The sequence below is a fragment of the Urocitellus parryii genome, chromosome 5 (assembly GCF_045843805.1).
Source record: "Urocitellus parryii isolate mUroPar1 chromosome 5, mUroPar1.hap1, whole genome shotgun sequence".
Classification (NCBI taxonomy): domain Eukaryota; kingdom Metazoa; phylum Chordata; class Mammalia; order Rodentia; family Sciuridae; genus Urocitellus; species Urocitellus parryii.
Window position 1 is genome coordinate 10,537,013 of NC_135535.1, and position 67,578 is coordinate 10,604,590.

A 67,578-nucleotide genomic window follows, 5' to 3' on the forward strand; every position below is an offset into this window, starting at 1 on the left:
GGCTAGATGACCTAGGAACCACCACGGGACCCAGGGATCCCCGGGAACTGAGGGCTGGGAGTGTGACTCGGCTTTGCCGTCACTGAGCCAGCAAACCTCGGCCACCCACCACCGCCATCCTGCCCGCCTGCCTCAGTGTCCCCATGGTGAATCGGGCATCCCATAATAAGCCCTGCCGGCCTGGCTCCCAGCTGTCGGGAGGATCAAAGGCAGAACCAGTCGGGCCACGCGAACCTCTGTGGATAAAAGCTGACGGGTGGCCGGCTCTCTAGGGCAGGAATCTATCCGACACCCGGCCACCGCTGGGCTTTGCCGAGTGACAGTAATAACAACAGCAGTGACAACCACAGCTCCTTCCACGCTCAGCCCTGGAGAAGCTCACGGTCCCCCAGATGATGAGGGGGAAGAAGGCCCCTCCTGCTCAGCTCCCGTCAGAGGTCCCACCAGCTGGGACCAAGGGTCTAGGTGAACTCCCCTCTCCTCCCTGCCCCCCTCACGATGCCTTTTATGTGACAGCCCGTCCTCCTGCCCTGTGGGGAGTGGGGACCCTCTCACCCCAGCTCCACGAGGGGGGGACCACAGGCTCCCGCAGTAGCTATGATTGTCTCGAGTTCTGTGGGAGCAGCCTGAAGCTCAGAGAGGCCTGGTGACTTGGCCCAAGGCCACCCAGCCTGGAAGCCATGGAGCCAGGGCTGGACTGGCCACTTGAATTCCGGCCTGGGGCCTGGGGCTCTTTCCAGAACCCCCTGCCCCGCTCTGCCAGCTCCCGGCGGCCCCTTGGCCCTGGAACAGGGGATGCGCCTGGTTCTTCGTCACCATGGGTCCTTCCCTTAGTGGGTGCTGGGCCCGTGTCACTGTCTGGACGTGGGAGACCCAGATTCATTTCACAGACTTCGCTTCTGCATCCACATGCGACCCAGCTGCCACCCCAGGGGCCTCTGTCCTTTCTCCGAGGACGGGGTGAATGCCTGCAGGCGCGCGGGGGGGGGGGCATTCCAGGGGTCCCTGGCCCTGCCGGGCAGCCAGCTGGCCCAGCAGCCTCCCAGGATCGCAGCAGCAGCTGTGGGGAGGCCGGATGCCCCGCCCCCGGCGCCTCTGGGCCCCGAGCCCAGGCCACAGGCTGAGCTGGGCTGGCTCTGCTCCTCGCCGGGCCTCGGCAGGAACACCGCAGGGATTTTAAAAATAAAGGGCCTTGAGACAGTGGCCTGGCTCAGGCAGCCGCGGGCGGGGCAGGGGGCCAGACAGGGACAATGGGAGGGATGCCGGGCCATGGGGCCAGGCCACAGGGCGCGGCCAGGCCAGGTGGCCCGGTCTCCCCTCCCCAACATATTGCCCTCCCTAAAGGCCCCTCTCCACCCGCCGCAGGCCACAGATGCTTCACTGAGCACCTACTAGGGCCGGAGGAGCTGGCCTTCACCTCCCCAGGCGCACTGGGCTCCTGTCCTCCCTCAGGCCGCCGCTCCGCCACCCCCCTCCCAGCCTCCCTTTCTCCTTTGGCCCAGCTAACAGGAAACGCAGCCGGGAGGTCAAGAGTCCCAGCGTGCCCGGCCTCCAGAGCCCAGGGCCTGGACGACACAGGGCCCATCGCAGGGGAGGGGGACTTCCTGTTTATGAGAATCACAGGACCCCCCCCCCTGGGGCGGGCCTTGGACAGGCCTGGGGCAGTTCCTCTGGTCCAGCTCCTCAGGAGGGGCCCCAGGGCCCCACAGGCCTCCATCCTGCTCAGACCCAGGCCGGCCCTCCCCTTCACGGGCGGAGGAGAGAGGACTTGGGAACGGCCTGTGGGAGTCAAAGCACCCCAGCCCCCAGCCCCCAGCCGGTGCCCCGCCCCAGGGCCCCCTCCCCGGGGAGGCCTGGGGGAGCCAGGAAGGAGGAGCTGGGTTCTTTCTGGCTGCGGGAGGCTGCTCCCGGCCTCCCTTCTCAGTCCTGGGGTGGGTGGGAGGTGGGGGGCCCTGTCTTCCCCCCACTGGGATTTCCACCCGCCCCCAGAGGAAGGGTGCTGTCCAGAGGCCTGGGCCCGCAGGAGGGAGCTCTGGCCGAGGTGTGCCTTCACGTCTGGCAGAATCCGTCCCCACCAGAAGCCAGGCACTCGGGGGGAGACTGCTGGCCAGAGGCGTCCCCGCAGAGCGGTCAGCCTGGCCCACCCTGCCAGGCAGCCCAGCCACCCTGTCCTGGGATTGCCCAACAGGTATTGACCGAGGACCTGAGGGTCACAATCAGCGGAAATGGGCCAGAGGGAGAGAGATGTATCCTGTCCCCACTCCCCTCGCCTGACCCAGAAGGAAGTAGGTGACTCCTGTCCTGTCCGCTCCTGGACAGGGTCCCCAGCTCAGAAGACCTGGAGACAGACCCTGAGGGTGCGCGAGGCCATCCTGCTGCAGAGGGCTGCGGGGCAGGCTCGCTGGGAAGAGTCAGTTCAGAGGCAGTCCTGGAGGGCTTCCTGGAGGTGGCTTCCCTCAGTATAGAATCCTGAACTAGGGACAGGGTGTGCCTGGCTCAGGAAACAGCCTGTCCAAAGGTGTGGCATTTCCAGAGAAACGCTAGTGACAGAGTGGGGTGGGAGAAAGGCACAGACAGTGAGAAGGGAAGGTGGGTGGGGCCGGAGTGGTGGGTCGTGGGTTGAAGTCACCTTGGGATCTGGGCTTCCCCTGGCTCGGGAGCCTGGGTGAGATGCCAGCTGATAGATGGGGATTCGCCCTGCAGGTGGGAGGAGGGCAGGGCCCCACTTCTGCCCCCGGAAGCAGCCTCCAGCCCCCAGAAGCCAGTAGCTTCCCAGCCCCCACCTGCTGACCGTGGGCTCTTTGCTTGTCCCGGGCACTGGGGCTGCTGGTCCTGGTGTGCCGTGGTGCAGAAGGGCATCCTGGCCTGGCCAGGTTCCAGCTGTGTGGCCGAGGGCTCCTTATTAACCGGTGGCCTCGGCTGTCCCCCGTGAGACGGACGGAAGGTTGGCGCGTGAGGTTATTAACTGACAGTTTAGCGAAGCACCTGGTGCCCCCCCCCTTCCAACCTGAAAGCCTGATCATTAACCAAGGAAAAGAGAGAGTTGGTTCTCCGCCCAGGACGCAGGGCAGGTGGGCGGGAGGTGTCTCACCAGCTGTCCCCCAAGAAGCCTGAGCCTCAGCCCCAGGGATCCCCAGACTCGTCTGGTCCGAGGAACCCCTGGGACTCTGGTTAAAAAAATAAAGCAAAACAGAACCGGGCCAGCTGCCCTCCTGCACCCTGGCCGGGCAGGTCTGGGGTGACCAGCGGGGCGGACAGGGAGGATGGGCCAGCCTTCTCCCTGCAGGTGTGGGGAACATTCCTCTCTGGTGACAACAGGCCTCCCTCTGAAGGCTTCCTCCTTGGGAAGCCACCACCCCCTTTTCCTTTCGGTGCTGGGGATGGAACCCAGGGGTTCTTACCAAGGAGCTACAGGCCCAGCCTTTCATTTTAAGTCAGGGTCTCACTAAGCCGCCAAAGCTGGCCTCCAACCTGTGATCCTCCTGCCTCAGCCTCCGCATGGCCAGGATGACCGGGGTGTGGCAGGCTTCCACGTCACTTGTGAGGAAGCGGCTGTGGGTGGAGGCACCCCTCAGCCCTCAGGGTGGGCCCCATCAGTCTGTAGGGGATGTAGTAGGTACCTAGAGCGGCTGGTGGGGAAACTGAGGCCCACAGAGGCCGAGACCCTTGTCCAGGGTCCTAAAACCCTGCAGCCTGTGAGGCATCCTTTTGGGATTTGAACCTGGACACGGGGCTCTGGGTTGGTTTTCCCTCCCTGCCTCGGGGACCCTGGACACTTGATAAAAATCCTCCAGGAGTCTTGGGACGGGGCTGGGGGTCCTCACGTTTTACTCCTCGGCCTCCCAAGGTTGTGGCCTTGGGGCCAAGAAGTGGCTGTCCCGCTGACCCCTCAGAGGGGGCGGAGCTGACTCTGTGGTGGGCTTGGGGAGTCCCTGGCCCTGAGCTTCTGTTCCCTTCCTCTGAAGTGGGGACATCTCTGTGGCCATCACTGTGTCCCTGAGACCAGGCACGGGGCGGGTTTGAGAACTGTCCTGGTTCTTGGTGAAAAAGGGCACTGGGGACAACCAGGAGTTGCTTATAGGTGTCTGTCCCCAGGGCCGGGCCCTTTCCTAGATAGCGTCACTGACCTCTGCAGCGACGGCCCACGGAGGGAGGCCAGTCGGGGAGGAGGACCGAGCTGGCTTCTCCACCGGGTCCCTGCCTCCCCAGCGTGCCCCGGCTGGCGGCTGCCAGTGATTCACCGGCTTTAAACCCCAGTTTCATCTGTAATCAGGAAACGCGCCACTGGAGCGCCCCGGGCGCTTTCTGGCGAGCCCAGCACCCTCCCAGAAACCCGGGGGGAGGGGCGGAGGAGGCAGCCAGAGTGGGGAGGCCAGAGCCTCACCCCAGGGACTCGGCATGATTTGTTCTTTTCTGTGAGGAGGGTGAGAAATTCCCAGGCCCAGTTCCCTGGAGCCCCTCCACTCTGGTTTAACCCTCTGTGTGCTGCTGGCACCCGCCGAGGGCTGCTTCCCAGGAGCTTCCTGTAGGGAGACCACCGGGTCATGGGGGTGACTGCTGCGGAGTCCAGGGAGGAAGGGCCGATCGGTTTGCGGTTGGCGGTGTGGTTCACGGTTCTGCGGCTCCTACCTGGGGGACATCAGCACAGGCTCTGCTCTGGGGCCTCTTCTGGATGGTTCCGCAGCCCTGGGCCTTGCTTTTCCCAATAGAGAGCTGGACACCGGGAGGCACCTGCTCCCTGGCCTCCTTAGCAGAACTCAGAGGTGACCCATGGGAGGCTTGGAGCCGCACCTGGTGCCCACGGAGCCTGTGATGTCTGGGCTGTTCACTGCTGAAAGCTGGCACTGTCTTGGGGACACACATGACATCAGAGCAGGCCTGGCTGGCGGGAGGGGGCAGACCCGCGTCGGGCACTGCCCGCACCAGGGCCCAGAAGGTGTGTCGCCCGGGATGGGTGAGCACGGGAGAGCCATGGGTGGGAGGTGGAGGGGGCTTTTGAAGGCACCGTCGTTCCTTTGGACATTCTCCTCAGGGACACAGGGAGCCATGGAAGGCTTTGGAGCCGAGGGCGATAAGGCGTAGCTGAGCATCGGGGCGCGGAGTGGGATGGGCTGAAGGGGCCCCGCTGGGGCAGGGAGACCGGCGAGGGGGTGGCACAGGGGTCCTGGCGGGAGACGGGGAGGCCTGACCTAGGGCATAGCTCTGGGATGAGAGGCCGGGGATGAGGACTCGGGAGGACGTGTAGCTGGGCTCACGGCGGAGGCAGATGGAGGAGCACAGGCCACGCCCCGCGGGGGACTGGAGGAGGGTTTTGAAGGGTGTGTAGGAGTCGTCCAGGGTGGGGGCCACGAGGGCCGCTCAGAGCAGCGAGAGAGCCTAGGTGTCCGGGGACAGCGGTCACGGTACAGTGGGGTTTGCAGGATGAACTGTGGGGTCAGGAGGTGGAGACGGGTCAGCAGGCTGCGCAGCAGGAGAGAATGGGCGTCCCGCCCTGCGCCAGCAAACCGCACCCGCCGCGCTGCTGGTGGGTGGAAATGTCCCCTCTCTCACTTTGGAGTCTGAAGTCCAGGTGGAGGCCGCCGTGCTGCCTTGAAGGCTCAGGTGGACCCCTCGGGCCTCTTCCAGGTGGGCCGCGCGGTGGCAGCCAAGTGACGCGGCCCCTGCCTGTCTCCACACGACTTTCTCTGGGTCCGTCCCTCCTCTCAGAAGGACGCTGCCAATGGATTTGGGGCCCGCTGGGCAACCAGGATGACCTCATCTGGAGACCGCATCGTAATTACCTCTGCAAAGACCTGTTTACCAAGTAAGATCACATTCACAGGCTCCAGGGGGACATATCTTTCCGAGGCTGTCACTATTCAGCCTAGTACACAATCCCAAGCCAGCGCCTGCCCGCGTGGAGAGTTCCCCGGTGGTCCTCGGGTCCCTCCTGTGCACCTCCAGGGCAGAGAGGCCTGGAGCTTGTGTGCAGAAGCCAGCCTCCCCGTCCGAGGCTGGGACCTGGCTGCACCCATGGGCTGAGGGCGCCACCGTGTGTCTGTCTGGAGCAGTGCAGAGCTCTGGCCAAGGCCCTGCCACAGCTCCTGGCCCGGACACATCAGTTCTCCTACTCATGGTCACAGGATGAAGGAGTTCTTGCCCCCTTTTTCAGAAAAGGAGACTGAGGGTCAGAGAGGCGATTTGCCAAGTTCACACAGCCTGCAGCTGCCATGCGACCCCAGAGCCACATCCCCCTACCCACAAGCAAGAATCAGATGTGCGCTCAGGGATGGTGGGAACCTGTAGATTCCAGCTGCTATGTGACTTCTGGGGGTCTCTTTCTCATCAGGAGGCCATGAAGGGTGCAGATGAGCGCCCCGAGGTGGCCCATGAGACAGCCTGGAGGACTCAGAGGTCGGTGGCTGAGGCGCCCTGTGGGTCTTGCTGCTCCTAAGAACTTTCCAAACACTGGGCTTCGTTTTAGAATTTTTTGGTGTTTATTGTCTTTCTCTAAACACTTTCATATGTGAGTAAACGATTTAAAAATTAGAAAAATGTTCTTCAAATATGGGTCGAAACTTTATGTGGGCCTCCACTTCTCGAAAAGCGATGAAAGGAACCAGGCCAGGTGGTGCACTCCTGTCATCCCAGCGGCTCGGGAGGCTGAGGCAGGAGGAACTCGAGTTCAAAGCTAGCCTCAGCAAAATTGAGGTGCTAAGCAGCTCAGTGAGACCCTGACTCTGAGTAAAATACAAAATAGGGCTGGGGGTGTGGCTCAGTGGTCGGGTGCCCCTGGGTTCAACCCCTGCTAGCCCCCCCCCCCAAAAAAAAAAAGCAATGAAAGGCATGTTTATGGCAGATTTCCACATTCTTCCATTCTTCCAGGGATGACCTGCATGCATGTTGTGTGTGTGTGTGCGTGTGTGTGTGTGTGCGCGCGCGCGTGGACTGTATATGTGTATCCCACACACCTCTGTTCTACGTCCCCCTCACCAGCCTTTTGATTAATTGGTTGGCACCAGGAAATGAACCCAGGGGTGCTCTACCACTGAGTCACACCCCCAGCCCTTTTTATTTTTGTTTTGAGATTGGGCCTCGCTCAGTTGCTGAGGCCAGCACTTGTGATCCTCCTGCCTCAGCCTCCGGAGTTGGGGGATCATAGGTGTGTGGTCACCGCGTCCCACTTCCGTATACATTTTAGAATCAACTTATTGATTTCAGGAGAAAAAATACTGTGGAGTTTTGAGGGAGTTGCATTAAATCTATAATCTGAGAAGAATCGGCACGTTTACCTCTTGAATCTTTTGGTTTGTGAACACCACATAGCCCTGGATTTTAGATCTTTTTTTTTCTTTGTGGTGCTGGGGACTGAACCCAGGGCCTTGTGCATGCGAGGCCAGCGCTCTACCCACTAACTGAGCCATAACCCCAGCCCCTTGATTTTAGATCTTATTCCATTTCGCACAATTTATGTTTAAAATTGGCAGACAGTTCACACACCGTGAATCCACCTGTTCCTGGTGTACAGTTCAGCAGGTTCTTAGTGTAGTCCCAAAGCTGTGCCATCGTCACCATGATCTAGTCTAATTTTTTTTTTTGCCCCAAAGGAAACCTTACACGTCTCAGTTGTCCCCCGCGCCCCTTCCCTGGCCCTTGGAACCGGTGATCACTCTGTCTCTGTGCGGGACCTCCCCGCGGTGGACCCACACTCGGGTGGCCTCTGGGTCAGCGTCTTTCCTTGGCCTGCTGTGTCCGGGGTTCCTGGGGGGCAGGCGTCAGGACGTCTTTCCTTGGCTGGACAGCGTGGCCCGCACCCTCCGTGGTCGCGGGGTACCGCAGGTCTCCAAGGGAGACTGCGCGTGGGGTTCCCACCCCAGGGTCAGCGCTGTCCCTCACCCCCTGCCCAGCCTTGTCGTACCTCTTGGTCTGGGGATCTGTCCTGGTGGGTGAGGTTTGGATCCGAGTTTTCCTGATGGCTAAGGCAGGATAAGGGTTTCTTTGGGCTGAGGTCTGGCGTACCTTTGGTTTGATTTCTGCTTAGGAAGTTGTTGTTGTTGTTATTATTATTATTCCTTTCCTTTTCAGTACTGGGGATTGAACCCGGGGCCACTTTATCACTGAGCCACATCCCCAGACTCCTTTCTTTCTTTCTTTCTTCCTTTCTTTGAAGCAGGGTCTCCTAAGTGGCTTGGGCCTCCCTGAATTTCTGACGCTGGCTGGCCTTGAACTTGCGATCTTCCTGCCTTGGCCTCCCGAGGTGCTGAGGATGAGCGGCAGGAGGCTCTGCACCTGCTGGAAGGTGATGGTTTTTCCGATGCTCTTATAAATGGTTTTGTCGTGAACTTAGGCTTCAGTTTTTGGAGTCGTTTTGGGGTTCACAGTATCAGGGAGCAGGAAGCCCAGAGATGGCTCAGACGGCCCTTCCTGAGCCGGGATGCACCGCTTCCTGGGCCTCCCGCCTGATGGAGCGCTTCGGACCCGGGAACCCAGGGACCCGTGGTTGCCCTGCGAGGCTGGTCTTTTACATTAGGCTTCACCCCTGGGGTGTAGGCTGTGGGTTTTGGTAAACATGTCATGGCCTGTACCCAACATGGGGTGTCACCTCCTAAACACCCTCTGTGCTCACCTCCTCTCCTCCTCCCCAAAGCCCCCCGCGGCCTCGGATCTTTCTACTGTCTCTAGCTCTGCCTTTTCCGGAACCCCACAGCCTGGGGCCACGCGGCCTGCAGCGTTTCCTCGGCTTCTTTCACTTAGCAGAGTGCATTCAAGTTTCCTCCCGTTCCTTCCACGCGAGTTCACCCCCACCCCGTCCACGGCAGGACGTCTCAGCCGCTTCCAAGTTCTGGCAACTGTGAAGGAGGCTGCGGTCTACACGGGCGCACAGGTGTGTGGGTGGATGCCCAGGACCATGATGCAAGATCATATGGGAAAAGTATGTTTATTTTTTAATTTTAATTTTTGGTACCAAGGATTGAACTCAGGGGCACTGGACCACTGAGCCACACCCCCAACCCTATTTCGTATTTTATTTAGAGACAGGAGGGTCTCACTATGTTGCCGAGGGCTTCGCCCTTGCTGAGGCTGGCTTGGCACTCGCGATCCTCCTGCCTCAGCCTCCCAAGCTCCTGGGAACACAGGCGTCCACTCCCACATCCGGCCACCATAACTTCTTCAGCTGTTCAGGTCTAATTCTAATTGCTGTGGTGGGGACAGTGTGCGCCGAGTCCTTCCCACGGCTTCTCTAATCTTGAGGTCAGTCACCTCTTAGGTGGCTGCTTACGATCCTTCTTCCATGAAAAGCTCATGTAAGGGCTGGGATGTGGCTCAGCGGTAGGATGCTCGCCTGGCATCGCAGGGCGCTGGGTTCCATCCTCAGCACCACATACAAATAAAAGAAAGATGTTGTGTCCACCGAGAACTAAAATATAGATATTAAAAAAGAAAAGCTCATATCAGCTTTATGGCATGGCTTTTAATTGAATGCTACAAAATCGCCCCGTAGGATATCAAGTAGAGATGTCAAGTAAACAAAATCCAATAAAACCCCAGGCTCCCTGCTGTCCCCGTATTTGGTTTTGTTCCACTGCTCCTTTGTTCCACTGCTCCTTTGATCTGAGAAGCACAGTGGTGCTTCTCAGCAAGATTTCATTAGAAAACCTGGGTTCACTCACTTCCCATAGATTGGCTAAACTTAAAAATACCCGAGTCCTCAAGTATCACCCAAGATGGGACTGGAACTCATGCTGCTGGTGCCTGCTTGCTGGTTGCCACCAATCCCATGAAATCACGGGGTGCAAAGATGTCTCCAGGCTGGTGGGCAGATCTCCTGGAGCAGAGCCTGTACCTACACTATGACTAAGCCATCTGGATGCTCCTGGAGGTTTAGCCAACAGCAAGGCTTATCTGTGTTTGCCAGAGGAAACGAACATGAATGTTAATAGTAGCACTATTTTTTAGAGCCCCCAAACAGGCACCACCAAAATGCCCACTAAACAGTATATTCACTCAGAGGAACACTATACAGCAACGAAAATGACCCATCACCCAAAAGATGCACCTACGTGAAAGAGTTTCATTGACTGAAGATGGCAAATGAAAGATATCAGACACAAAATAGCATACCCTGGCCGGGTGCAGTGGAGCACACCTGTAATCCCAGAGGCTGAGGAGTTTGAGACAGGAGGATTGTGAGTTCGAAGCCAGCCTCAGCAACTCAGCAGAGTCCTAAGCAACTCAGTGAGACCCTGTCTCTAAATAAAATACAAAATAGGGCTGGGGAGGTGGCTCAGTGGTCCAGTGCCCCTGAGTTCAATCCCCAGTACCAAAAAAAAAAAAAAAAAAAAAAAGCATACCCTGTAGGATTCTGTTTACAGGAAGACTGAAACTAGGTGGAATTAATCCCTGACAGTTCAGGACGGTGGCCCCAGGGGGAGTCTTGACTGGGAGAGGCTGTGAGGGAGGCTGGTGGAGTGCGGGGATAGTCCTGGGAGGTGGCCACCAGGACGTGCACAGAAAAAAAATCCACCGAGTGACTCACAGTCTGTACCTTCCTGTGTTTTACACCTAAATAAAAAGGAAAAAAGTATATTGTGAGGTGCAAGGCCATCTCCTCACTCACCTACCCAGAGCCCTGCAGATCTAATCCCCTGTGCCCCGGCAGACGGGCTCCATGGATGGCACCTTTTAAAAAAGCTTCCTTACAGTCCTGGGGCTGACCCCTGGGGTGCTCTGCCACTGAGATACACTCCAGCCCTTTCTATTTTTTATTTTGAGATGGGTCTTGCTTAGTGGCTGAGGCTGGCCTTGGATTTGCGATCCTCCTGCCTCAGCCTCCAGAGCAGCTGGCACTAGGGACACGCTTCTTCCTATCTACTCAGCTGACACGGAGATCCAGCCCAGCCACCTGCCATGACTGGATGCGTTTCCTAAAACTTCGCACCCCGCAGGCGCTCTGGCAGGACTTTGCCACTCCTACATCCAGAGGACGGCCTTCTTTCCGGTCTGCCCCTTTCCCTGAGCCTGGGTGGGCTTGTGACTGTTTCGACCAATATTACAGAAGTGACACTGGCTGGCTTCCAAGGCCAGATCATAAAAGGCAAGGCTTCCTCTGACTCTTTGAAACCACCAGGTGGAAGCTGGCTGTCCCCATGCCCCCAGGCAAGTTCAGAGCCTCACAGTGGAAACCAGAGACTGAGGAGCCCCAGCTGTGCCTACGACACTCCCTGAGCAGGGCTGGGCTGTCCCCCAGCCTCCCACCCAGCGCAGATCCCTGAGCCACACAGAAGCGGAACCCCTGGCCCCTCCTTCCCCAGCGCCCTCTGGACTCCACCCAGGCTGCAACCCCTGGGTATTCCCAGTTCCCTGTAGCAGACATGTGCTCCCCTGTCAGGGTCAGGGATCTGTTCACTGCTCCAGACCCGGCTTCCCCACGCCTCTCCCAGGAAGCCCTCTACTCCACCACCAGACCAGGTTCAAATCCCAGGCCCCCACTTCCCAGTGGCTGCCTTTGGGCAAGTGACCTGACTCTGAGCCTCAGTTTCCTCATGTATAAAGTCTGGGAAGTGATAGTGGGCTCCTGCACGGGTCTGTGTTGAGATTTCACAGTATTAATCTACGGAAAGTACTCAGAACTGCAGGTGCACATGCCTGTAATGCCAGGGGCTCAGGAGGCTGAGGCAGGAGGATCGCAAATTCGAGGCCAGCCTCAGCAACTTAGCGAGGCCTTGTATCAAAATAAAAAATAAAAAGGGCTAAGGGTGTAATTCAGTGGTAGGCATCTGCTCAGCATGAGAGGAGCCCTGGGTTCTACCCTCAGTGCTCCAAAAACAAACAGAAAAGAACCAAGACATCTTGATGAAAGGACCCAGGAGAAAGCAGGGTGGAGACAGAGTAGCCCTCCCACAGGGGAGGGGGACCCAGGTGCAGAGATCCTGAGAGTGTGAGGCAGCCTCTGATGAGAAAGAGGAGGAAAAGCATTCCAGACAGGGGAGCGGGGACTGGTCAGAGTCCAGGCGGGCTGGCCAGGGGCCAGGAGGTGCAGGACGTTGGGGGCAGAGCTGCCACACATTGCTGCTGGTGGTCCCAGCAGGCAGGGTCCCCGGGATCACAGCAGCCTGTGCAGTCAGCCCCTCCCATCCCCGGGTTCCACATCCACGGACCTCAGGTTGAACACAGTCAGGAAAAAAAAAGTTCACATTAAAAACTACAAATGCTGCGTCTGTGGCTCCGGGTAGAGCACTGCCTAGCCTTCCAGAGGCCCTGGGTTCAATTCCCACCAGGGCGGGGGAAAAACTGCAATACAGCAATGAACACTCCCTGAGCAGAGCTGAACTGTCCTCCGCCTCCCGCTCAGGAGGCCGAGTAAAGTAATACAAATTTAAAAATGATGGAGAACAGCGATGGTTGATTTTATTAGGTTGATTTTATTAGGTATTAAGGTCATCCAGAGATGATTCGGGGCATCTAGAAGGCTGTGTGCCTGCCGATATCCTGCAGTGTTCTATAGGAGACTGGAACCTCAGAGGACTTGGGGACCGGAGCAGGAGGCTGTTCTGAGCGCGGAGCGATCGGGCACCCAACTGGGCTCCCGGGTGAGATAGCTCCTGAGGTCCCCAGGACCACCCCATCCTCCCCACGTCAGATGAGGAGACTCAGGCCCAGGTGTGAGAGCAGCACCCGCACCCCTGTCCCCGCGTCACACTGTGGCTCATGCCACTCAGGTCACTCCTGTATCACAAGTGGGGAAAGCGGGACCAAAGAAGCTGCATGTGCTCCCCCCGCCCCCCAGTCCAGTGACAATGAGGTCCTGGCGGTGGCCCATGAGGACTTGGCAGCTCTGCCCCCGCCCTGCCTGAGCCTCGGCCTGTCCCTTGTCCCTGGAGTAGTACAGGTGCCCGAGGGTGGCGTGAGGCGGCCCGGGTTCCCTCGCCGACCGGGGCCACCAGTCAGCAGCCGCGGGCGGCGCCGCCCACTCACCTGCGCCCCTCCCGGGGGCGGGGCTCTGAGTCACGGCCACGGCCACGGCGGACCTGCAAGTTACAGCAAGCGAGGACACGGCTGCCTTCGGGGGCAGAGGGTGACATTTCCGGGACTTCTTCGCCGGCCGCTCCTTCTGCCCGACCCCCGCCCGCTGTGCCGGTTCCTCAGCTGATGTCCTGTGCCCAGCCCCGGGCTGCTTTCTCTTCTGCTGCCAGAAACATAACGGGACACCGTGGTGGGCGGCCCTTTTCTCAGGGCAGCCTCTGGGTCCCTTCATTCGGGTCCCCAGGACACCAAACGGGGCTGGGCACGGACCCTGGGCAGAGAACTTGCTGGCAGGTGGGGGAGGAGCGCAACACACAGGGACATCCGCAGGGTCCCCAGGCACCAGCCCTGTGACCCCGCCCCACCCCAGGTCATCTGACGGATGGGATGAAAGGAGGACCGACCTGGGGGGTGGATCAGAAGGTGTGTCTACAGGGCAGGCCCACCGTGATAAGGTCTGGCCTTGTCACTCAGAATGGCCTCATTCTGAGCACTTTCCATGTCGTCATTCCTGTCACCAGACACCACCTTACAGGCTCCCTTCGTCTCCCCCAGGGTCACGACCTCACTGAAGTGGCAGGGCTGAGATTTGAACCCAGATTGAGTGACCTCTTGGCTGGGCGGGCAGCAGAGGAAGACAGGGCAGGGGGGGGGGGCAGTGACTCAGCGGCAGGTCCCCCTGGCCGGCCCTCTCCTGCTGACTCAGCCTGGATGATTCCCTGGGCTTTTCTCTGGAATTTGGGGCCCCAGGCAGGGTTCCCAGGCAGCCACCTCCTCCAGCACCCCCTCTGTGGAGATGGTGGCTAGTGGCACAGCCTCCGGGAGGGATGGCCAGGCCGAGAAGCCCAGCTTTAGCTTCCCCTGGGTCCTCCGAGCCCAGGGCAGGGAATGGGGAGGGGGAGAGGCTGGGTGAATTCAACTGAGGATGCACATTTAGCGTCCACCTTGCTCAGGCTGGGCCCCGTCCCTTCCCCACAGTGGAGAGAGCTTGAGGAACTGACCCGAGACCACAGCTTGGGCTGTCCTGAGGGTTGAACCCCGGCCTCCGGTCAGGGGTGTTTTGCAATCTGCCAGTCTCCTGCTAGACAGTGCTGTGTGTCAAGTTCTCTGCTGGGATCCACACCACCAGGTCCTGCTCGTGGTGACAAGGTGGCCACCCAAGGTGTCATCGGTCTGGGAGCTGGGGAGGGGAGACAGGTTCACCCAGGACCCACACTCGTGGACCAGGCGAATGAAGACCCAGATTCCTGGAATGTAATCTGAGGTTGCCCAAGAAGTGGAAGTTTCTGGGGTCAGGTGCACCCTTGAAGGAAAGGGTGGAAAAGGGGGTCCCTGTGTCTGTGGATGTCGTGAGAGGTTTGTGGACGACGGTAACATACCATATTACACCAGGCATATATGGTAATCCCAGCTATTCAGAAAGTCAAGGCCTTGGGCAACTGAGCAAGACCATGTCTCAGAATTAAAAAAAAAAGGGATGTAGGTCAGTGGTAGAGCCCCTCTGGTTTCAGTCCTGAGTGCCACAAACAAAGTAGAACAAAATGGTATTACTGCTAAGGAATGTGAAGGTCAATGTCCTGATGAGGACCTGCAGGTTTCTGCTCTGTCCCCTGCTGGATCCTGCTCCAACCACCACTCCTCCTCCTCCTCCTCCTCCTCCTCCTCCTCTGGGTTCTTGGAACATCCCAGCCCCGTCCTGCTAACCAGAAAGGCTCTGTTCCTGGGGTAGAAGTGGAGGTTCCATTGGTCCAAGACCTGAATAATCAAAGAAGCCCCCTCCCCATGCCAAGAGCAAGGGACAGTGACATAGCACAGATGGGGAAATTCAGAGGGGAGAGGGTAGGGCAGTCGGCAGGTCTGAGGTAGTTCGCATTTATTCTAGCTTGGTGGGAAATCTTTGGGAAGCTTTTGGTTTTTAAAGCCACCTCTCAGCTAGGAACATGGGTGCACCCCTGCAGTGCCAGCTACTCAGAGGCTGAGGCAGGAGGGTTACCTGAACCGGGAGCTCAAGACCAGCCTGGGCAACACAGTGAGGCCCTGTTGCCAACCCCTGCAAAAAACCAAAAATGACCTCTCTGTAGCTCAGAGCCTGGCTGGAGGAGATCTGGGGCGGGACCAGAGGTGGTGAGACAGGGGGACTTTGAGATGAGGGGACAGGCCTCACCAGGGCTGGGAAGAGGCCTGAGGTTCTTGTACCCATTTCACAGATGGAGGAAGTTCAGCTCAGATGCACCACGATTGCCCGTGTTGGGCTATTATGCCACCAAACAGACATGGAAACTCAGAGGGAAAGGGATTTGCCAAGGACATGTGGCAAAGACCAAATGTAGATCTCCAGGGCACTGTCTCTGCTCCTAGGCCATTTTCCCCTCTAGGTGTGGCTGGGATTACTCACCACTGGCCTTGTGCAGCTGGGGAAATGGAGGACCAGGGATGATACCACTCCTGGCCCGGAGCCTGGGCGAGAATCCAGGGCCCCTGTCGGGAGGTCTAGAGTCTGTGTCCTGCTGCAGCCCTGCTTTCCGGGCATGGCTAACGGGGGAGATGGACACAGCAGAACCCAAGAGAGGACAATAACGAAGTTGATGTTTAGCCACCCGTTGGCGGTCAGTGTTATGACCCCCAGGGACTCCAGACAGAATCAGGCTCTGCTGTCCCAGGGAGCGGTCGATGCCTGCCGCCTGCTGCCTGGTTCAGTGCCCACAGAGGGCAAGTGCGTGTGTGACCGTGTGTGTGTGTGTGTGTGTGTAACTGTGCAACTGTGCGTGGACGTGTGAGTGGTGCCCCAGCAACTTTGCAGCATTTCCAGGAAGGCCAGGCACCCACGGGCACCCAGCCACCTCATCTGCTTAGACCCCTGTCCTCTCACTTCTCTGCAGACATGTTGATCTCTGTGCCTAATCTCTGGACCCTGTTTAGGTTTCTCGATGAGAAAATAATTAACCACAGACTCATTTCCCCAGGCTTCCACCCGGTTCTCCTGGCCAAGATAAAAATACTCACAATGAACAGGGCTGCTGGTGGGAGGGGCCGTGTGTGGGAGGGGCCGTGTGTGGGAGGATGGCGAGGGAGAGGGAAGGCTGCCCTGGAGGGAGGCCTGGCCTGAGCAGGGACACAGCACTGGGGTGGAGAGAGGTCAGGGGCTGGGCTCTGACCTCATCCTCTGTTGCTTCACTGTGTGAATTTGGACAGGTTCCTTGCTCTTTCTGGGCTTCTGTTTCCTCTTGTGTTAACGGATGGATTTGCACTAGAATTCAGTCCTTCCCAAGCCTTTCTTCTGCTTGGAAACAGGGACATCAAAAATGAAAACAAGCAACAAGGGGAAGAAAATCTGGGGTCAGTCGAGGTTGGGAAAGGCCACTGGGATAGTGTTTTCTGATTTCTTAATGGCAGGACTTTTCAGAGCCTTTATTGATTGAAAACTTTTGTGTCCTTGGATGAGTAATGCATGCACCCAGGCAGCCAGGTCAGAAGTATGGAGGGGCCCTCCCTTTCAGTAGGCACATTGGAAGTTTCCAGTGCATACAAAGACGGTATCACACATACCAGTAAGTGAGAGACTCAGACCTTATCCTGCCAAGCCACCACCAGTTCCCAAAGGGGGAGGAGCTTAGAGGTAGCTATTTCCCAAACTTACTTGACTTTAACCACAGACACTCCCCCAAGCCTCTCTGGGATCAGCATCAGGGGGACCCCTTGGAGAAATGTGTGGACCTGGTGCCCAGGTGCCATGGGACTTCACACAGGTGTAGAGAGTATCTGACTCCCGTATTTGACAAGATGTCCATGACCTCTGCCCTCTGCCCACCCAGGGACTGTCCTGAGCTTGAGGGAAGGGGCCAGAGCTGGCGGTCTATTTGGGGACCCAGAGGTCTGGGAAGGGCAAACTTGCACAGGTCACTGGCAGGCAAGAGACTGGGCTGACGGAAATCAGTGCTCCCAGACAGTGCTCCCCAGACGAGGGTCCTCGTGGCCCACAGCTGATCAGGGCCATAGAAGTTCTAGAATCCGGGACGTTGTAGGGGACCTTCTGAGGTCGGGCCCCAAACTTGAAGCTCATTTCCCTGAGGTGCATGGAACTGTGACCAGGTGCGTGGCCTAGGCACAGGGTTGGTGTGATGTGTAGGTTGTGTGGGGACCATTGTGGTGGCGTGTGAGCTGAGTGTGAGGTAGAAGCTGAGTCCACTGCGTGTTGGTGTGACACTGAGCCGCTTGGTGTGTGGCTGTGCCCCACTAGATGAGCCCCACACTTTAAGCTCCCCTGAGCTCTGTGACATGTGCGCCGGGTGGTGTGGCACCGAGTGTGCGTCCAGCGCAGCGTTAGCACGGTCCAGCGCAGGTTGCGCCTGCGGCTGCAGCGAGCGGCCGGCGCGGTGTGGGCGTGGGCAGCGGGCGCGGTGGCCCTGGGAAGGTGTGTCGCGGCGCGCAGGAGGGTGTGAGCCTGAGTGTCGGTCCCCGCCCCGCGGGAGGCCGGGCAGGTGTGGGCGGGCCGCCGGGACCCCGCCGCGCCGGCCGGGAGAGCGGGCGGGAAACAGGAAGCGGGGGAGGCGGGCCGGACGGCAGGAGGGCGGACGTGCGGGTGGCCGGCGGCGGACGCTGGCGGCGGCGGGCGGCGATGTGGGGCGGCCCGGGCGGCCGCGGGAACGGGGGCGGAGCCGGGGGCGCCGAGGGCGCCGCCCCCCTGCGCCGGCGGAGCCGCCGCCCGAGCGCGGAGCCGGGAGCGCGAGGCCGCGGCGCGCGGGGTGAGTCCGGCGCGGGGCGGCTCGGGCGGCGCCCCGCGGTGGGATCCGGGCTCCCTGCCGACCCCCGCGCGCCTCTCGCCCGCAGACCCCGGGGACGCGGCCATGCCCGGCCCGGCCGAGGCGGGGGAGGCCGAGGAGGAGCCCGCGGCCGGCTCGGGGTCCGAGGCGGAGGAGGACGCTCTGTGGGAGCGGATCGAAGGCGTCCGGCACCGGCTGACGCGCGCCCTGAACCCGGCCAAGCTCACGCCGTATCTGCGCCAGTGCCGGGTCATCGACGAGCAGGACGAGGAAGAGGTGCTGAGCACCTACCGCTTCCCGTGCCGCGTCAACCGCACCGGTGAGCTGCGGGGTCGGCGCCCCGCGGTCGGGCCTCCCCGGGCGGGACGGGTCCCCAGTGCAGCGCATGGAGACCTGGGGCGCGGCGCCGGGGCTCTGCTCCCCTGGGCTGCACTTCGCATCCGTGGAGTGGGCTGCTTGGGGCGCCCACCTCCCATCTCCTCCTGAGCCACTCTTCCTGCCCGGTGGGTTGTGGGGCCCACTCCGTCAGGGGTCTGCCTACCTTGGGGTTCCTTCTCACTTCCTGAACCCACATTAGAGGAGAGGCTTGGATGTGTTGCTGGTGCCCGCTAGACCTGGGACCTCTGGTTACAGCTGGTGGCTTTGGCATCTCTCCTGTGCCTTTTGGCCTTCTTGCTTTCCCCTGCCCCCTCCTGTGTGCCACATGCTCCTTGGAGAGTTGTTTTTCCTCAAGGGCTCATTTCGGTTTTATGGGGGTCCTCCCTCGCAGGGTGTCTTTGAACTACAGCTGGCAAAGGCTCGGGAATTCTGGCTCTGGCTAAGGGCAGAAGTACTCTGCTTTGGGGGACAGAGGGATTTCTCTGGGCCATTGCTGACGGGCATCTGTCTGTGGGTGGGGGTGGGGCGGGGGTGTTGGCCGCTGCTCCACAGGTGCCATGGTGGAGGGGGTTTCTGGCTCTCCTGGCCTGGCAGACGGCTCTCCTCCCTGATCTGTTGGGACAGGCCCCTGAGAGTGTGTCATCAGCTCAGAAATCTGGGGAACGTGGGCCCTGAAGCATGGTGGGGAAGAAGCAGCCCGTGGGGGCCGCCCCCATCCTGACCCCTGGGTGCCCCCCACAGGGCGACTCATGGACATCTTGCGCTGCCGGGGCAAGAGGGGCTATGAGGCCTTCCTGGAAGCACTGGAGTTCTACTATCCGGAGCACTTCAGGCTGCTAACGGGCCGGGAACCCGCCCAGCGCTGCTCCATGATCCTTGGTGAGTGGATCTGCCCGAGCCTCTGCACCACAGGGAGGCTCCCCGATATTCCTCTTGGTCAGATAGGGAAACCGAGGCACAGGCTGACGTGGTTTTCCCAGGGGCCCGTGGCTGGCTGAGGATGGGGCTCCGTTTCTACTCCAGTTAGCCCCAGCTCAGAGCCCACCTGTGTAGCCTAACGTCACTCTGCCCAGTATTGTTTTCAGACTTGATTGGCTGGCCTACATGGGCTTACAGTTTTGTATGTAAAGAATTTAGAGGCTCCAGGTGATGTCAGTAAAAAGAGAAGCTAGATCTTTCCTCCTTCCTCCAGCTCTGTTCTGCAGGTGGCACTTTTGTGAGTTCCCCTGTCGTAGCGTTCACACACACACACCACACACACACACACACACACACACAAGCACACTGGGATGGCATCTGTGTTGTCCAGTATCTGGCTGTTTCTCAGAATGGCTTATTTCTGTGATTCTTCCATGTCTGTCACCCTTGTTTTAAGTATATGCTTGTTTTAAGTAATGTTCATTAGTGAACTTGTCACTTAATGCATGTGACCCATCCCATGTTGATGTACATCTAGTTCTTTTTCCCAGTTTTGTTGTGGGATGCTGAGAACACCTTGTGTGTGCATCTTTGTGCAATTCTCACTTTCTAAACTGGGGAGAGTTTCTGAAATAGACTTTCTCAAGGAGTATGTATATTTTAAATGTTACGTCAGGCAATGATGGATACCCTAGTAGTATTTACCTTATAGAGTTGTCATGTGTATATTTAGTGCAAAAAAAATGAAGTCACCAAATGTTAGTGGCAATGGATCTTTTCTCCCTGTGTTTGTTGGCCACTTTTATTTTGGGACATGCTTATCGATAGTTTTTGCCCATATTTTTATTCAGTTGTTTGCTTTTTTCTTATTGATTTGTAGGAACTCTTTATATACAACAATTGAGTCATTTGTTGTATATGTTATATTTTAATTTGATTTTCTTTTAACATGGTCATATGCTTTCATTTTTTCAGAGATTTAAAGATTTTTATATGAATTTGTCTGTTTTCTTTTGTAACGTTTGGATTTTTTTGTCTTGTTTAGGATATATTTTTTTTCCAAATACTTCTCCTAGTAGATGGACACAATGCCTTTATTTAATTAATAATTTATTTAGGTGCTGGGAATTGAACCCAGGGTCTTGTGCATGGAAGGCCAGCAGCACTCTACCCACTGAGCTAGAGCCCCAGCCCCTTGCGTCTTGTTTAGGAAGGCCTTCTCTATCCTCAAATTACAAAGATATATTCCAGGATTTCTCTCTATTCGTTTTATCGCTTGTTTTTTTCTGTGTAATCTGCTGTCCCCCACTGAGTGTCCTGTCTCCTGTCCTGGCAGATGAGGAAGGACCCGAGGGCCTGACCCAGTTCCTGATGACGGAGGTGCGGAGGCTGCGGGAAGCTCGGAAGACCCAGCTGCAGCGGGAGCAGCAGCTGCAGGCTCGGGGCCGGGCGCTGGAGGAGGAGCGGGCCGGCTTGGAGCAGCGGCTGCGGGAGCAGCAGCAGACCCAGGAGCGCTGCCAGCGGCTGCGGGAGGACTGGGAGGCGGGCAGCCTGGAGCTGCTGCGGCTCAAGGACGAGAACTACATGATCGCCATGCGCCTGGCCCAGCTCAGCGAGGAGAAGAACTCAGCCGTGCTGCGCAGCCGCGACCTGCAGCTGGCGGTAGGCGGTGGGGCGCGGGCAGGGGCAGGTGGGAGGGGTGACCTTTGCGGAACACACGGCACCCGGGAAGGCAGCCTGCGTCCCAGAGCCGCCCTGGGCCTGCTGTAACCCCGTGTTCTTGCTCCATGGTTCAAACTGTGGGTCCAGCTCCAATACGTTAGGGGCCTTGGTGGCATCTAGTGGGTTGAGGCCGGGGACGCCTTCAAACATCCTCGGTGCACAGGACAGCCTCCATGACCAGGAAGTACCTCGCCCCCGAGTGCACAGTGCCCGGGGGAGAGACCTCGGGTTGTGGGGACTCAGCCACTGTGAGCCGGGGGATTTCGGGTGCTAGGCCTGGTAGAGACAGCGCTGAGAATCTGCTGGCTGGAGCCACGCCTGTGGCTATGATCGAGCGCCGTCGACGAGCCACACAGTTACACGTGTCCTGTCATCTAATCCTCCCCAGAGCACCGTGCACCAGGTTCCTTGCTAAACAGACGCTCAGGCTCAGACTGTGCAGGGATCGATCCAGGTGGCCGGGCCAGGAGGCATGCGGCCTGCTTTTGAACCGGGGCCACCTGGCACTGGTGCTGGCTTCCTTCCCAGGATGCTGTTCTGCCTGCTCCCTGTCCAGTGAAACCTCACCTAATCCTCTCCAGCAGTGCGAGGTGGCCTCCTGCAGGCCCCGAAACCGAGCTCAATTTTGTGGCTTCTTATGGGGTCTTAGCAGGGAACAAAACAAGTGTCAGCCGCCACGGGGAGTTGTCCAAAGGACAAATGAGCTAATACCAGGGCCAGCAGCACACAGTAGGCTGTTTCCTGGAGTGCTGTGTGGGACTCCACAGTGTGATCTTTTTCTCTCCCCAGCACTGCTGCGGGTGGAGCCTCAGGCATGCTAGGCCAGCGTCTGCATCCGCAGCCCCTTTAGTTTTTATTTTGCGATGGGCTTTAGCTAAGTTGCTGAGGCTGGTCTTGAACCCTTGATCCTCCTGCCTCACCCTCCTGAGTGGCTGGGGTGACAGGCCCCTAGTGGTTGTGGCTGGGGGTGCTGATTCCTGTGGGTGAATGAAGGTTGGTGTGTGGGGGGCACTGGGTGGACGGGGGCACTTGCTGGATGGGTTGAGGTTTGGGAAGGGGAGTCCTGATCAGAGTGTTGAGGTTACATGTCCTACTTGAGGGTGTCGGTGGCCAGTTTGCTATTGGGAGATGAGGGTGAGGACTCTGCTGGGTGCTTGGCACGAGGGGGGGGCTTTCTGAAGGGTGGTGGGCAGGGCCACCATGTATGTCCCAGACCTGGCTCTGTCACTAATGAACAGTCTGGTCTGGGTGAGGTTTCCTGCCCCATGACTCAGTTTACCCATCCTCAGCGAGAGGTCACAGATGAGGATGACATTGCAATTATAAAGCACCCTGGGCTGGGTGCTGTGGCACACGCCCGTAATCCCAGCAGTTTGGGAGGCTGAGGCAGGAGGATTGTGAGTTCAAAGCCAGCCTCAGAAAAAGTGAGGCCCTTAGCAGCTCGTGAGACCCTGTCTCTAAATAAAATACAAGATAGGGCTGGGGATGGGGCTCAGTGGTTGGGTGCCCCTGGGTTCAATCCCCGGTACCCGCCCCCGCAAAACACAATAAAGCGCCCCGGGTCACCAGGCTTCGTTTTAAATGTCTTCAGGGCACAAACCCGCTCCCTTCACAGCAGCCCTGTGCTGCAGGGTGGGGGGCTCGGCTGTCGTCTCCATTTCTGGAGGGGGAAACTGAGGCATAGGGAAGTTGATCAGAGCCTTTTTCAAAGTTCCCAAGATTGAAAAAATTTTGACCTTGTCCTGTGCATCACTGAGGGGTTCTGGGTGGCAAGTGGGATCCCCTCTTTTCACCCAGAGGGGATCCTCTTTTTCCAGACTAGCAAAGAACCTGCTGCTCAGAGAGGCCAGCACTGGCCGGGGCGGGCGGGGGGAGGTGGCCTGGAAGAGGCGGCGCCTGGCCTGGCGTGGTCTGGGTGGATTTGTGGTTGGGTCCCCTGCCGTGGCGGGTGTGCAGGTGTGACTGGATTTTAACATGCTGGGCATGGCAGGTGGGTCCCTCCCCCGTGGGCAGAGGGTGGCGGTTGTGTTTAATGCTGTGTTTTATAAGGTGCGAATTTAATGAGCAGCATAAACTCGGGGGACCAGGGCTGTCATTTGGTGCTAAGTGAGTCTGTGCCCTGGGATTAATGCACCTGTGTTTCCTGTGTTGGGAGGAGCTGCAGGTGTCCGTGCTCTGAGCTCATCAGGGAAGCCGGCTGGCTGGCGAGGGTCAGCCAGGAGGCTGCGGAGTGAGGCTGTGCTTTGCCGTAGAGGGCGTGGCCAGGCCTGCCCTTGAGACTGTCCTCTGGGGGTCACAAAGCGTGTTTTGTGAGTGGAAGGAGACGCGGACTCAGGGATTTCTTTGTGATTCTTTGTGGAGGAGGCGCCCGAGGGAGCTCATGGGCTGCCTGGCCCCGGCCTCCCGAGCCACGGGTGTGGGCGCCATTCTGAGGGCTGGGGAAGAGCAGGTCACTCTCCAAGATGGGCCAGGCTCTCCCAAAAGACACCAGACGTTGGCACTCAGAACATAGCCCCAGAGGTCACTGTGACTGTCCCTAGCAATGACTTCAGTTTTTTGGCCTGCCACCTGCTCCTACTCTCATGGCATCTGGCCCCCTCAGGACCCACGCAGTGGCCGAGCGCGCTCGCTCTCCAGCAGGCTGGCCACGCGTGTCTGCCCTCAGCCAAGCGGCCATCGCCAGCTGCCCAGCCTCCCCTGGGCCACACAGCCATCTGGTGGCTGCCTGCTGGGGTTTAATGAAAACATCGAAGTCACCAGGTCACATCCGTGGGAGCTGTCACCGTCTGTCCACTCACTGTCTCCTTCGATTCTTGGAGTAACTTTGGGGGTGTGGGGGAGGGGGCCGGCTGACCCCATTTTACTGAGGAGGACGCTGAGGCACAGGGAGTTGGGCAGCTGGCTCCGCAGGTGGAGCCTAAAGGTGGTGAGCCCGCGGCCTCTGCTGCGGCTGTGGTGCGGGATCTTGTTGAGGGGGCATCTGGAGCTGGGGTCGGAGGGGACGTGCCAGCTCCTGGGGTGGTTGAGACCCTCAGACCCACCTCTGTCCCCCTCCCTCCTCCCGGTGCAGATGAGATGGAGGCACAGCCAGGGGCCATGCCTTGCCCAAGGCCACCTGCAGTTGAGGCAGAGCTGGGCCCAGACCCTGGTCCCCTAACCTCAGGTGGCCCTCCTGTGTCACCTCGATCCTGGGCTAAGTTATTGCACACAGGGTCTCAGGACCGGGGGCAGATGGGGGGGCTGTAGTGCAGCACACCCACCCACTACCCGGGAGGGCTGCTGCCCACCTTCCTCCGCCCCATTATCCCCTCACCTGAGCTGCCCAGCCCTTCCTCACAGGGGGGTCCCTGGAGGACTCCCGCGAGGGCCCCTGTAGGATCTGGGAGCAGCGCCCCCAACTCGCAGTGGCTCCCCGTGGCCCCTCCCTGGGATGACCCCTGTCCCGGGCCCTAGGTGGATCAGCTCAAGCTGAAGGTCAGCCGGCTGGAGGAAGAGTGTACGCTGCTGCGGAGGGCCAGGGGGCCGCCCCCCGGGGCCGAGGAGAAGGACAAGGACAAGGAGCAGGAGCAGGACGGCGTGGACCTGGTGTCGGAGCTGCGGGCCGAGAACCAGCGGCTGACGGCGTCCCTGCAGGAGCTGCAGGAAGGACTCCAGCAGGTGGGGCTGGCGCGGGTGGCCTGGGCAGCCCCGGGAGTGCCCCTGCTGCTCACCTGTCCTCGCCAGGCCTGGACAGCCAGGGGTTCAGAACCAGGCTCGGAGGTCTGGGTGCAGTCCTGGCCGACCACCTGACCTGGCCTCGGAGCCCAGGGTCCTCAAGGTGCTGCTCGTCCTGCAGGATCACTCTGGGGACTGTGGGGGACCCCGGAGGGCTCTGAGTCCCGTGACACTGCTCCTGCTGCTGTGTGCGGGCATTTCCTGGGGAGAGGGCCTGGGCTTCCTGGACTTTGTAGAGGAGTCAGAGACTCTGAAGGTTGAGCCCCCGAGGCCCTGCTTGGTGTCCCTGGGCAGGTCGGGGCAGCCGGGCCTCGTCCTGGCTCCGGTTCCACATAGGAAGTCGGGTGGGAGCCGGCGCATATCATGGGGCTGAGGTGCCTGGCTGGGTGGGTCTTGGGGCCGGATCTGGGGCCCAGGGTCAGCCCCTTGGAGACCCCTAGTCAGGGGGAGGGACAGGCCTTGGCTTGTGTGTCTCCCTAGTGGTACCAGGTGGGGGCCAGGGCCAGAGGGAGTGGCCAGGGTTGTTTCAGGAAGAGGCCCCGGGGGAGCCGGTCCAAGCTGCTGCACCCCCCTCTGTAGCCCCGATGTCCCTGGTGGGCCACGCAGGGCACCCTGGTTCAGCTCAGGGCCCCAGGCCAAGGTGGCAGAGCCGGGGCGGGGTCAGGCTGAGGCCCGTGAGGCTCGCTTGTCCCCACGCCCACCGTGGGCCGGGGCTGCATGCTGAGGGGCCCTGGACTCTGGTCCCCAGGAGGCCAGCCAGCCGGGGGCCCCAGGCTCCGAGCGCATCCTCCTGGACATCCTGGAGCATGACTGGCGGGAGGCGCAGGACAGCAGGCAGGAGCTGTGCCAGAAGCTGCACGCCATGCAGGGCGAGCTGCAGTGGGCGGAGGAGCTGCGCGACAAGGTACGCCCTCTGTGGACGGGTAGTTCCCGGGTAGTGCCCTCTGCGGGACTGTGGCACCCCCTGTGGGACAGGTAGTGCCCTCTGCAGGACGGGTAGCGCCCTCTGCCTGATGGGTAGCACCCTCCATGGGACAGGTAGCACCCTCCATGGGACAGGTAGCGCCCTCTGCGGGATGGGTAGCGCCCTCTGTGCCCACCTCGCTGCCCTCTGTCGATGCCTGGCTCCTGGGGTCCTGTCCAGCCGCAGCCTTCCCCAGGCGTCTCTGGGCAGGGGTGAGAGTGCTGCGTCCATTTGTCTCCGCCATTGACAGGAGACCCTGTGGCACTTGGGACTCTCAGTGAACACACCGAGGCCCTGCTCCCAGGAGGGAGTCCTGGCCAGGGAGGGAGCAGGGCCACAGTCATCCTGGGGAGTTCTTTCATGTGGCAGGTGGTGACGGGTGCTGGGGACAGGAGAGGGGTCCGGCGGCCACAGGTTGCAGTCTCCATGGAGGCCGAGCTGGCCTGGGGTGTCACCGTCATGGTCAGCTCCAGTTCTAGACGAGGCAGCTAAGGCCCAGTGAGGGGAGGTGGGCCGCCGTGGCCAGGGCTCCGGCCTCTCCTCCTGGACCCGTGGAGTGCCTGCTGGTCGGCGTCCCCTGCCCTGGCTGTGGCCTGAGCCGCCCCCCCCGCCCACCTCAGTACCTGCAGGAGGTGGAGGACCTGCGGCTCAAGCACCGCACGCTGCAGAAAGACTGCGACCTGTACAAGCACCGCATGGCCACCGTGCTGGCCCAGCTGGAGGAGATCGAGAAGGAGCGCGACCAGGTGAGGCCGTCTGCCCTGGCCCCACGGCTGGTTCTGTGCCGGGGAGGAGGGGGAGTGGACGGTGCTGGACTCGGAGGGGCCGTGAGGGTGTGCTGGCCCCGTAGGACGGTCAGGTAGGCCACGAGCCAGGGACCAGGCCCGTGCGCATGCCGGAGAGCAGAGCCCTGAGGCGGCAGCAGGTCTGGTGTCCTGGGGCCTAGGAGCCCCTCGGAGGCCTAATGCCTGGTTGCTCAGGACCCAGGGACCCAAGTCAGCGGCCTCCCTGAGGTCATGCGGCCGGGCAGCTGAGCTGGGCCCTCACACCCTCTGAGTCAGACGCGGTCCCCAGGCTGCTGCCAGGGCGCAGCTGGGGGTTCCTCCTCATGCCCAGGACCCGCTGCCTCACCTAAGCCCCGGGTTGGTTTAAAAGCTGGTCCTGTGTCCTATCCGCCTGAATCCCTTGTTCTTTTCCTGCCAAGGACAAGGCCAACGCAGAGGAGGTGCCTGCAAGTATTTGCTGATGAAGGAATTCTGAGAAGTTTTGGCCCCCGTCCCTGGGCCCCACGGCCCCGCCTCCTGTGGAGGCTGTCGGGTGGGCTGAGGCCCCAGGCACTGCTGCCTTCTGGAGGCTGGCTCCCCAGGCCAGGGGGAGGGTTGGGGGGAGGGTTGGGAAGGGTTTTATTTGTGGCCAAGTTTGAGTCCCACGAAGAGAAGGCTACGCGTTAGAATTGCCCCAGATCTGGGGCTTCGTCTTGGGGTGTCCTGGTCAGGGGTCTGGGGTGAGGCCCAGCAGTCATGTACATCATCAGGCTGCACCCAGCCCCGGGGCCTCTGTCCCCAACTCCTTCAGAGCCATAGAGTGGCAGGACCAGGCCATGTGCCCGCCTCTCAGGGACCCTCATCTCCATTGTAGAGGATGAAACGGGGTGGGTTTGGCTCATGGCTCCTGCGCTGATCTGGGAGCGAAGCCCTGGGCACACAGTAGGACTGCTGGAAACGTTTTGAGTTGGAGTCCAGCTTTGCCCCGGCTGCATGGTTAGCCCATCTGCAAAATGAGAGTATGATACTGTTCCCGATCCTGTTAGTGAGGATTAAATGAGCTGATACTTAGCACAGGGCCCAGCACTCAGGCCTGATAGCAGCCATTCCTGAAACCAACCCCTTTCTTGAGGTCGAGGGGCCTGGAGCGGAGCCAGGGCGGCCCCTCAGTGTCCGCACGCTCTCCCCAGGCCATCCAGAGCCGAGACAGGGTCCAGCTGCAGTATTCACAGAGCCTCATCGAGAAGGACCAGTACCGAAAGCAGGTGCGGGAGCTGGAGGCGGAGCGGGACGAGCTGCTGACCACGCTCACCAGCCTGGAGGGTGCCAAGGCGCTGCTGGAGGCCCAGCTGCAGCGGACCCAGGGCGGCCCCTGCCTCAAGGTGGGCAGCGGGCGTCCCAGGAGGAAGGCTGGGTGCTGGGGGAGCCCGGGGACCTGCCAGGGCCCCTCAGCTGGGGGGGGTGGGGGTGGTGAGCGGGATGGGGACGTGGATCTCTGAGTTTTGAGGTCGTTCCTGGGACACTAAGGATGTTTGAAGCCTGTCCCTGGGCAGGCCTGGGCAGGCTGGCTGGCTGAGGGCCTCGGGGTTTTAGGGATGCACCTGGGCTTCAGAGACCAGAGGCCCGTGTTAGTCTAAGACCAGCTGGTCTGGACCTTCATGGTACAGGACCCAGAGAGGGTGGGGACTTGCCCAAACTCACACAGCCATGTAGCCCCGGAGCCAGCTTCTACCCTTTGTAAATCAGACACTTGTCCCCTGGCTGCCACCGTGCCCCTCCTGTCAGGGTTGCCTATAGATGAGCTCAGTCGAGCCCTGGCTTCGTTCGATGCAGTGGGGCCTGGAGGAATAGAAGGAGGCACAGATCTTTGGTCCCTCCCTTGTTAAGACCCTGGGTGGCCTTTCTGCTCTTGGGTAAAGACGAGCTCCTACTATCAAGAGGCCCTGCAGGTTGGACCCCTCCTTCCCTCTAGTCTGGTTCTCTGGCTCTCAGTGTTTGAATTCCTGGAATGGGTCACAGTCCTGCCTCGGGGCCTTTGCACATGCTTTCTGCCTGCCCGGCCGGTCCTCCCCAGCTCTGCCTACTTAGCACTTACATCTCCCTGGTTCTCAGTTCAGCCTGACTTCTGGAGAGCGTTCCGATGCTCTAGACTGGGTAGGGGGCCCCTTCCTTCTGCTGTCTCACTGCTTGGGTGATTTTGGGGTGATTCTGTTTCTATCTGCTCGTTTGCAATTTGTCTCCCCCTCAAGGCTGCCTGAGGGCCAGTGTCTGCTCCCTGGGCCCCGGCTGTGTCCCTGCCTGGCCTGGGCTCCACTGGCTTCCCTCCTCCCCCTCCCTTCCAGGCCTGTGCCTCCTCCCACTCCCTGTGCTCCAACCTCAGCAGCACCTGGAGCCTCAGCGAGTTCCCGTCCCCCCTGGTGGGCCCCGAAGCCGCCGGGGAAGTGGCCGTCAGCGGGGGATCTGAGCCCCACACCTCGGTAAGATGCCCACCTACCCAAACACGGGGGGAGGGGGATGTCCCTGTAGTTGCCGACACAGTGGTGTCCAGGCGCCAGCTGCCCACTTCCCAGGGAGGACCCAGGCCCCGGGGGCCAGGAAGCTTCTCGGAGCTCCCCCAGAGCCACGTGTGGTGGCCGAGGCCGGGGCGGCTCCTGCTCCTGTGCCCGGGGCTCGTCTGTGGAGGGGCCCGGCCGGGTGCACTGGGGGCTGGGATGGGGCTGCGGTGGGGTGACCCCGGCCCTGTCCCCGCCTGGCAGGAGGAGGCCACCGACAGCGAGAAGGAGATCAATCGGCTGTCCATCCTGCCCTTCCCGCCCAGCGCCGGCTCCATCCTCCGGCGGCAGCGCGAGGAGGACCCTGAACCCCCTAAGAGGTGAGTGGCAGTGGCCGCCCAGGGAGGTGGGTGCCCTTTCCTGCACAGACGCCCCCGCAGCCCTAGAGCCAGAGCCCGGTCCAGGCGTCACCTCCCCTAAATGGCTGGAGCTCGGGGACGGAGTCACCGAGCTCGGGGTCAGGCTAGACCAGGCCTGGTGGGTGCTGGCCCCGCGGGCAGCGGGGCAGGAAGACAGCGGAGGGCAGCGTGGGCCGGCCCAGCTCCAGACGGGAAGGTCCCCCGAGGGGAAGCCCAAGCTCAGGGCCAGGGTGCGAGGGTGTTCCTGGGGGCCACGGGCCTCCGGGAGAAGGCTGTGCCCCGGGGTTGGGCATCAGCAGCAAGCAGGGGCCGGAAAACCTCTGTCACCTCTGCCGGTGGCCCAGACCAAGGGGACGAGGTTCCTGCCTTCTGGGGTCCCTGCACAGCTGTCCCCCTGCACAGCTGTCCCCCACAGGTGGCCCTTGATCTAGCCCTTTGCCAGGGGAGGCGGGATGGTGGGGGTGTGTGATCTGAGTGAATCGTAACTGTGGAGGAGGGTGGCCTAGTGGGGGGACACCCTGGGAGCCATGATGACGGGTAGAGAGGGCGGGAGGGAGTGGTCAGGGGAGGCTTCCAGGAGGAGGTGGCCTCTAGGGAGCTGGCCTTGAAGGACAGGTCAGGACGTGAACCTCCCGCCCTGTGACTCAGGGCAGCTGGGTGGCACTGGTGCTCTGCGCCTGGGCCCTTGACTGAGGTCCAGCCCGGATTTGCTTGGGGGTGGTGGGACTTTTGGTGGCTTGGGGGCAGGAGGGGGAGTGGGGAATAGTGCCCACGGTGTCACATCTCCTGTCCCCTCCCGCCCTCTCTGAGCAGGTCCTTCAGCAGCATGTCGGACATCACAGGTAACAGCCCTGGGGGACCTGGGGCACGGGGAGGGCCATCTCGGGAGGGGCCATGCTGCCCTGGCCTGGGTCCCCTTTCCGAGGCCGCACTGTGCCCTGGCCAGACAGGAGGCCTGCTTGGGAGGCCCCCAGGCTCCCGGTGCCCAGTCCCGGCCCCTGTTCCTGCTCCTGGGTGTGCAGTGAGGGGCTTCAGTCCTGCCTCCTCCCCACTGGCCCTGGCCCAGCTCTGAGCCCGCGGGCCGGCCGCTCCTGGGACCTCCGCCTGCAAGGTCCCCCTGAACCTGGGCCGCTCTGCTTCCCAGGCCCAGCCTGACCTTCACTCTCCTTTCCCAGGGAGTGTGACGCTCAAGCCCTGGTCCCCCGGCCTCTCTTCGTCCTCCTCCTCCGACAGCGTGTGGCCTTTGGGAAAGCCAGAAGCCCTCCTGGGCCGCGGCTGTGGCCTGGACCTCAACAGGTGGGCAGGGGCCCGGCTGGGCGTGCGCTGCGGGCGGGGGAGCAGGCTGCGCCCCTCTTCTGTGCTTCGTAGCACCCACAGAACCTGGGTTCGAGTCTCGTTCCCACTGTGCGCTGTCTGCGTGGCTTGAGCCACCCCTGTTCCTCCCCGGGCCCCGGTTTCCTTGCTGGTGAAGAGGCACAGTGTTCTGAAGTCTCCAGCTCTGCCAGGCACGTAGTAGGTGCTTAGTGAACAGTAGCTCTTCTCGTGAGCGGTCCTTGCCCAGCGGCCCACTTGCCCGTCTTCCCTGCTGAGTCTTCCTGCTGAACTTCTTGCTGCGGTGGCCCGGGGTTGCTCTGGGAGCCCTGTGGCTGGGCTGGCCGTGAGTCGAAACAGGAGTCACACTGGGCAAGGTGGCACGTGCTGGAATCCCAGTGGCTCTGGAGGCTGAGGCAGGAGGATCGAAAGTTTGAAGCCAGCCTCAGCAACTTGGTGAGGCTCCAATCCAAGCAACTTAGCGAGACCCCGTCTCTAAATAAAATACAAAGAATAGGGCTGGGTGTGGCTCCGTGGTTGAGCGCCCCTGCCTTCAATCCCTGGTACCCTGCCCCCCCGAAAAAAAGGAGTCACAAAATGTTGGTGCAGAGTCCAGTTTGGTGACCCCCCTCTTCTCACTAGCCGGTGGCTCTGAGGGGGGAGGGGGGCAGGGGGGCCCAGAATGCCACCTTTGAACCCAGCCTGGAAGAGCCAGCCTGCAGGGAGAGCAATGTGGAGGCAGCAGAGGCTCAGGGAGGGGCCTGGAGTGCCTGGTGACCAGGGAGGACGGGGTGGGGGTGGGGGATAGGGGTGGGGGGATGGGGAGGCTCTGAGTCAGGCAGGGGCACTGGACTTTGGCTTGCATGCTCAGGAGGGCCTGGGAAGGCAGGTGTTATGAAGGCAAGGCCAGCGGCGGCTGCTCACAGTCTTCTCTGTCCTGGGAACAGGCATTAGGACTGTCTCTGGATGTAGAGGAGGAAACTGAAGCTCAGAGAGGTTAAGGAACTTGCCCAAGGTCACACAGCTGAGAAGTACCAGGGCCAGGTCCACAGGGACCTGATTGGACTTGGGTTTTGGAAAGGGTTTGAATGCCAGAGCTGGGACATGTGCTGCTGGGCACAGAGGTTCAGGTCACACAGCAAACCAGGGACCAGGGCCTTCCTGCCTCCAGGCCCCCACCCCCACCCTCACCAGGGCCACATTGTTCTGCTGGTGCAGGACACTGCGTGGCTGGGGGAAGGGGCGGAGGTGCCTCCCTTCCTGCCTGCCTGGCCCTTCCTCCTTCCTCCTGCCCGGCCTGCAGCAGGGGTCCTGGCTGCTGTCCAGGGGGCGCCAGGATGCGAGAGGGAGCAGGAGGCCCGGCCTGCCTGGGCCCTGGGTCATGTGGCCCTCTTTATTGCCTACGCTATTCCTGGGGGGAGGGGGTTGGAGGAAGAGCCAGATGGAAGCGGGGGCAGGGTGGCTGAGGAAGGTGGACAGCACAGAGCCTGGGGGGCCTCACTCATGGAGCCTGGGCTGGGGGACATCTGTGTCCCAGGACAGTGTTGTGGCGAGGTGGGAAGAAGGGGCTTTGGGGCCAGCTTCAGGGCTCAGCTCTCAGCCGCTGGTTGCTGCTCTGGGCTCTGGGCAGGTCACTGAGTTTCCCAGAGTCACAGTAGTGCTGTCCCCTGGGGTCATGGTGGAGGTTCCTGCATTCTTTCTGCTGGGGACCGTGCTGGCTCAGGGTGGATGTCCACACCTGTCAGCTCTCAGACGTCCTTGCCCCCAGGTCACACTCTGGGCCCCTCCCTCCTCTGTGCTGGACAGAACGGGGCAGGGGATGGAGGGTGGGGGACTGGGGATGGCTGGATGGCCAGCAGGGAGAGAAACAGGAACACTCCAAGAGTGACCTGAGTCCAGGCAGAGCCCTGCCTCTCCCCTCCTCACGTGGTTCCAGAACCTTCTCCTCACACAGCAAGTTCTCGTAGGTCTCTGCCTCCCTCCGGCGCCTGCCAGCTGAGCCGCCCCGTGCAAGTCCGTTTCCCTCCTCTGATGCGGGGTGATGACAGGTGTCGGGGGACTAGATGGAGGGACCTGTGTGACATGCCTGAGTCTCTGCATTGTGGGTCCCTGAACTGGTACAGAGCAGCCCCAGAGATATTCCCACCATGCTCTGGGGCCAGGGGATACTCACCAAGGCCACTTGGCCTGTCGCTGCTCGAGCTGGTGACTCACCCCATTCCTGTGGGCCAGTGACCCGACCTCCTGACCTTTCTAGGGGAGGAGCTGGGGCCCTCACCCCGCGGCTGCAGAATCCCCCAGGCGGGGTTGGGGTGGTCGGTCTGGAGGCTGGAATCAGCAGCTCCTGCCCCACTCTCTGCCCGCTGTGGGAGGCTGGTGCTGGGGGATCTGAGGGGTCCCTGCTTCTGGCAGCTCCCAGGCCGACTCTGAGGACCCTTGAGAAGCTCAGAGAGCAGGTGTCATGCTCTCTGGAGCTCAGAGACGTCCCTTGGTCCTCTTGGACCTCAGGAGCTGGCACAGGGTCGTGGAGAGCTGGTCTTCGGGGAGCAGTGGTGGTGGGCAGGAAGAGCCGGGGGAGCGCGGGGCACGGGCTGCGCAGGGCCTGGGTGCAGCTGCTTGCCGGGCTGGTGTCGGGGGGCCGTGGTGATGGTGTGTGGGTTTGAAACGGGGGGAAGCCGAGGCCAGAGAGTGTGCTTGTTCTGAGTCATACCTGACGACCGTGAGATGCTGCCTTCTCTGCATCTCTTGCCGGGCACTGTCCTAAGAGCGTCCATGTTCTAACTCGGTGTGTTGGAAGAGGTGGGTGGACGCCCAGCATCCGCCGCCTGGCCCCAGCCTGGCCCCAGCTTTGGCCCCAGAGTTCCTGTGATTCCCTTCAGGGTGCTTTCCTCAAGCTTTTCTGACCACACCCGACACCACCTCAAACCAAAGGGTCCAGAGACAATAGTTGAGTCTTCCTGGGCCCCGAGCCACTCAGCAAGACCCTGTCTCTATTTTTTTTTTTTTTTTTTTTTTTTTTTTTTTTTTTTAGAGAGAGTGAGAGAGGAGAGAGAGAGAGAGAGAGAGAGAGAGAGAGAATTTTTAATATTTATTTTCTAGTTCTTGGCGGACACAACACCTTTGTTGGTATGTGGTGCTGAGGATCGAACCCGGGCCGCACGCATGCCAGACGAGCGAGCTACCGCTTGAGCCACATCCCCAGCCCAACCCTGTCTCTAAATAAAATATAAAAAACAGGGCTGGAGATGAGGCTCATGGCTGAGCACCCCAGGGTTCAATCCCTGGTACAAAACCAAACTGAACAAACAAGGCAGAGCTCAGCTGGCCGGGTCTGCAGCCCCCGATGCCCAGGCCTGCGTGGCCCTCTGTTCCCTGCCGTATCCTCGTGTTCATCTGAGCCGACTGCCCCAGGGCACAGGGGAGTCGTGGTCATTCGGTAACTGACCTCCAAGTAGTGGCTTCTTTGCCTAAGTCTGGGACCCAGGTGACCCTGGGGTAGGCAGCCAGACTGCTGCGCCAGCCACTGGCCAGGCCAGGTCTCGGGCCTCCCAGGTCTACCGTGTCACCCGCACAGCCTGTGGCTGCCTGCCCGACCTCAGGCCTGGCTCTCTGCTTTGAGGAGGCAGGGCTGAGACCCGCTCCTGGAACACAGCTTCCTGCTCCCCAGGGGTGCCGGCTGGGTTAAGGTCCCGGCAGCAGGGCCACCCTGGGCTGGCAGCAGGGGGCAGAGCAGCTGCAGGCATGTGGCAGTGGCCAGGGTTCTGCCTGGCCACTGTTTGTCACTGAGCCTTCTGAGCCTTCTGCTTGTCACTGAGCCTTGCTAAGAGCTTCCCAGTTCTGGGACAGGCAGGACCCTGGCACATGGGGATCTTGGCTGTGCTGTCGAGCAAGGCCAGTGCCCCCATCCCGCGCCTCCCCGGGCTGGCTCCGGCTTCTTTTCTGGGAGCCATGTCCCAGGATGCTTTATTAGTACTTAGGGCAGGGAGCGCAGCCTGGTGGCTGGCCACGGCAGCTCCGGTCTTGTCCTTGTTCAATCTGCCACGTGGTCTGTCCTCAGTCCTCCACGCTCTGCCTGGATCACCGTCTCCTCTCCCTCTGTCTTCGAAGCTTTCACCTCTGTTCCTCACCAAGGTGCAGCCCAGGTGCTTCTTCCCGGAATCCCCCGTCCCTGTGCTCCTAAGCGCCTGGAGCCATCCTCTGATCTGTGTTGTCCAGCCGCGCCCCTCCCCGGACAGTGAGCATGACCAGCACCGATGAGTCATCCGCTGCGTGCCAGACCCGGGGCTGGTGCTGGGGAGCCAGGCGGCCTGGCTCAGCGGCTGAAAGCCTTCTTTTGATGGTTGTCAGAAAAGAAAGTGCTAAACCGCAGCCTGGGCAGAGGCGTGCTGCAGGGGCCCTGGAGGACTGCTTTGACTGAGCTCTGAAGGACAGCAGAGGGGAAAGGGCATTCCAAGCAGGGGGCACTGCAAGTGCCAGGCCTGGGGCAGGACCATGGCCTGCTGCGGGGAGAAAGCAGTGCCATCTCCAAGGAATCTGAGCTGTACCAAAGCACTGCTGGACGGTAATTCCCATCCCTCTTCCCCCTTTTCAGGTCTCTGGCCATCCGAGTGTCTGGCTGGAGCCCCCCAGGAGGCCCGGAGGCCCAGGACAAGGGTCCGGATGGTCTGTCGTTTCTTGGAGACCGATGGTCTGGGGCGGTGGTCCGGAGGGTGCTGTCGGGGCCCGGGTCGGCCAGGACAGAACCCAGAGAGGTGAGGCCCCGTCCCTGGAGTTGGGGGCGGGGTCAGTGTGGTAACCAGGGCTGGATGCTGATTGGTGGAGCAGGATCACTGGGTGGAGCTCCAGGGTATTGGCTGAAGCTGAAGCAGGCTCGGTGACTGTCCTGCCTCAGCGGTGGCATGCACATGTGATCCCAGCCACTCAGGAGGCTGAGGCAGGAGGATCTCAGCTCCAAGGCCACCCTAGCAAGTTAGTGAGACTCGGTCTCAAAAACATAAAAATAAAAAAGGTTCGCACTGAGATGGAGATTGGGGATGTAGCTCCGTGGGAGAGGCTCGCCTGTCGTGTGCGAGGCTCTTGGTGGGATACCCGGTACCGCCAAAAATAAATAAATAAGTAAATAAGAATCTGACTGGGTGAGAGCTGGGAGGCGGGGCAGACTGAGGCACATTGACAGATTCCCGCCTTTAAAATCTCTTCCCAGCTGAAGGCAGAGGCCGCCGGCCTGGAGGGGGCCGGTCTGGACCCCGAAACCCAGCAGAGAACCTTGCCGTGGAATCAGGCGTCCACACTCCCCTTCCTGCGGGATTCCACGGGTGAGCCTGGCCTGGGGAGGGTGACCGCGTGGGGCCCAAGGAGAGCTCCTGCAGCCTGGTGCAGCTGGGGAAGGAAGGGCCGAGAGGGGGCGTCCCCCTGTCTCCTCCTCCTGGCCGTGCTGTGGCCTCTTTTTGCCAGCTCTGGGTCCTTTTCTGGCCTCTCCTTGGTCACATCGTAACTGTGAGGGAGCACTGTGTTAGGAGTCCAGAGGTCTGGGTCGGGGTCCTGGCTGGCCTGGGCAGCCCCTACGCCCTCTCTCACTGGAGGAGGGAAGGTGGGGTCCTGGCAGCTCGACCGTGGGAGGGCTGGGTCCCCCAGGCTGCTCCCTGACCTTACCGTCTCCCTCTTGTCCCCCGCTGCACCTGCCCCGTCCATCCAGCCTGCCAGTCCTTCCACGAAGCCCTTGACGCCTGGGTGAAGGGGCCGGGGGCCGAGCCTTTCTACATTCGGGCCAACCTGGCCCTGCCCGAGCGCGCAGATCCCCACGCCCTCTGTGTGAAAGCCCAGGAGATCCTGCGGCTGGTGGACCCGGCGCACAAGCGGCGGCGGGAGTGGTTCTGCACCCGGGTGGACCCCGTCACTCTGCGGGACCTGGACCGGGGCACTGTGCCCAATTATCAGAGGTGATGCAGAGTCGGGAGCCTGGGGATGGGGTCCACTAGCGGCCAGGACCAGGACGGGGCGGTCTTTCCTTCTGCAGTGTCTCACCACCCTCTGGGATGGGATGGGGGCTGGACAAGAGGAGTGAGGGGCTTGCTTGTCCCTACAAGTGCCTGACAGGTCTCCTTCCCACAGAGCCCAGCAGCTCCTAGAAGTTCAGGAAAAATGTCTGTCCTCCAGCCGGCACCGAAGTCCCCGCAGTAATGTAAGCAGGTCTGGGTGGGCAGGGCAAGGGCCCGGGGAGAGCAGGACAAGGCTGGGGTCCAAAGGGAGGGGGCAGGCTCGTGTTCTGGCAGCTCTGGGGGGAGAGAGCCAGGAGAAGGCCCCCTGCAGCCCTTCCTGTGACTTAGTTGATCTTCTACTATGTGCCCAGCCAACAGGAAAACAATGTCACCGTCCAGGATGGTTGAGAGATTAGATTGAGTGTGCCCGTGCCCGGGAGCATGCGGGGCACACAGCAGGCATCTGGCAGGTCCCTGGATAAGGGCTGGGCGGGGCCCCATCTTCACTGTGTCTGTGGGTAAAATGAGAGGAGCAGGGAGAAGCCAACGGAGAGTGGCCTGGTCTCAGCTCGGCTCTGGGAAGATGGTGACTTTGGACATCACCCGAACCTTGTCCTCCCTGTTGCTCCAGCCCCGGCCAGCCCCGAGGCAGCTTTCCTTATCTGTGAAGGGGGACATGGCTCTACCTGCCTCCTAGACAGCCCGTGGCCCCGGATTCCTGCACACCGGAGCCCGGGGCTGCCCTGTGGCAGCCGCTCGTTAGGTGGCCGTGTAATTAGTGTCATGGGTTTTGTTGATCCATGTCACCTTGCTGATTCATTGGAAGAGACCAAAGCTCGTCTCTTCTGTGACATGAGGTTCCTCCAGGTCTCTGGGCCTTGGTTTCCTCATCTGTAAAGTGGGGGTGTACCCAGGCACCTCTAGCAGGCTCTGCTGGTTTGCTTCTAAGTGTCCCGCCTGCTGGGGGGCTGTGCTGGGCTCTCCCAGGCTTTTCTGGAGAACCCGTGGGGCCTGCTCTGCCCGGGGTCCTCTCCACTCTCCTCTCTCCCTACGTTGGGGTGGAGGTGACTCTTTCTTTGTGTCCTCCCAGCTGAAGAAGCGAGCCCTTGGGCTGGTGAGACCCAAGCCCGTGGGGGGTCCTACAGGGGATTCCCCAGAGCAGCTGCTGCTGGAGCCCTGCTCAGGTGAGTGCCGCTGGGAAGGTGTGTCCCGTGTCACTCCCGGTGGCCAGGAGTGTGTGCATTTATGTGTCCTTTGGCCACCGTGGTCCTTGGTCTGGAAAGGCTGACTGTGAGTGGGCTTGGGAGACAGGGCTCCCCCTGGTGGTGAGTAGGCCAAGTTGCCTGTGGGTCATCTGTGGGCAGGTGCCGTGGGCGTGGCTGGGATGTGACTGGGGCTGCTCTTGTCCGCTGTAGTGTTGCTTCTCACACATGGTGGCAGGTGCCAGGAGGACTCTAGGGGGGTCCTGGAGGCAGCGTACTGAGGCCATTGGCCAGAGCAAGGAGAAGGAGCAAGGGAGCCCAGATGAGAGTAGCGTTCGAGGGGGGGACAGGGGTGGCTAGGGGACTTTTGGAAGAGACTGTTTCAGCTGAGGCCTTCAAGGGTGCAGAGGGACATCTGCTCTGTCAGGCGTGTGGGTTCCAGGGGACATGGTGGTCCTCTGCATGGGGTCCCTGTCTGGGGGGAGGCAGATGCTTCCAGCTGTTCACAATGCAGACACGGAGAGAAAGCATGGTGTGTGTGACACAAGAGAGCCGGGTGTGGTAGAAACATGGCAGGGACCCCCCCATCTAGGGACCAGGAGAGGTGTGGCCTGGGCTCTGGGGGCAGTGAGGGCTACCTGGGTGCAGGGGCAGGGCCTTGGGTGGCCACAGGGCCTGCAGAAGCCCTGGGATTGGAGGTGTCTGAAGGCAGTACCCAGGCAGGGCTGCAGTCTCTCCTGCAGGACTGTGTCACCTGTGCAGAGGATGTGACCTTTGCCCTGGGGATCTGGGAAGTCACTGGTGCCTGGCAACCAGGGAGTCACGTGAACAAGCCTCTCTGACTGCTGAGCGGAGAGTGACCTCTAGGGGGCAGCAGGGGTGAGACAGAGGATCCCTGGGGAGCCTGTTGTCATGGTCCCAGCAAGAGGGGCCAGCCTGCAGTGTCAGGTGTGTGCGTGTGTGTCTGGGGACCTGTGGGAGCAGCAGCAGGACTCAGGAAGGGAAGACAGAAGGTGGCTGAGGAGGTGAAGTTATTTTGAGTGTCAAGGGAAGCCAGAGCTGGGACCCTGCCCGGACTCTCATCTCTTGTGGGTCCCGTCCTGCCTCAGAGCCCGAGCGGAGCCTCAAACCTTACAGCCTGGTGCGGCCGCTGCTGGTGTCCGCCCTCCGGCCTGTGGTGCTGCTGCCCGAGTGCCTGGCGCCCCGGCTCATCCGCAATCTCCTAGACCTGCCCAGCTCCCGGCTGGACTTCCAAGTGTGCCCAGCAGGTGAGCCTGTGACCTGGGAGGGGAGGCTGGGGAACAGTAGGACAGCCAGTCTACCCCATCGTCATCCACGTGGAGGACAGCCAGGCCTGTGGCCCTGTAACACCCTGTCCCTGCCCCTCTGCAGAGAGCCTCTCTGGGGAGGAGCAGTGTGCACCCTCAGCGCCGGGGGCCCCTAAGTCCCGGCCTGCCACCCCCGGGCTGGGCACCAGGATCCGAGCCATCCAGGAGTCTGTTGGGAAGGTAGGTGCTGGGCTGCCATCCTGGGCTCACAAGCTAGTGTCGGAGCCACCTCCTGCGTCCTCAGTGTCCTCACCTGTGACGTGGGGGGGTCGGGGCCGTTGCCCTCACATGGGTCACCCTGAACGAGATGAGCTGGGACATCTCGCCTGCTCGTCCTTGTTCTTGAACTTTCTGCCACCCTGGGAGATGGCCAGGGCTCCAGGGTGGTGGGTGAGGTGGGGTTAACTCCAACCTGCAGGTGAGGTGGCCCAGGTCAAGTGGGGAGGGGACCTTCCTCCAGGTCACCAGCGAGCTCAGGTCTTCAGTCTCCCTTCTTGGAAGGGTCCCTCTGGGTGAGGCGGAGTTTGTGCACCGGGGAGGCTGTGCCGGGGTGGCGGGTGGAGCGGGGCCCTGGTGTCCCTGGGCTCTGGTAAACGTGGTCTCTCTCCCCCGGGAAGAAGCACTGCCTGTTGGAGCTGGGGGCGCGGGGCGTGCGGGAGCTGGTTCAGAGCGAGGTCTACCCCATCGTCATCCACGTGGAGGTGACCGAGAAGAATGTCCGGGAAGTCAGGTGCGGTGGGGGGGTGCCCTCTCCGAGGATGTCTCTCTGTCTGTCTCTCTGTCTGCCTCCCTTTGTCCATCTTCTCTGTCCGACTCTTCGGGTCCTGGTTCACGGAGGGAGAGCCTCTGACCACTGTCCTTCCTCCTCTCTCGACAGGGGCCTGCTGGGCCGGCCCGGCTGGCGGGACTCGGAGCTGCTGCGGCAGTGTCGTGGCTCCGAGCAGGTGCTCTGGGGGCTGCCCTGCTCCTGGGCGCAGGTGCCCGCGCACGCCTGGAGCCACGCCGAGGAGCTGGCCAAGGTGGTGCGTGGCCGGATCCTGCAGGAGCAGGCGCGCCTCGTGTGGGTGGAGCTCGGCAGTGGCCGCGGTGGTGGCAGCAGCAGCAGCGAGGCCTGAGGCCATCACTGCCCGGGCCTCCTCCCACCTTGTGGAGGCTGGCAGCGGCTGGACCCCGCGCCTGCGGTGGACTTGGCCCTCTCCATCCTGAGCCTTCCTGGATCCTGGACTCTGATGAGGGGCCTTGGCTTTGGGTTCTGACCTGAGATTGTCATCACCTATGCTGAGCCTGTGGGAGCCTGGGGGGTGGAGCTTCCACCGGCCCCGAACCTGCTGCTGTGGGCCTTCCCGTCTGTCCCTGTGTCCCTGTGTCCCCACTCACGGTCTCGTGTGTGTCTTGTGTGGTGAACACCTGTCTGGAGTCTGGTCCTGTCCCTGTGCATGGGTTTGCACAGCCAGGTTCTCACCGGGCAGATTCTGTCCCTCCCCCAGGAACACGGGGTATCCTGGTCCTCAGCCTGCTCAGCTTGCAGGATGGCCGAGCTGCCGCCACGTGACTCCAACCTGTCCAGCTCAGTCTTGACGTGGCCACACATGGACATGTGGCCCCCCCTCCCCCCGTTCCACTCACTGTACCCCTTGTGTCTCGTTGCGTGTGTCTCTGGTTCTCTCCTGTGTAAATGTCATGTCCCACCCTATGACACTTGGGCACTAAGGTGTGTTCTTGCACACCCAGGACCATGTTCTCACAGCCGCCCCCTGCCCCCGCCGGCCTCTCCGAGGGCTGGGGGAGGGGCGGCTGCTCTGCCACAGAATGTACAGCCCGTGCATCGCCACTGGGCCCTTGTCACTGAGAAGCTGCACATTAAGGAACATTAAACACTGTCATAGACTGGTGGCCTCCTGCCTGTACCCTGGCCTGGGCCCCTCTCCGCTCTTTGCCTCTGTCCTCACCTCCAGCACAGGCTGATTCCACCTTTCAGGTGCCCGCTCGCCAGTGGGGAGGGTCATATTTCCCTCCTGACTCATCCCAGAGCCGCTGGCCATCTGTGCTGGCATCACCTTACCTGCCCCCAGTGACGGGTTGAGGGCCCCGCAGTCGGGCCACCCCAGCACCCAGCCCTGCCCTGCCTTTCAGAGGAGTGTCCTCTGGAGCGGGGGCACCGAAGCCCACAGGGTGCAGACCTGGGGGTCCAGCTGCTGAGTCTGGGAGGGCAGGAGCAGGCCCTGGGTGTGTGGTCAGGTCCCTGGGGCAGCTGTGCCCAGTCACCTCCAGGGGGCAGCCCGGGCCGACTGGAGCACACTGTGGGCACCGTGGGCTGGGACCCCTATGGTTGAGAGGCACTTGTTGGGCTTCTGTGCCTTCGTGCAGGTGGCCATCTTGGGTCCCCACAGTGAACTTGGTCAGGCCCCTGGAGGATCTGGAGAGAGTGGGTGTACTGACCAGTTGGGGACAGAAAATGGGTTGAGAGTGACCACCCTGGGGGAAGGGGGCTGGGGGTGCGGCTGGGGCTGGCAGTGCCCAGGTCTAGAGGAGGGGAGAGGGCTCTTTGAAACTCCGGGGGGCGGCTCTGGGCCCCATGTTTGGCCGTTGGGGAAAATGTTCCTGGGCTTCAAAGGGATCTGGGCTGAAGAGGTGGGGGCAGGGCGTGGGCAGGGGAGCAGGGAGGCTGAGGGGACATGGGCGCCCGAGTGAGGGACCAAGCCCCTTCCTCAGTGGGAACAAGAGGAGAAAAGGGGAAGGAGGTGGTTGAGGGCCCCAAATGGGACCAGGGGGACAGGGGATTGCCAGGGAGGGAGGGAGGGGGGGAGGGAGGGAGGGGATGTTCTTTCCCAGGATGGAGCCGGGGCAGAGCAGTGTGTTTAGTTGCGATACCCAGCTCCTGACCTAGCTCCTGTACTCACCAGCCGGGGGGTCCCCCAGCAGCAGCCGCATCCTCTGCTGATGCCCTATGTGGGGGTGGCAGGCCGGGAGGGGGCTGTGTGTGGCTTGGCAGAACTGTGGCTTAAGAGCCTCAGCTTTTCCACCCTCCCTAAGAAAGTAGGTGCAGGTTGGGACGGCAGGGGACAGGGGGGCCTTGACTGGGAGCTTGAGGTCCCCAAGCCAGTCACCAGGATGGACTTATGGAGTTGGACCCTGAGGTGTCCAGTGCCAGTCCAGGCTGCCTGTCCCTCTCCTGTCCCTCCAGCCACCCACCCGTTGGGCAGTGGCCTCTGAATCTGCCTCTAGCCACACTCTTGGGGCGCTTTTGCTCGCGCTTGGCAATGCCTGCGCTGGCGTGTGCTCTGTGGATTTTGTTCTAAGGACGGGGAGCCAGTGCAGGGTTGGAGCAGAGGAAGGAGGTGTGAATGGCCTAGTGTCAAGGAAGACACACTTGTGGCTGGAGGAGGCCTGGTTGGCTGGGCTGGCTGGGTGAGGCAGCTGTAGAGCCTGCCAAGGGTGATCGGGAGGGCCACCGCTGGATAGGTGCCCTCAGGGGTCTCCTGCGGGGCCAGACGAGGACACGGGACCAGGCTTCCACCCAATTCTGGGCCTGACTGGCTGGATCATCTTATGTCACCCTGTGCCTCAGCTAGAAACTGGGACTGTCCCAATGCAGTTGTGAAGTCCAAAGGAACTGAGAAAACTTCTGTGGGAGTCCCAGGAATTGGGAGGGGCCATCATGGAAGGGTTCCTGGAGGAGGGACCCCCAGAGCTGAGCTTTAAGCGCAAACAGAATTTGGCCTGGAGGAGAGGAGAGGACGCGGGTAAGGACGTGGGATGGGGAGAGCATCCAGGAGACACTGAGCAAGAGCGAAGACGCCAGGACGTTGGAAAGTAACGGGCGCAGCTGGAGCCACGCCGGCGGGTCTCTGGGGAGTGGCGTGGCTGGAGGGCCCCTGGCTCCCACCGGGCATGGACGGTTGGCTCTTGCCGCCGCCCCCGCCCCCGCCCCCGCCCCAGCAGCTGGCAGGGCGAGGGCTGCCCCCGGGCGGCTGCCTCCCGCTCGGCCACCTCTGCGCCCGGCCTGGCTCCGCCCCTCGGCTGGGCGGGGCGGGGCCGGCGGCCGGGCCGGCGAGCGCCACCGAGCAGGTGGAGGGTGGCGGCCGGTGGGGCAGCCGCAGCTCAGGCTCCGGGGCGGGAGCTCCAGCTCCACGTCTCCGCTCCCTGTGCGCCCCGATGCCTGCCACACTCGTGCCCCTGTCAGGGCCACAGCCTGACCAGCCTCCGGTCCCGGACTGGCTGGGACTTGGGAGCTGAGCCGTCCGGCCGCTGTGCCCATGCAGTGCCGGCTGCTCCAGGGCTTGGCCGGAGCCCTCCTCACCCTCCTGTGCATGGGGCTTCTGTCCCTCCGGTACCAGTCACGCCCGCCCCCCCAGGGAGTGCAGCAGCCCCCCAGGCTGAGCCGGCCCAGCCCCGCACCCCGCGAGCTGCGGCTGCACGACATCTTCGTCGCCGTCAAGACCACCCGGGCCTTCCACCGCTCGCGCCTGGACCTGCTGCTCGACACGTGGGTCTCCAGGATCAGGCAACAGGTGATGAGTGGGCCAGTTGGCGCCATGGAGTCTGGGGCCTGAGGGACTCTGGAGGTCTTCCTGCTGGGCTGGGATCTCTGGCTCCCTCAAGCAGAAGCTGCTGTCGTCCAGCCGTCGGGCCCATCGCCCCATCCTTCCTCCCGGCCCCACGCTCTCACTGACACGGCGTCCAGTTCCTCAGATCCTCTGTTGGTGGCCAAGCTGCCCCAGGCCCCCGGTCCCTCCTGGGCTCCCTCTGTTCCCTGGCTGCCCCAGCGGGGGCCTCACTCCCGCCCAGCTTGGCCCAGCCTGGCCGCAGGGACCATAGAGGGTGCTGGGCCTCTGGGGTGGAGGCTTCTGAGAGCTCCTGACTCAGAGGTCCTCTCAAGGGTCCTGTGCCAACCTCGGCCTAGGAACTGCCCTGCCCAGGCTCTGGGGTGGAGGGTGGAGGGTGGAGGGAGGCCCTAGGTGGGCCTGTTCCGGGAGGCGCCCTTTCGGCCTTCCTCAGCCCCTGCAGCTGCCTGTGTGCACGCAGGCGTGTGCGCATGTGCACGTCTGGTGTCTTGCGCTGGTTTCCTGTGGTTGTCCTGGGAGGCTGTCGCTGAGGCAGGGGTGGGTGAGAGGTTGGGGTGTGTGCGTACACACTTGTGCTCACATGTGCGGAGCCCAAGAGTGTTCCACATGCCATGACAAGAGGTGTGTGGGTGACCTGGGCACGTGGCTCGTGCCCTTCAGGGGAGGCACCTCTGACCATCTGAATCCCTCCCAGCCTGTCCTGTCCCCGTGGTCAGTACTCTCCTTAAGCAAAGCCAGGGATCTGGGGCTGTTGGGGACTGTCTCTGGGGAGGCCGAGGGTGGATTCACACACACCACCCCCACTGTGGTGGCTGCTCTGCGGGAGGAAGTGACTGAGCCCTTGGAGGGGAGCCCAAGGAAAGGCACAGTCAGGTCTGAGAGGCCAGGGACCCCAGGGAGGGCACACCCCTGCCCCTGTTTCCTGGCACTGATGTCTTTACGCCAGGATTGACCCTTCTCAGCAGGGCCCCCAGCATCCCTGGGCCCCGCCAGATTCTCATCTTGGGGAGATCTGGTTCCGCCTGCGGAAGCCGCCAAGGCTGGCCCTCCCTGCAGACCTTCCTGTTTATGGCGCGGTGTCTGTGGACCGGGAGTGTGCCTCACGTGGCTTGAGGCCCTTTCCTGTCTTGTCCTATTCACCACGGTGGTGCCCCCAGATGAGGAAACTGAGGCTAGAGGAGGAAGTGCTGGCCAGTGTCACCCAGGGGTCTGAGGGGGCAGAGCCCAGCGGGACCCAGGTCTCACCTCTCCTGCACCTTCAGCCTGGGGGCTGTGCCTGGCAGTGCCAGCCTGGCTACAGTGGCCCCGTCCCAGGCCCTATCCCAGATGCTGATCAGGCAGCGGATCAGGGGGCACCTGCCGGCGGCTCAGCTCCTGAGGGCTGCACTGTGCCCCACGGCTCCGCTTCCCTCACACCCCCTGAGGCTGGGTGTCCATGCTCCCAGGTGGCAGGTGGGGAAGCTGATCCAAGCTAAGCAGAGTCCTGGGACGTGCTCACTCAGGGACCCCAGAGCGGGGAGCAGAAGTCACATTTAAGTTGAAAGAGGCCCACCCTGGACGTCGGTTCTCTCCCACCCTGGACGTCGGTTCTCTCCCACCCTGGGTTCCTCTCTCTCTCTGACCTTGGCCGAGGCCCTCCCCACCTGCGCAGCACAGGGGCATCCGGAAGGGGCCTGAGCTGGCCAACTCCAGCGCTAGGCGCCGGCTGGTTAGAGGTGGTGGGGTGGCAGGTGGACCCTTGTGGCTAGTGTGGGAGCCTTTGTCCTGCGGAGGGGCGGGCGGGGGAGGCGGGCCTTGTGTGTTTTGTGCTTGAGGGGAGCCTTTCTCTCCCCCACAGGCCCCTTGTCCCGTGTGTGTGTGTGGGGGGGGGTGGGTCGGGGAGGTGGCAGCAACCCTACATCTCCCTTCCTGCAGCAGATGGTCCCCCTGCGCCCCTCCCTGCCCCGTGGGCCGCTGGTCTTTTGTTTCTCCGCCTGTGAAGTCTTAACCATTGTCAGGTCCCCTGTTAAACAAATCACACGCAGCTTCTGGCTCAGAGGAAATTCTGCCCACTGTTCTCCTCTGCCAGCCTCCGAGTTCCCAGGGGCGGGGACCACCAGCTCCTGCGCCCGCTCCTGCTCCGGGAACGCCCACTCCCCCTGCTCATCCCACTGCCTGAGGCTCGCCCTGATTGCCTGTGTTTTCTACTTCTTCAGCGACCAGCCGTCCCTCACCCGCTTGGTCCGTCCTCTCCAGTGTGCTGCTTGGTGTGCCAGGGAGCAGGGCAAGAGTCCTGGCTTCTGTTACAGACCCCTTGGGGGCGGTGTGGCAATCAGACGTGGGTGGGGGCAGTCAGAGCAGGAGACCAGGGGAGATGCCCGCAGCAGGTCATGCCCATGAGCTGGACCAGGGCTGGGCTTGGAGAGACTGAAACAGCGATGATTCAAGGTGTGGAGGGGTGGACAGGCTGCATGTGGGGGCAGCACGGTGGCCCCCAGTCCTGGGTCCCAGCAGAGCAGCAGGGACTCGGTCTTTTTTGTTTTTGCGGGGGGTATGGGGCCCAGGGCCTGTGCGTGCTGCCCAGCCTCTGCCGCAGAGGCACACAGCAGCCTTTGTTTTTGGTACTGGGAATTGAACCCGGGGCACTTAACCACTGAGCCGGCATCCCCAGTCCTTTTATATTTTATTTAGAGACAGGGTCTCACTGAGTTGCTTAGGGCCTCGCTAAGTTGCTGAGGCTGGCTTTGAACTCGCGATCCTCCTGCCTCAGCCTCCTGAGCCGCTGGGATCACAGGCGCGTGCCACATCGTCCTGTCCCATGTTGTTTCGTTTTTAAGTTTTTTGTGGAAGTCATGGCTGCAGGGGATGTGAAAGCTGGGAGGAAGGGGGGGGGCAAAGGAGCTCCTTAGTGTCACCAGAGGGGTGTCGAGGCCTCCTGGGAGAGGTGATGCCCAAGTTGGGAGCTGGAGTGTGGGAAGAGGGAGCATCATGTGCAAAGGCTCAGAGTTGTGTGTGTGTGTATGCACACACACACACACACACACAGAGCATATTTGGGGAACCGAAACAAATTTGGGCAGAGAGATTCCTGCCTCATGGTGGAGCAGGAAGTACTGAGATCAGGCTGCATCAGGTGGCAAGGGTCAGGGGTCCCTTCACCTGTCATGCTTTGGAGGCTAAATTTTATCCCAGGGGCAGTAGGGAACCCATGGAAGGTGCTGGCAAGGGGTGGTGGGTATGAGTTTATCTGATTCTGGTCCTGAGAGGAAAACAGATCGGGGTGAATGGACCAGAGTCTTGCCACAATCCCTGAGAGACGATGGTGGCTGAGACATGGTCTGTGGACATGAGCCCTGGGAGAGGCCCTGTCCCCCCGTACCTTCTGCTGTTCCTCACCCTGGCCTCTAGCCTCACTGCCTCCGTCTCCCTTAAGTCTTCCTGTTGAACTATCACTCCTTCCTTTACACGGTCTTACTTTAGTCTCACAGCTGTTACTGCCCCCCATTTTACAATGGGTAAACTGAGGCCCAAGGTGGGGCTGCCCTGCTCTGAGGGGCTGGTTCCTAGAAAGGAGGAAGAGGTCTGTGGGTGACAAGGAAGGGCCTTCAGGGCCGGGGCCCTGCTCTTGGAGGGAGGACAGGGGTAGGCCTCAGGTGTGCATGGTGGGGCAGGGGGTACCTGGGGTGGATGAACAGGTGGGACATTTTCTCCTTGGTCCCCACAGGGCAGCCAGGGATCGGGAGGTCCTTGCAGGCCTTTGAGGTGCTCAGTAGAGAAAGGAGCTCTCGGGGCGGGCGGCTCTGCCCCTGTTGGGCTGGGCCTGGGGGTGAGGCATCCTGGCCCTGCATCTCTGTCTCACTCATGGCTGCTTCTGGAGGGTCCCCTCTGCCTCTCATTCCCAGTTTGCATTTGGTCTATTTAGGGGACAGATCACCAACCCTTCCTCATGAGGTTAAGAGAGGGCCAGCCGGGGGCAGGCATGGGTCCTGCTCCTGGTGGGTGCCCAGGGTGAGAGGGCAGGATCATGTCTTGGTGAAAACTTTTTGAGATGCTCAGGGGCCCCTGCACTGTGTGGGGTCTGTGGTGTGGGGACCCGGGGCGCCGGCGTGGGGTCCTTTCAGTCTGCTTCCCGACAGGGCTTAGGGTTGTGTGTATGTGACCTGGATGTAAGAGGGTGCCATTCTGCCAAGGGTATGGCTCTGTGAGGGGGACAGGGCTGTGCACCAGGAGATTGTGTCTATAGAAGCAAGTGTGTGTGTGTGTGTGTCCCCTAAAGAGACATATGGCCATGAGAGGGGCGTATGTCTGTCACTGCTGTGTGTATCCTCCTGGGTGGTGTCTGGGCTTGGCCATGGTGGCTGCTGGCTTGGCCTGGGTCTGCCCTGGGACACCGAGGCCTGACCCAAGTCCTGACCCCTTTTCCTCCCCAGACATTCATCTTCACTGACAGCCCGGACGAAGGCCTCCAGGAGAGACTGGGTAACAGCTGGCTGGGTGGGGCCCTTGGCTATTGCCAGAGAGAGCTGGGCAGCCATGCTCTGGCCCGGGGCTGCCCAGGAAATGGGCTGACCACCTTTGGCTTTGGGATTCCCTTTAGCCCAGGAGGGGAGAGGGCTTCCCTCTTGGAAACATGTGCAGGTGTGCGGAGGGGCTGCTGGACTAGGCCCTGGACACTTGATCCAATCCAGCCTACTGTCCTGGCCAGGTCAGCCTGCCCTGGGCCTGGTTTCCCCACTGTCAGCTGGGAGGGGGTGGCCCTGGGGCTCCCTTGGCCTGGCTTTGCTCTGCATTCAGTGTTTGGGGCTGTGGGAGGCGCTGGGCAGGGTCCCTGATGGCTCCTTCTCCTCTAGGGCCCCACCTTGTGGTCACCAACTGCTCCGCTGAGCACAGCCACCCTGCGCTGTCCTGCAAGATGGCTGCGGAGTTCGACGCCTTCTTGGCCAGCGGGCTCAGGTGGGTGCTCCTGGGTCTCTGGGGGAGGGGTGGCTTTAAGGGTTGGGTCAAAGCAGTGACGTGACCTGAGTCCAGTGGGAGAACCCTCGTCTCCCACGCAGCAGGCAGCCTGCAGACCAGCCGTGGCCCTGGGCCAGTGCCTCAGCCTCTGCCCCGGGCCTCGTGTCTTAAGCGGCCTGCCTTCCCCAGGAGCCTCCAGCACGTGCTTCTGGCATAAAATGGGCCTCAAGTGGTGGCCACCCCGCTGTGCAAGTGTTTGTTGACCTTGGGGGCGCAAGGGGAGCCTGGCTGGCTTCGGCCCGGGAGCCCCCATCCCTCCAAGTTTATTGTTCCCGTCGCTCCTCACAGGTGGTTCTGTCACGTGGATGATGACAACTACGTGAACCCATGGGCGCTGCTGCGGCTGCTGAGGGCCTTCCCTGCGGCCCTCGATGTCTACGTGGGCAGGCCCAGCCTGAACCGGCCCATCCACGCCTCGGAACCCCAACCGCGCAATCGCACGGTGTGTCCTGCCCTCCTCCTTCGCCCATTGGCTGTAGGCCCCAGGGGTGGGGCCGATTCGGGGCGGGGCCAGTTCGGGGGCGGGGCTGATCCAGGGGCACGGCCGACCTGGGGGCGGAGACGTGGTGGAGGCCACTGGTGGGGTCTGAGCATCAGGTCTGGCTTCGTCCCTGTGGGTTTGGGCCAGTGGCTTCTCCTCTTTGAGCCTCAGCCTCCTCCGCTGTGGAAGGAGATGGAGGTTGTGCAGGCAAGGCCTAGAGAAGGGCAGGTAGTAGGTCCCCAGTCAGCCAAGAGCGGAGGCTTGGTCTGGTCACACAGTGAGCTCCAGGTGTACTGAGGCTTCCTGACTCCATGGCGGGGCTCGTGGCCACCTGGTGTCACCATGCAGTCACGCAGGGTGTTAAAATGCTGGAATCCTGTGGGCCCCAGAACACGACCCCCCTTCAGCACCCTCCTCTCCAAACCTCCACTAACCAAACTTAGTGTGCACACTTGGCACCGTAGGGAGCCCAGACCAGCTTCGACCCTAGACCTAATGGACACTGATTAGGATTGCCAGATTTAGGGCAAAAAAAAAAAAAAAATCCTGGCTACCCAGTTAAATTTGACTTTCAGATAAATAATGAAGAATCTGTTAGAAGAAAAAAAATCACATGGCTCTCCCCTGAACCCAAGTCCCATCAGGTTATAGGTGTTGGGGTGCCCAGGCCCCAATGGTCCCCTTGGCTACAGGGACAAGGCAGGTAGGAAGTCCCTTCCCTAGAGGCAGCGCCTGAAGCGGGAGCTGGGCGCGCTGTGGGGCTCCCTCACCCTCCCCAGGTCACCATCTGCTTCGCTAGGGAAACCAGAGCCTTAATTATCAGCAGCTCCCCAGCCTCTGAGCCCTAATTAAATCCTCCTGGGCTTGAGGCCATGCATGTGAGAGAATCCAGGTAAGTCCAGGGGTCCCCCAGGCTCCCACACCGCTCCCACCCCACTCTCATCTGGCTTGAGCTGTTTGCTCAGGGGCTGAGAAGGTCACTGTGGAGCCCGACTCCAGGGGTTCACACATCAACCCTGCCACTGCCTGGCTTTGAGACCCTTATTGAAGTCACCTAACCTCTCTGGGCCTCAGTTTCCTCTTCTGAGAAGCAGGAGATAACAGCCCTTACTCACAGGGCAGTTATGAGCATAGAATAAAAAGGGGTCATCTGTCCAAGTCCTTGGAATGGCACCTGGAATGTAGTGGACACTGGCGAGTGTCAGCGGTCAGTCCTAGTCAGTGTTCACATCCCAGCCAAGTCCTCTCTCTGCAGATGCAGTGCCCAGCTGGGCACATCTAGGCCCACCCCCCAGGGCTCACATGTGCCCTCGTTGGCATGCACCCCCAGCAGGTCCCAGGACTGCCCTGGAGCGGGCAGAACTCCACAGTGTCCAGGACTGTGCGGATCTTGGGTCCTCCAGGGCAGGACTGCAAAGGGGGCGAGAGCTCTGGTTGGGGTCAGTCCCCACTCTGTGGCCTCAGGCAAGTGACTTCATTTCTCTGTGCTTGTTCACCCACCTGGGGCACGGGCCTTGGCACAGGGCATGGGACAGGCAGCATTCAGGGTCGGGCACTTACGAGGCTACTGCCATGTTGTGTCATTACACGGGAGTGGGGGCCACACGCTCGTTCACTTAGAAAACAAAAAATTAGAGTTTACGGGGCACCTCCTGTGTCAGGTCCTCAAGAGCCACTCATTCTGCCTTGCTGAGCCCGACCTTTCTCGCATTCTAGAAGAACGGCAGTTGGGGTCTTTAGAAGGATGCTTCTGAGCCAGGAGAACCGTCAGATTTCAGAACTGGAGCAGATGTGCTCACAGGAGGCCCAGAGAGGAGCAGTGCCTTTCTTGAGGTCGCACAGCTGAGCAGGGAGGAGGGAGACCTCAGGTTCAGGCTTCCTCATTGCTACCCAGGGCTCTTCTCACCGCTGCATCGCGGGAGATAACTCGCCCCAAATGACGTGCCTCCATTAAGCACCACCTACGGACCTGGGGGCAGGAATCCTTGGGGAACTTGTTGGACCAAGGGATGGGACAGCTGAAAGGGCCAAGTGCCTCTAGAGAAATCCATGGTGAATTTAGGGTCATCGCAGAGGAGGGAGGAAGAGGCCTTGGGCTGAGGTGATGGTGGTCATGTTGGGGCTCAGAGAATAGTGTAAGCCCCAAAGGGACACCTTGGTGCCGGTGATTGAGATGTCAAGGGGTTTGCTGGCGGCAGGGGCTCCCAGGACTGACTGTCCCCTCTACTCCATGAGAGACCTCATCTTCATTTTCTGCCAAAAACTCTTCTTGGCCCCAGGAATTGGGAGTGGGGAAGCCAGTGGAAGTGGCCTGGTGGAGGTGGCATCAGGACTGTACATCGCACAGAGCACTCAGGGAAGGACTCTGATTGGCTGGCCTAAGTCATGTGCCTATTGCAGAGCCAATCACTGGTCAAGGGGTGTGGCCTTGTGCACAATCGTTCCTGTGGCGCCTGCGTGCTTCCGTGACCTGGGGGAGCGGCCCCTCCCACCCTCCCCACCCTCCCCACCCTCTTGCCACAAGGTAGAGCCCTTTCTCAGAGGAGGGGGTCAGATTCCACTGTATTCCATTGTCCTTGGTGACCTTGACTTTGGGCCTGGTGTCCTTCCCTGTGAGATGGGCCTCGTAATGCGAGGCTGTAGCAAGATGTGAAGGTTACATGGAGAGATTCTGAGCCACGTGGGTTGGGGTGAGGCGTGGCCTCAATGTCTCTGACCCCAACTCACCTTGCACCTCTGCCCTCTCCTTCCCAGAGACTGGTGCAGTTCTGGTTCGCCACAGGGGGTGCCGGCTTCTGCATCAACCGCAAGCTGGCTTTGAGGATGGCCCCGTGGGCGAGGTAAGCCAAGACCCTGGGTGGCTGGAGGGCAGGAAAGGGTGGCTACTGGCATGCCCGAGGGGCAGGAAGGCTTGAGAGTGGGTGCAGGAGGAGCTACCTGTCATTCACTTTGTGTTACCGTGTGACCCAGTTCATGCTGAGCAAATTACCTGCCCCCCTGTCTGCAGGGGGTGCACAGTCCGGTGGCCTCTGTTGCACACAGGGACACCTCGAGAAGTCTGTTTGCGTGTCTGCAAGTGGACCTGCAAACACAGGGACTACTGGTGCCAAGGCTCAGGGTTTGGGCTGCATCTGGCCGAGCCAGGGAGTCACAAGGCCCCGTTTGCAGCCTCCTTCCGCTCTTCTGACCAGTCAATGCCAGAAGGGAGGTGAAGGCCAAGAGTAGGGGCTCTCAGAGGAGCAAGAAGGCCTTTTGGTTGAGGACAATTCCTAGAAGAGGTGGAATTGACCTGGGACAGCACTAGAGGACCCCAGAGGAGGGGAGCCAGGGGGCACTGGAAGCCCTCGGTGTGGATGGGGGATGCTGGCCTTCTAGAAGTGGCACATGTCTTCGTGGGCAGGATGGTGTTAACACTCGTGGCCTTGAACTTGGGTTGAGGGTTGGATCTGAGCTTGGCCCCTGTGTCACCTTGTTGGTGGTGTAGCCTGGTCTGCACTGAGGAGGATGAGGCCCTAGAGGGTTAGCGCCACTCAGGTCACCCAGGCTCAGGAGTACGAGCTGCTGAGACCTGGGTGCTTCCCCACTGTACAGCCCGCCTTGTCCCAGGCTGGGAACCGTGGGCCTGGGAGTGGCCTGTTGTCCTAGGGCAGGTCTGGCAGGCGTGCACCTGGAACTGCCAGGGGGTGTCCCACCTCTGTGGAACTTTCATGTGATTGATTGATTGACTGATTGAACTCAGGGGCATGCAACCACTGAGCCCCAGCCCCAGCCCTATTTTGTTTAGAGGCAGGGTCTCACTGAGTTGTTGGGCACCTCACCATCACTGAGGCTGGCTTTGAACTGGGAGATCCTCCTGCCTCAGCCTCCCGAGCTGCTGGGATTATTTAGGAAAAACTCCCCCTCCTCTGTCCTGAAGGCTTGGCTGTGGACCCAGCCTCGGAGGGAGTGTGGGCGGGGCTTCTGCACCCCTCCCCCCTTGGCTGGGTGTCCTGCTCCCAGTGACCGGCCTCCTGGCTCTCCTGACCAGCTCTCCTCCCAGCTGCCAGAGGCCTTCCTCTCTGTGTCTGGGGCAGGCAGGTGCTCAGGCTCAGCAGGGAACGCACAAGTTAGGGAGAGGAGGAAGGAGACATTTATGAAGGGCTTCACCACTGAGGCCCCCGACAGCCCTGGCCAGGACGGCGGTCGCCCCGTCTCACAGCAGAGGAGAAGGAGGCTGGGGTCCTGACTCCCTGGGTCGCGCAGGAGGCAGAGGCCGCTCCACCCCTGAGCGCTCCGCCCTGCTGCCGGCCCCGCGGAGAGCTTCCTGGGAAGGGGTCAAGGGCGGAGGCCTGGCCAGGGCTACAGTCCAGCTCTGCCCCCAGCGGCTCCCACTTCGTGGACACCTCTGCCCTCATCCGGCTGCCTGACGACTGCACCGTGGGCTACATCGTGGAGTGCAAGCTGGGGGGCCGCCTGCGGCCCAGCCCCCTCTTCCACTCGCACCTGGAGACCCTGCAGCTACTAGGGGCCGCCCAACTCCTGGAGCAGGTGAGTGGTCTTGGGGCAGGTGGCAATGAGTGGGGAGGAGGGTCCCCCAAAGGAACTTGGGGTGTTTGACATCAATCTGGGACTTGAGATTATGGGGCCTGGCTATCGATGGGGACCCTGAGGCCCAGGGTGGCAGAGGACCCCCTAAAGGTACTCAGTGACTTGCTCCTCAAGGGTTAGCATTGTGACACTGTGATTCTTTGATCTGGTCCCCAAATGCTGCAGGAAGGGCCTGCACAGGTGACCGGAAGCTGGCCTCTGGTCCCGGGACTCTGTCTGTCCACGCTGGCCTCATCCTGGCAGAAGGCAGCCCGGTTTCCACTCCATCCTGGGAGCAGGGCGCCTCCTTTCCCAGACCCTGGTGCAGATTTGATCCTGCTCTAATGGCCTGGGCCGTCACATGACCCTTCTCCTACCAGGGCCGGGAGCTGCTTGGCCAGGCCGGGAGCTGGGCTGTGGCTTCCTCCTTGGGAACCCCAGGTTCCTCTTATGAGGACCACACACCCGAAACTGGGAAAGCGGCAGATTTTGGACAGCCGGAAGCGGGGCACTCCCTGGTCAGGGTTTCCTGAGCACCTGCCGTGCCAGGGTCCACCGAGGGCTGGCCTCCTGCAGCTGTTTCCTCACCATATTCACATGGTCAGCACATCGTCCTGCAGTATCCACACACACTGGTCCAGGACCCCTTGATACTGATGTCCCAGGATGCTCAGTGCCCTATAGGAGGTGCTTCGTGTTTGCATATCGCCACGAGCAGCTTCCACGTGCTTTAAATCATCTCACCAGGTGCAGTGATGCACGCCTGTAGTCCTAGTGATGCAGGAGGCTGAGGCAGGAGGATCCCAAGTTTGAGGCCAGCCTCAACAACTTATCAAGGTCCTGTCTCAAAGAATAAAACCGGCTGGGGATGTGGCTCAGTGGTAAAACGTCCCTGCCTTCAATCCCCAGTATTGAAAAAGTAAAAATAAAAAATACATAAGCCGTCTCTGATTACGCCTGTCCCCTGAACGTGAGTGGGTGTTGCACCAAAGTGTCAGGGAACGTCAGAAGAATGCTCTCGTGCACATTCAGGTCGGAGGCGAAGGTTTTTGTGTATTTTTGATCCATGTTGGTGCAACGCCCGGTGGAGGGCAGACCGCAGCATCCTCCCCGCTGGGAGGATGGGGACTGAGCCCCACCCAGCTGGGCGCAGCTGAGCAACAGGCTCCTGGCCCAGCACGCGCTGCCCTGCCCACGGGGGGCTCTAGAAGGACCCGCTGCTCATGGTGGATCTGCAGGCGGACCTGTGCCTCTCAGGATGCCCTCTGGCCCTCTCTGCTGTTGCCAAAATGCTGCCCGCTTGTGGGATCCCTGGTGCGACACCCCCTCACACTACTCTGCTTCTCTCTGCCCAGGTCACCCTCAGCTATGGTGTCTTTGAGGGGAAGCTCAATGTCATTAAGCTACCTGGCCCCTTCTCCCCTGAAGAGGACCCCTCCAGGTGGGTCTGAGGGCTGCAACGGTAGGACGGGAGGTGGGGGTGCTGAGCCCAGGCCTCCAGAGGCGGGGGAGCTGAATGGAAGGAGTAGATTTCTGCCTCTGCTCTGCGGTGTGACTTTAGGCTAGTGTCTTGCCCTCTCTGGGCTTCAGTCTCTCACTTGTAACACTTGGAGACTGAATATTGTGGCTGTGTAGGACTCTCCCAGCTCTGGTCCCCAGAGTTCCTCAGGAGCCCCCGGAAGACTGTCCTGTTGGCCCTGAGTGAAGGACGCCGCGTGCTGCAACCCCAGACATGGCGGGGGTTGTGTTGTCTCCTTTGTTTCTTGGTCCTCTTAGACGGTTCTTCTGGGAGGGGAGGGTTGGGATGGTTAGAACCTTCCTGAAAGGCCTCAGGGGGTTGGGGCTGCTCCCCTCGGTCCCCTTTGTGTGGAGCAGTCCAGGGGACAGTCTGTGGAGGTGCCTGGTTCCCCGTCCACCGCGGCCCGGGGGTGTGTGGCCTGTGCTGCTGGCTCAGGGGGTGGGAGGGCTGGGGGGCAGGTGGCCTCTGAGCCCAGCCGCAGGACTGCCCCCTCCTGGCACCCCGTGCAGCCTGCGGCCCCCAGCCACGGGGAGCTCCTCCCCCGGGCAGTCCCGCTGTCCCCACTGCTCACCGGCCGCCAGCCAGCGCCACGTGGAGGCTGGGAGCCGGGGAGGAACCCGGGTCCTGCCTGCAGGGGTGTGCAGGTCTCGGAGGCAACGGGTAGCAAGGGGTGGTGTGGGCCCTGGGTCCCCTGAGGGGTAGAGACTTGTCCAAGGGAGTCCTGGACAATGAGGCGTCTGGGACACTGTCCTGTGGGGGACAGTAAGACAGCCTCTGTGCTGACGGGCGTGGGCTGTCCAGGGAGGGGGAGGGGAGGGGGCATGGGGTACCTGAACTGGTAGCAGCAGTCCCCAGGACAGGAGATGGCACAGTGTCCCGGGCAGAGGGGATAGCATGTGCAAAGGCCCAGGGGCAGTAGATAGACCTTGATGTGCTCGAGGAAGCCGAGGGAGCCATTGCAGTCCCATACAGAGGTGAGGAGAGGTGACACAGTGCCTGGTCTGCTCAAGGAGGTGACAAGCGACCTCCCAAGGCCTTTGTGGGCTCTGCCTGGACCTTAGATTTAGATTCCGGTCCCTTGCAGGGAAGCAGGGCCCCTGGCCCCCAGGTTTCCAGAGCCGCCCGGTTGGAGCAGAGGCTCTGAGCACGCCGAGGGTCCTGGGGGGCTGCGTTGACCCCGTTGTAGGTTCCAAGGAGACAGTTTGGCTTAACACAGGGAAAAACGTCAAAATTCTGGTCGTCGGTGGGGGCGGGAGCTGTGGCTGAGGCCAGGAGGCAGAGCACTGGCCCAGCACGCGGGGCCCTGGATTCAAACCCCGGCCCTGCCAGACATGGTGCTAGGTCTGCTCCAAGCTCAGGATTCTAGAATCCGCAGCTTCCTGCGGTTGGGGCCAGAGCCCTGAAGACCCAGGTCTGTGGGGCGGACGGGCTCAGTGGGGTCTTGTTCTGAAGTCTCTCTAAGCTGGGGGCTCAGCCAGGTTGGCCTTGTTCCCCAGGGGACATTGGGTGATGTCCAGTGGCTCGACTCGGGGACGTGCTGCGGGCGTCTAGTGGGTAGAGGTCGGGGTGCCGCTAGGCCTCCTCCAGGGCACAGGGCAGCCCCTGCCCCCCGGGTTTCCTGGCCCCAGATGTCTGTGGTGCCTGCTGTTCGTCATCTGCGGCACGGTGACCGTCCCCGTTCTGGTCTCTCTGCAGGTTCCGCTCCCTGCACTGCCTCCTGTACCCGGACACGCCCTGGTGCCCCCAGCTGGTGGTGCGGTGAGCCTGAGCTGCTGGGCAGAGGCCAGCGGAGGCTTCGGGCGGCTCCTGTGCCCACGCAGCGCTGACGAGGGCCCTGGAGGGCAGCTCCTGGCGCGGCCTCCGGGCGACCAAGGTGCAGGCCTGTGGGTAGCTGGAGGCACCCGGCTCGAGAGGAGGCTGGACAGCCTGGGGAGCAGGAGGACCAGGTGAGGGCCGGACAGGCCCAGGCTGGAGCCCGCGGCCTGGGGGAGCCGACTGAGCAGGCAGGCACCTGGGCCCGGCTGGGGATCGGGTGCCATCCCTTAGACAGTGCCTGGGCCCCTGGGGGAGGCTGGCTCCGGCCCTGGCTCTGTCCCCCTCATTCCCCTGGGGCTGAAGCACTGGGCCGTCTGCTCCTAAGACCCCTGGCCGGATCCTGTGTCCCTGAGGGGACCTGAAAGAGTCATGGCCAAACCCAGGGTCTGTGACGGATGATGACGCTGCGGAGTCTCTGAGCTCCTGGCCCCCACCCCTTGCTAATGGGCTCAGGTTTGGAGCCCCAGCAGGCCCAGGTGATGGCTCCGTGTGGTCCCAGCCAATCAAGACGACCCTTTGGCTCACTTTCCAGTCTCCGTTGCTGGGAGATGTTACCCTGTGACCCAGGTTTGGCCAGTAGAGAGGTTTCTGGGTGAGGTTTTTCAGCCCTGTACCTCATCTTCCTGTGTGAATGTGGGTATGATGGCTGGATCTGAGGAGCTACTTTGCCACCATGAAGGGAAGCCCAAGACCGTCACCGCAGCTGTCTCCTCCAGCGTTTGGTTCTGTACGAAATTAAACCCCTATTTAAGTCTCTCTTGGTCCAGTTTTCTGTTTGCAGCCAGAGTGTTCCTGACAGGGCGGGATCCTCAGTCTGTCACAGTGGTGACGGTGGTCACTTTGGTGCCCAGGAGGGGCTCCGTGTGTGTGCCGTCTGTGTGAGTGTGTGCACAGGCGTGAGTGCCCCTCTGTGCCTCTGTGTGAGGATGCACGTGTGCGTGTGGCTGTGCCCACTGACCCCTGAGGGCCACAGTGGGGCTCTGGGATGGGGAGGAGGGAGGAGAGACCGTGAGGGGTGGAGGCCCTGGCCCAGGCAGCGGGCCTGGGGCCCTTGGGTCATGTCCTTGGCTCTTGAGGGACAGAGTCCTTGTCCCGGCACATCTGGGTCAGAGGCCTCTGGAACCACCGAGCTCAGCCCCTTGTTTCCTTCCTAGGGAGGGTCCTGGGGCCCAGAGGGGGACTGCCACATGCCCGTGGTCCCCCAGCACGCGAGGGACCTGTGCCGGGTGTGCAGGATGGAGCTGAGTGAGGGCGGCCGCTGTCCTCCTCACCCGCGGGGAGGCTGCTGGCTGGCCTGGTTTTAGAAGCAGCAGCAGATTTTCGGGTAGTTCCCAGATCCTGAGGGTCGGTGGGGGGAGCAGGGCTCAGCCATCTGCTGCCTCCATTATCCCAGAATAGCTGGGGGCGGGGCTTGAGGAGTCAGCAGGACGGGGATTAGGATGGCGGGGGAGGAGGGGGGTGGAGGAGCGCGGAACCCCCTCTGGGAGCAGGAGGTTCTGTGTCTGCCCCCCCCAGCTGAGGCGCCCCTGTGGGCCCTGCAGGCCGGGGCAGGGTCGGGGGCGGGGGGCCCCTTTCCCCGCCTCACTGTGCTCCTAAGCCCCCTCACCTTTAGCCCGGGCTGGGCAGCCTGCCCGCCCCCCTTAGGGTGCACCTGGATGGGATAATTGGGGCCCTGGTGGCCACTGACCTTGGGCTGAAGGTGGGCTCCTATGACAAGGACGACAGAGTGGACAGGCACCAGAGGAACCTGGAGATGCTCCTCAGGGGCTGGGGGCCTCCAGCCAGCCCCCATCCCGTCATGGAGTAGGCAAGGCCCCAGCTGAGCCTGCTCCTCCCCCAGCCACACTGCCCCTCTGTGAACAGGGCGGGCACCACCCTGGGAGACTGGCCACGGGCATCTCAGCTCCGCCCTGCTGCAGAGCTGACCCTCATGGGGGCATGCTGCAGGGCCGCCACCCTGAGCACTTGATGCAAATCGGGCCATTTCATCTTTGCCTGTTTGAAGTAGGTGCACCGACCTTTGTGGCCATTTTGCAGATTAGGAAACTGAGGCACGGCAGGGGAAGGTTTGGGTCGGGCTCCTCATGGCTCCTCCAGCAGGTGGGGCCCTGTCTGCACAGCTCTCCCTCTCCCTGGAGCCTCGCTCTTGTCGGAAGCCACTGCCCCTCCGGGGGCCCAGGGCCACCCAGCACGCAGCGGCCGCCTCAGCCTGTGGTCATGCTGCCCACCCCTCCTGCTCCAGACTGCCCCTTGTGGTGCCTCAGGTGTCCACCCCCACCTGGCTCTGGGCTCCAGGGCCCCAGGGCTCCCGTGGTTCTGTTTGCTGCCGCTCAGGACCTGGCATAGTAGATGCTCAACAAACATTTGAAGGATGAATAGAAAACTGAGCGACTGGGCTTCTCCCATCTCTTCTGCTCCTCTTGCCAGGGTCTTGGGGTCCTATGGATGGGGTCCTGCAGAAGGGCGGGGGATGGGGAGGGGCTTTGAAATGGAGGAATCAGTCCAGCCTCACTGGGACCCACTGTACTAAGACACTCATCCTTAGCATCGCCCAGAGGAGAAACCCTGGGCGTGCGTGTCCAGTTAGGACCCAACTGGAAGGACCAGCACCTCCTGGGTCGGCTTCCCCTGGCCGTGGGCCCCAGCCAGGTCGGCCCTCTGCATCTGAGCACCAGGGTACAGGGCCTGCCAGGTTGTGCAGCATGTTGGGTGACACTGAGGTTCAACCCACGGGGTCAACCATGGGGACAGTTCTACCTGACCTCCAACCAGGGGGACGGCATACAAAAAGGAGGGTAACAGATTAAAGGAGACGCACGAGACTGCACCCAGATGCAGTGTGTGGGCCTGGTTTTGATCTTGATTGAAATCCATGGACCTTAAAATGACATTTTTGAGGAAAATAAGGAAATCGGAGCAGGGACTGTGCATTAGATGACATTAGGGGCTGTTAACATTATGAGGGGTGACAATGACATTGAGGTTATTTTGGAAAACGTTCTAAGAGGTGAAAGATGCATTTTGAAATACTCGTGGGTGACATGATATCACGTCTGGAATTTTCCTTCACGGGGGGCCTTGGTGGCTGTTGAGGCAGGAGGGGGCGGGAGGTCCCTGGGCAGCGCCCCCCCCCCCCCGTAAGTGCGTGGAAAAGCTCTGTCCTCCCCCCCACCCCCACTCTCTCCTCCCTGCCCCACATTCGGCCTGGAGAACATCTGTCTGCATCAGCACAGCTGTTCTGGCTCCCGTCCTGCTCCCCACGCACCCAGAGGGAGGAGAGGCGGCCCTGGGCTGGAATGGCCCTGCCTGATTTGCATTTGGCCGCGAGCCTGGTTCCCGGAGGCGCACCCTGATTGCTTGTTACAAACCTTTGTCCCAGCAGCTTTGTGACCTGGGACCCTCCTGCTCCCCCCCCCCCACTTCACTGCTGGCTTCCTGGGGCAACGTGGGGGCGGGTGGGGTGGAGTCTGCTCCTGAGCTGGGTGCAGACCTTGCCCTCAAAGGCAGCAGCGGGGACAGCCAGCAGGCGGGGGAGGGCTGCCGGGGGCTCTGGGTCTTGAGCAGGTGTGCCCACTGCTGACGGGGTGTGGAGACCCCGGGGACAGATGCGGACCTCAGTGTGGCTGAGATGACTCCTGTCGCCACACGTCTCATCTTCCGCCTGAGAGTCACAGGCGTGGGCGGGGCACCGTCCACACAGAGCAGGGGGCCCTGAGCCCCCCACAGCAGGACCCGGCCTGGTCTGCGCCTCGCGGTCTCTGGCCCAGCGCTGGGCCCAGAGCAGCCACCCCAGGAGGCCAGGCGGTTCCTGACGGGGCTTAGACACGGGCCAGTACCAGGGTGGAGGTGTAGAACGGCAGGTTTTTGGCAAAACCAGATTCCAGGGCTCCCCCTGGACCCGCAGAACCCAGCTCTCCCAAGATGCAGACTGTTTTCACCAGGCTCCCGAGAGTGAGCGGCTGGAGCCGGGAGTTCAGCACCACGGACAGAGCCCGGCCTCCCGAAGGCCTCTGGGCTCGGCGGGGGCGAGATCTCTGTGTGTCCGGGCCTGATGGGGTGCAGGTGACTCTGTGGTCCTGGCTCCCGCGTGGAGTCATCCTCATCCCTGTTTCAGGAGTGACTTTCAGGGAGGCCAAGGTCCTGTTGTAGGTGTTGCTGACTCTACACAGGGGCCATCTGGTGGACACCCCTTGATTTATGACTTATCAGGGACCCCCATACTGTGCAAGCAGCAAGGCATGAAGCCTGAGCCTGTGTGAGCAAATGAGCCCCCAGACATGGCCTGAACCCCGACTGTTGTCTTGGGGAGCCGCCTCGGAAAACTCTCAAGTCCGAATTCAAACAGAAGAGCGCTTTATTTACCTGGCCAGGGACTGTCACCCACCCCGAGAGACTGATGCTCGGTGGGAGAACAGCCTGGCCTGTGTCCCGGGAATTTAAGGGTGGAAACCACAACTCAGGGGCCTTTCTTGGCGTCACGCAAGCAGGGAGCTTACAACTCGGTGAGCCGTGTCTCGGTCCGAGCAGGTGCTCAACCACCGTGTCCCGAGTCTCAGGTGAGCCGGGCCTTGATCCACTTCAAAGTCACGCAGCCCCGTAGCTGTACTCAAACCCAGGACGGAGCTCACCACCACCACCACCACCATATCCTGAGTTGGGACATTCTGTGGGGCACAGAGTACAGACAAACAATTTTTTTTTTTAATAAGAAGACAATTTTCGTTTCTGATTCTCAGAAGTGGGTCCTGCAAGTCCCTCCTCACAGGAGCAGCGACAGGAAAATGAGGATGGGTTCCAGAACAGCCGAGGTGGAGTCCCTACGGCCACACTTCTCGTCCACTGAGCCACTCCGTTCCCGACGGCCCAGTGCGAGTGACTGACTTGATGCTGCAGGTACCTGGTTCACGGTCATTTCACAGTGGTATCCACGAGCCTGGCGATGACGTGCTCCAGCTCATGCAGCTGTTCCACTGTAGCCCCTAACCTACCCTCTCACTGGCTTTTGGCTCCTTTACACCTCAACACTGTGTTCAAGGGCTGTGCTCGCAGCCAGGGCGCTGTGGGGACGAGTGGCTCTAGCTGCTGCCCCAGGAGCCCCCCGTGTGTCAAGCACGGTCCACTGACTGCTAGGAAGGAGAGCGGCCTTGGAGATGCCCCTCAGCAAGGGTGTGGCCTGGGGAGGCCGCCAGGCCCCAGGCTCCAGCGGTTGGCGCAGAGGTGGAGGATCAGCGTGGCCCGTGCCGGGCTCAGAGCTCAGAGGCTGCCTCCTAATCTGAGAAATGAGAGCGCGCACCCCTCCCGCCATCGCTCCAGGGCCGCTGGGAGGAGAGCGTCCCCTCCTTCCAGGCCCAGGACCCAGCACGGGCGTCCACCGTAGACTCCCCATTTTCTAAGGTCCTCGCACCCCACGCTTAGCGCCAGACATGGCAAACGGGGTGGGTGGCGGCTGCCACCGGGCTCTTATCCTGAGGAGTCATGGCCTCTTTAGCTCTTCCTCCTGGGCCCCCAGCCGGACGTGTTTCCAGCGTCCCTTGCAGTGAGGGTGACCACTGGCTGGGTCCTGTGTGACGGGATGGGCCATCAGACCCTCTGGTGTTAGCAGAGGACCCTGGCTAGAGGGGGCGTGGCCTGGGCGGGTGGGACCGCTGCCGTGCGCACCGCGCAGGGATGGAACTTGCGCAGAGGGGCGCCCTTGGGTTGTGGGGTGCTCCTTACTCGGCTTCTGCTCCCCTGTGGCCACAAGCAGGACTTGCAGAGCTGGGGGGAGGAGCGGGAAGGACCTGAGCAGGCAGGAGACGGGGGAGGTCTCCGGGGGCTGCAGTATGGGTTTATTTCTAGATTCTTCCGCGCTTAACAACCCTACAGCCCCTGACCCGGAGTCCTCTGGCTCTGGCCTCATAATTTCTGCTCAAATCTCTTGAAGTCCCATCTCAGGTGACGACTCCCGCTCACTCCTTCCTCCTCATTCTGGATTTTACTTCAAGGACCTCTGAGCAGGAGCCCGACCTGGGGGAGAAGTGGTGGGCGAACCTCCAGGCTGGGTGCCCCGCCGCCTTCTCCTTCCTGCCCACAGCCCTGCCCTCTGGGTAGAGAGCCCCCTGTGGCTCCAACCCCGGGACCCCAGCTTCATTCAGAACCAGGGTGACAGCGACCTTGCACCCGTAGGGGTTTAGAGAGAGTGAAGCCACCCAGTCAAGCAATTGTCTGGCAAGAAGAGTTCATACAGCGTGAATCTGTGTCACGGAAACCAAACTGAGATGACTCCTACTTCACGGCGTGTCCACGGTACCCGTCGTCTATTGCCCACGCCTTTTTGCTCAAGGATCTGCAGTCTGGCAGGTCTCAGCAGAACACCTGTCCCGGCTCCACCTGGCCTCGGCAGGCGGGGCTCCAGGCTGGGGCTGGGTCACCTGGAGTCCCTCACCTGTCTGAGGCCTAGATGGGGAAGAGGCCATGTCCGGTGTCTCTCGCAGGGATCTGCAGGGCAACTGGACTCTTGGCTCAGGGTTCCCAGCCAAGACAGCTCGGCAGAAGCTGTGTCGCCTCTTGTGACTTCCCCTGGGAAGTCAGGCAGCATAACTTATTAACCAAGGTGGCCCAGCCTCAAAGGGAAGAGATTTAGACTTCCTCACTTTAAAAAAAATTCTTAAAATGTTGTTGAAATATGTATACCATAAATTTGCTTTTTTGATCATGTTGAAGTGTTTAATTCAGCAACATTCATTTATAAGGTGGTGTGACCATCACCAAAACCTCTTCTTAATGCCTAAGTGGAATGTTTTCAAGATTCATCCATGTTGTAAGCATATCTCAGAGTTCCTCTCCTTTTTATGACAGTATAATATTTAACTATTTGTCTATTGATGATCATTTGGGTAGTTGGCATCTTTTGGCACCTGTGAATAACGATGTGAACCTGGGTACAAATATCGATCCTTGCTTTCAATTCTTCAAGGTATATACCCAGCAGTGGAATTATTGGATCATATGATAATTCTGTGTTTTAAGTTTTTTAGGGAACTCTGATGGTATTTCCATAGCAGCTACACCATTTTATATTCTCACAAGAAAAGCACAAGGGTTCCAATTTCTCCACATCCCACCAACACTTATTCTCTACTGTGTGCGTGCTTAATATCCATTGTAATAGGTGTGAAATGGTACCTCATTGCAGTTTTGATCCGTGTTTCCCTGGTGACGAGTGATGTTGGCCCTGTTTTCACATGCTGTTGGCCATTTGCATATCTTCTTTGGAGAAATGTCAGTCCAAGTCCTTTGCCCAGGTTTTAATTGGGTTGTGTCGTCGTTGAATCCCTAATCTCCTTTAGCCAAGATAGTCCAAATACTACTTCTCTAGTTTTCTATCCACCAGTCTCTGATGATGGACATCCAGGCTGTTTTTCCAACAATGCTACAGTGAGTTTTCTTGTACTCGTGTTATTATGTCCACACTGAGCATGTTGGAAAATAAATTTCTCTTAGCAGAGGGATTGATGAATTAAGAGAAGGTACATTTATCATTTAGGTGGATGCCGTCCAGCTGCCCTTGAGAGTGGTGGTACCAATTTTTATTCCCCAGTAGTCATGTAAAAGAGCAAGACACAGCTTTAAAACTAACACATATGTTTTCAGCATCATGCCAAAGATTTCGTCTTCCTTTGGGACGCTAATCTGACATTTCCTAATACCAATTAAAACACTGGCCTAACATTTCACTCTGTTAAGGGATTTGCAACTTAATTGCATTTATTCATAAAGTAGAATTAATATTGAATAACTTGCCATCAACAGAACTAATTCTGACCCTGTGCTATGTCAAATCTATTTATGCTTTGTTTTTAAATCCTCTCCCCCCCCAAAAAAATCCTGTTGTTTGAACACTATTAAACTGACCTAAGAATCAGACTTGACAGCAATATGTCTGCCAGTCTTCGCCAAGAGGACAAAATTTATTTTTCTCAATGTTTTTTCCCAGAGGTATAATGATGAAAATTCATGAGTGGAAATTCTTTTTCTCTTATCCAGAGTATCTAACAAGATAATTGAACTGCTCGCACATCAAATGCAGCCTTAACTTGTCCACCCGCCGTAGTGTGGGGTTTAGAGAAACACAGACCAGCCCTCTGCAAAAAACCAGCCCAGCCATCCGGGCCGCCACTGAGAATTACTATGAGCGAATCAGGACCCAGTTAAGAGAGAGAAACAGGTTATAACTGCATTTTATTAATACATGTTCATAATTAGCCAGTCACCGTTTTCCAGATGGGGAGTCATTTTTCAGGGGAGAAAAGTCTCATCAACGAACTTATAAACTCAGGACAGCAAACCCTGCGTGCTCGGCACAGCAGCCGCTGTGATCGTAACTGATCATAAAGACGTGCCACATGGAGAATGATGTGCAGGGTGGACAAGTGAGACATTCTGAATCCAGATGTATCAAGACCATGGTAAACACACGCTCACTTTGTACTGTGTCGATCCAGAAGCTGGTTCACATAGACAGCAGGTCAGTTCCTTTTGAGTACAGGAAACCTTGGCGTTTGGCTGGTCCAAGCTCTTACCCAGCAGAGGAATCCCCGGGGTGGGGGTGGGGGTGGGGGCTGAGTTCAGTGTCACTATCTCCAAAGGCAGCGAAGCCCCGATGTTCTGTAAAGGGCAGTCACCTTTGAGGACTGTTGATGACACAGAAACTTCCTCCTCAGCACCCTCCCCCCGGAGATTCAAAGACACAGACTTGCCCAGGGGACTGTCCCGCCTACACAGCAGAACAGGGGACCCATTGCCAAAGATCGTTCAAAACCTGCCCTAACGTCTCTTCATCCATCCACGACTCTGTACTGAGTGCAGAGGCCCAGAGCGGAGGATGTCCGTGTTATTTACCTAACAGTTTCCACATCGACTCTTCTGTACCTAGGACATTTTAGATAGAAGGATGTGACGGGACAGAGACGCCACCTCTAATTCACACCAGAGTAGATCCACTCCCGGCTCACTGCTGTTGTGTAGACCTCTCTCGTGAATCCCGATTCCCAGCCCCTTTTAGGAAGCGGTGAATTCACTCACCCACTCGCTCATCCCCGACTTCATCTGGCTCCCAGTTCCTGGGCCCCCTCAATGGTCCATGCTCAATGATGGGCAGCCGTCCCTGCCTTCTTGACCCTGCCTGGCGTCCACCCAGGAACCTGCCCCCGGGTTATACTCCCTGGGGCTGGGACAGGAATGGAGCTGCAGCTTCTTCAGGTGCTGCTGAAGCGCCTCCTCAGGGCTCCATGCTGGGTCCTATAATCCCTCCAGCCAGCCAGGAGGCCTGAGATGTCAGGGGGAGCCCACTACCTGGACCCAGGATTGGAGCCCGTGGGCAGTGTGGGCGTCACCAGCAGAGGGCACTCCTGCCTCACCACTGGCTTCTCAACCCACCCCAGGGCCAGGTAGGACTGACCAGAAGGTTAAGGCGTCTGGGTGCCTCTGGGGGCACTCGATGGGCTTGGAGGGACCTCATGGGATAAAGGGGCACCAGCGTGGGCCCTTTGCACTGAGATTCCATGGAAATTCTTCCCAACCAGGGGAAGAAAATTCCACAGACGTCTCTTCACCCTGCTAAACAAACATGACCAGCTGGACAGCAGCCATCAGTTAAAGAATCCTGCCATTTGGTGAAGGTCAGGGTTGCCCCGTGTGCAACTGGCAGCCCGCTGTGAGCACCATCAGAGCTGGGTCGGCCTCCTGCTCAGCTCTGTTCTTTCCAGAGAGGCCAAGTGCGGAGAGCAGGATCCCAAGCCCACGGGGTCCTCTCCCAGGGCCTGGTTCCACCTCAAGCCGGGAAGACCAGGCCGGGACGGGGTCTTTGGCGGGTCCCTTTCATCAGTGCCCCAGGCCTTAGTGTCCCCTCTGGGGAATGGAACTTCAGTGATGTGCCTCTCTGTGGCATGGACGTGACTCAGACAAACATAAGGGGGTCTGCCTGCCCCCCAGCCCAGCTCTCTTCCTGCTTTGGCATCAGTGCCTCATGGCTGTGCTGGAGCTGTGATTAGTGTGTGGGGGGTCCCTGTGACCTCCCAAGGCTCCTCTCTAATTGCTCTAATCTGTGTTTTCACTCTCTCTCTGGCCAGCTCCTCCCAGGAGGCAGAGTGGCCTGCGGTGGGGAGTCCCTCCCTCTGCAGCTGTTGGAGCAGCCTCTGTAGAGGCCACAGGCTCCCACAGGCCAGGCTCAGGGGACAGCGATAGAGGACGCATGGGTTGGGGGACGCTCCTGGGGAAGGGAATGAGGTGACAGGAACCTCCCTGGGGTGGGTCCCTGTGGAGAAGAGGTGGGCTCCAGCAGAGCAGGGCTGCGGCTTCCTCCAGGACAGGATGACGTTCCTGGGGTTTGTCATGCCCGTGGGAGGTCAGATTGACGTGTGCCTGTGCCTGGCCTGTGGTTAGTGCACCACATGCCTGGGTGAGTGTGTGTGAGTGAGTGTGTGTGAGTGTGTGTGTGTGAGTGTGAGTGTGTGTGTGAGAGTGTGTGTGAGAGAGAGAGTGTGTGACTGTGTGTGTGAGTGTGCGTGTGTGTGTGAGAGTGTGTGTGTGTGAGTGTGCATGTGAGTGTGCATGTGAGTGTGCATGTGTGTGAGTGCGTGTGTGTGTGCGTGTGTGTGAGTGTGTGTGTGTGAGTGTGTGTGTGTGTGTGCGTGTGTGTGATTTTGTTG

At 60.6% G+C, this 67,578-nt stretch overlaps 2 protein-coding genes across 4 annotated transcripts; both read left to right on the top strand.

Moving 5' to 3' along the window:
- The first annotated feature begins 17,715 nt into the window (after positions 1–17,715).
- On the top strand, positions 17,716–40,839 carry Card10 (caspase recruitment domain family member 10). Of its 2 annotated transcripts, none has more exons than XM_026410167.2 (21): positions 17,716–17,744; positions 17,830–18,081; positions 18,882–19,019; positions 20,395–20,720; positions 24,234–24,437; positions 25,243–25,398; positions 26,079–26,204; positions 27,413–27,604; positions 28,565–28,699; positions 28,979–29,094; positions 29,947–29,975; positions 30,309–30,429; positions 35,036–35,195; positions 35,648–35,759; positions 36,140–36,383; positions 36,556–36,625; positions 37,513–37,606; positions 38,734–38,892; positions 39,017–39,132; positions 39,570–39,682; positions 39,830–40,839. In XM_026410167.2, exons 2-21 carry the CDS (start codon positions 17,847–17,849, stop codon positions 40,065–40,067), a joined length of 3,084 nt encoding a protein of 1,027 aa, XP_026265952.2. In that variant the 5' UTR covers positions 17,716–17,744; positions 17,830–17,846; the 3' UTR covers positions 40,068–40,839. The 2 variants fall into 2 exon arrangements, with proteins under 2 accessions (XP_026265952.2, XP_026265953.2); XM_026410168.2 differs by having other exon boundaries at positions 39,573–39,682.
- A 2,187-nt stretch (positions 40,840–43,026) lies between these two features.
- Positions 43,027–57,625, top strand: Mfng (MFNG O-fucosylpeptide 3-beta-N-acetylglucosaminyltransferase). Of its 2 annotated transcripts, XM_026410177.2 has the most exons (9): positions 43,027–43,463; positions 47,927–47,975; positions 48,094–48,201; positions 48,347–48,449; positions 48,798–48,951; positions 51,745–51,830; positions 53,352–53,517; positions 54,912–54,997; positions 56,771–57,625. In XM_026410177.2, exons 1-9 carry the CDS (start codon positions 43,209–43,211, stop codon positions 56,835–56,837), a joined length of 1,074 nt encoding a protein of 357 aa, XP_026265962.2. In that variant the 5' UTR covers positions 43,027–43,208; the 3' UTR covers positions 56,838–57,625. The 2 variants fall into 2 exon arrangements, with proteins under 2 accessions (XP_026265962.2, XP_026265963.2); XM_026410178.2 differs by lacking the exon at positions 48,094–48,201.
- Positions 57,626–67,578: the final 9,953 nt, after the last annotated feature.

Coding starts and splice junctions, on each gene's coding strand:
- Mfng (XM_026410177.2), top strand. CDS start 43,209: ATGCAGTGCCGGCTGCTCCAGGGCTTGGCCGGAGCCCTCCTCACCCTC. Junction 48,202..48,346: donor CAGCCTACTGTCCTGGCCAG/GTCAGCCTGCCC, acceptor CTTCTCCTCTAG/GGCCCCACCTTGTGGTCACC. Junction 48,952..51,744: donor CCCAACCGCGCAATCGCACG/GTGTGTCCTGCC, acceptor TCTCCTTCCCAG/AGACTGGTGCAGTTCTGGTT.
- Card10 (XM_026410167.2), top strand. CDS start 17,847: ATGCCCGGCCCGGCCGAGGCGGGGGAGGCCGAGGAGGAGCCCGCGGCC. Junction 35,196..35,647: donor CCAGGACAGAACCCAGAGAG/GTGAGGCCCCGT, acceptor ATCTCTTCCCAG/CTGAAGGCAGAGGCCGCCGG. Junction 36,626..37,512: donor ACCGAAGTCCCCGCAGTAAT/GTAAGCAGGTCT, acceptor GTGTCCTCCCAG/CTGAAGAAGCGAGCCCTTGG.